The sequence below is a fragment of the Pteronotus mesoamericanus genome, unplaced genomic scaffold, assembly GCF_021234165.1.
Source record: "Pteronotus mesoamericanus isolate MK-2021 breed Mesoamerican mustached bat unplaced genomic scaffold, CSHL_Meso_final contig_74, whole genome shotgun sequence".
Lineage (NCBI taxonomy): Eukaryota > Metazoa > Chordata > Mammalia > Chiroptera > Mormoopidae > Pteronotus > Pteronotus mesoamericanus.
In genome coordinates, this window is record NW_026555247.1 from 36,831,769 (window position 1) to 36,903,638 (window position 71,870).

General features: G+C 42.9%; 2 protein-coding genes across 2 annotated transcripts; both read left to right on the top strand.

Moving 5' to 3' along the window:
• Positions 1-7,666: 7,666 nt before the first annotated feature.
• Positions 7,667-18,638, top strand: SERPINB10 (serpin family B member 10). Its single transcript, XM_054583886.1, has 7 exons — positions 7,667-7,834; positions 9,324-9,389; positions 10,102-10,239; positions 11,230-11,347; positions 14,674-14,816; positions 16,440-16,595; positions 18,234-18,638. The coding sequence occupies exons 1-7, from the start codon at positions 7,667-7,669 to the stop codon at positions 18,636-18,638; spliced, it is 1,194 nt and encodes a 397-aa protein (XP_054439861.1).
• Positions 18,639-21,872: 3,234 nt separating this feature from the next.
• Positions 21,873-36,721, top strand: SERPINB8 (serpin family B member 8). Its single transcript, XM_054583772.1, has 7 exons — positions 21,873-21,924; positions 26,512-26,691; positions 27,984-28,121; positions 29,594-29,711; positions 31,467-31,609; positions 33,646-33,798; positions 35,344-36,721. Exons 2-7 carry the CDS (start codon positions 26,524-26,526, stop codon positions 35,746-35,748), a joined length of 1,125 nt encoding a protein of 374 aa, XP_054439747.1. The 5' UTR covers positions 21,873-21,924; positions 26,512-26,523; the 3' UTR covers positions 35,749-36,721.
• The last annotated feature ends 35,149 nt before the right edge of the window (positions 36,722-71,870 follow it).

The following is a 71,870-nucleotide window of genomic DNA, read 5'->3' on the forward strand; positions in this document are numbered from 1 at the left end:
AGTTTCTCTCCCACCCAAAATGCAGTCCTTCTGGAAGCACAGGCAGCTGCAGCGCATTCACCCAGGCGTCCTCAAGGAAGAGAGCCAGAGAGCCAGCCTTTTCCCTCCTTTTGCTTTAAATCTTCCGGCCCCAAATTCCATGTACTCTGGAGGCTTTCAACTTCTCAAACTGCTTACCATTGCCGGAGCAACCTCCTATGGCCCCTTACTTTTCCTCCCCAGTGATCTGATCAGATCTCTCTGTATCATTGTGAGTCTTCTTTTGAGGGAGTGGGAAGGAGGGAGCGGGAAGGAGGGAGCGGGAAGGAGGGAGCTTTCTGTATGTATGTATGCATTTACTTTCTTATTGTATTTTTCTCCACTACCATTTGTCCCCTTCTATCCCCCTCCCCTGACAATCACCACAGTGTTGTGGATGTCCATGAGTCCTTTTTCCTCTCTTCCCTTGACCCCTCCACCCCCTAAATGCCGGCCCCCACCCCCCAAGTTGTCAGCCTGCTCTCTGTGAGTCTGTCTCTGCTTTGTTAGTTCAGTTTGTTCATTAGAGTCCACATACGAGTGAAATCACATGGTATTTGTCTTTCTTTGACTGGCTTATTTCACTTAGCATGATGTTCTCCAGGTCCATCCATACTGTAACACCACAAACTACATCTTATTTTTCTTCTCCTTTCTAAATCACATGGCCAAGACGGCGCCTCCTTCTTGTGCCACGTGGTCAAAAAGACTTCCTTCCCAAGCCCCATACCTATGGAGCTAGCCAGCTGTTATTGACATGCAAAGTAACTTCCAATGGCTGTCCCCTGCTTCTCTCTTCCCCAATCCATGGCTGTGGGTGTTTTGGGGCTTCTCAGCCTACACCCTGTCCTGAACCTCATTAAAGCTGCACCAGTCTGCATTCCCACCAACAGTACAAAAATGTTTCCCTTCTTCCACATTCTCGCCAGCACTTGTTGTTTGTTGATTGACTGATGATAGTCTTTCTGACTGGTGTGAGGTGATATCTCATTGTGTTTTAATGTGCATTTCCCTGATGATTGGTGATGTTGAGTATCTTTTTGTATGCCTATTGGCCATCTGTATGTCCTCTTTGTAGAAGTGTATATTCAGGTCCTGTGTCCATTTTTTTAATTGGGTTGTTTTTTTTGTTTGTTTGTTTGTTTTTATTTCTTTTTTTTTTTTTGGTGTTGAGTTTTGTAAGTTCTTTATAGATTTTGGATACTAACACCTTATCAGATGTATCAGTGAATATCTGCTCCCATTCAGTGGGTTGTATTTTTATTTTGCTGATAGTTTCCTTGGCTGTGCAAAAACTTTTTAGTTTGATGTGGTCCCATTTGTTAATTTTTCTTTTGTTTCCCCTGCCGGAGGAGATATATCAGATAAAATATTGCTACAAGCAATTCTGAGACTTTACTGCCTATATTTTCTTCTGGGATTTGTATGGTTTCATGGTTAACATTTAAGTCTTTGATCCGTTTTGAATTTATTCTTGTGTGTGGTATAAGAGGGTGGTCTAGTTTCACTTTTCTGCATGTTATCTGTCCAATTTTCCCAGCACCACTTATTGAATAAACTATCTTTAGCCCATTGCATATGCTTGCTTCTTCTGTCAAGTACTCACAGGTTTTCCATTAGATTTGATCTCTGAAACAGCCCCCAGCTGTATCCCGCAGCAGCCAGGCTTAAGTTCCACAGGCACAGTAATTCCTGCTGGCAGGGCTCTTGCTTCCGTTTAGACTGCTGGTCAGAGAGGTGTGCTCAGCGCTAGAAAGATGGCTTCTGCCGTATGGGAATGACTCAGCACAGGGCCCCTGACAACTGCCTTTCAGCTCTCTCCCCATGACCACCAGCCGCAGCCTCTCCTCTAGCATCTCTAGTCCATTCTGCCCTCCCTTTGCTGGAGCCCAGGGAAGTGGCTGCAAACCAAATTTTGTGTGTTGGCTCTTTAAAGGGCTCTCAATCTCCAGCTGTCTCTTCCTGGCAGACAGAAACCCTGCTGCTTTACACAGCCAGATGTCACTTGCGTTCCTTTGTTGGTTCTGGTGCTCTAGGCTGGGGAGCCCAGCTTGGTGTTAGACCCCACATGACTCAGAGGGAACCCCTGGGCTGCTGAAATATCCCTCCAGAACTTCAGTTGCCAGCCCTCTCACGTCTCTGCACTCCCTACCAGTCTCACTGTTGTGAACTGGTTTCTTCTGTAAGTCCTTGGTTATAAGGCTTCTCTCCAGCTAGTGTTCAGTTGGTTATTTGGGATGATTTTTCTATAGTTTAGTTGTAATTCCACTTTGGTCCTGATAGGAGGTTAGTGTAGTTTCCACCTACTCCATTGTCATCCTTGGTCCCCCTGTTGTCGTGAGTCTGAAAATATCCATATTTCTCTTAATATAGAGTTAACGTATGATGTCAGGATCATTCTTGCTCCCTGTAGTTTTAGTAATTTTCTTTCTTTCTTTTAAAAATAGTGTTCTTAAAATTTCGTTACATTGAGTACTTTTTAAAATGCTTTTTAGAAATTAATCTTGTTTGTCAATAGAGTTTTCCCACCTGTAAATTTGTATACTTTGCTTCAGTTCTGGGAAACACTCAGTCATTGCTGTGGACTAAATGTTTGTGTCTCCCCGCCCCCGATACATATGTTGAAACTCTAACCCCTGGTGTAATGGTATTTGCAGGTAAGACATTTGGGAGTTTAGGTTAGGTTGGGTCATGAGGGTGAGTCCCTGTGGTATAATTAATGCCCTTATAAGGAGATGAAAGGAACAGCTTCCTCTTTCCACCAGGCTAGGACTCAGAGGAGGCAGCCATCTGTGAGCCAAGAAGAGAGCCCTCCCCAAGAACCCAGCCATACCAGCACCCTTATCTCAGACTTCTGGGCTCCAGGACTGCCAGAAATACATGTTTGTTGTGTAAGCCTCCCAGCCAATGGTATTCTGTTACAGTAACTCAAACTTATTAAGACCACTATGATCCACCCACCCAACGGACTCGGCCCCATTCTATCTACTCTCTTTTCCTGGACTGCTTTTAGGATAATATTGATTCACCTGGAGTCCTTCTGTTTCACATTTTTTGCATACCTAATAAATAAATTCATGTTGTATGAACATCAGATATCATAAAAATAGTAGAACAAAAACTCTTCCTCATTCATTTAGTTCTTCAGCTTAAGTCTCCTTTAGCAATATCTACATGTATGGCTAAATATACATAGGGAATGCCATAAATAACAACAAACAAACAAACAAAAGTATGTCAATAACATTTTATTGTTAACTTAAGATACTAGTACCTGTTTCCCCCACCCCCCCCAAAAAAACCCCAGGCATCAAAATAATGCACAACCATGTTCTTCTTAATGTAGGTGGTCTATCTATTTGTAAGGATTTTAATCAAGAGATAAGAGGGAAGGAATCAGGAGAAGGTTTTGGAAGAAATGAATAAAACTTAGTCTGTGACTTTAAAGAAGATGAAACAATTTCTTGGCTGGTTCAACAGCACCTACATTGAGGCATTTAATGCATGATAGGTAAAGTATCTTCATGCTGTACAAGGATACAGCCCAAGTCATGCTTTGGTGGACTGCTGTTTGTCATGATGAACAGCCTCTCTATCTAGAGCTTCCATATGATACTTTCAGCTATTAATAGTCTGGGGCATCCTTGCATAATGATATCAGCTCGGTGCACGTCAGGCGGGCATCTCAGAATTTCCGACCACAAGTCACAATCCCTAGTGAAATCCAGAGGAATGTTCTGCTCTAGGTGCCACACCAACATTCAAATATTAAACTCTGAGCCAGTTCATGAGAACGTATGTGTGCCTCTATGTAGAGAAAAATAAGAACTGCACAAAGGGAAACACACCAGTAATATTTACATTCATTGATCATTGTGATCCCACTCATTCGAAGCTTTCTATTTTCTTCCTTTTAAGGAAAGGCACTCTAATTGCTGTCAGTTGGCAGCCTCCAGATGAGATTAAGCAAGGACACTATGAGTTACGGTTTGTCAGAATTCAGGTCTCCACATGGAAAATGTGGGTAATTAAAGAACTCAGGCATGACCTTAATTAACTGTCTCTCTTTTGATTTGAGCTTCTGGCCAGGATAGACCTGAAAGGCAGAGCGTACGGGCCTGTGAAAGTGAATCAAAAGGGTGGAGTTTAGAAGAGGGAGGTGCTACATTTTTTTTTTAAGTTTCTACAGTTAAAAGTTACATAACTCAGCCACAATTTCTTACTTTAGGAACGAATTGCCAATTCTGCGCCAGGGGAAGAAAACAAGGTATTGTAAATACTTTTTTTGTTGTTTAAAAATGTTTACTTATGTTTTCCTTTTTGTTGAAGTGCCTCACTAAATAACAAATGATCAAGACCCTCTAGAACAGAAAGAGTAGATAGAGCACCATCCCCCAAGAATTCTGTGCAAGTCAGAGAGATTTAACCCCAGGCTGGGTCAAAGTTTCTACTGGAAAGAGGCTTAATGGAGGGGAGAGCATTCATTTCCAAAGAAGTTAGAGAAATATATCGTTTTACCAGGGTTGCGAAACTATGAATGGAGTTTTTTAAATCACATTTCTGGATGTGTCAACATAGCCAGAGAGAAATAGAATGTTCTCAGAATAATTGAGCTCAACCCTTCACTGGAATTTGATCCTAGTCATTAATATGTGGGTCTAATGGCGTGACTCCCTACCCTTTATCCCTACCCAGCATCTGCGCTGGCCACCATTCCATGAGCCATTGACTTTCTTCTCTTTCATGGAACAGTCTAAGCCCCTACACCCCCCAACTTTATACTAGGTGCTCATTATAAAACACCCCAAACTATTACTTCCCTCAGAAAGTGGTGTGAGGTGAATTTGGGCCTGCTAGGGGCAGGGGAGATGTCACGTTCTGATATGCGCCACTCCCTGAAGTCACTGACAGCATCCGCATCATCAGGAAGTCGAGGGGCTTTGGATGTCCTCTTCTGGAGAAGGACATGGGACTCCTTCCTATGCTCTCTCCTCTTCCTCCTCATTTCTGCTGCACCCTCCCCCCATCCATCCTCTGCCATAGTGCAATTCCTCCCTTTTACTTTTAAAATCTTAGCGACAATGAGATGCAATGACAAGAGCAATTGTATTCAGGGTCTAGAGAACAGGACTGCAGGGATGGCTCTGTTGCTGGGTCCCTGTGCATGTTCGTCAGCACCTTGAACCTCTCTGGGCCTTGGCTTTCCAGCTGATAAAATGAGGCAGTTGTGGCAGAGACGCTCCGAGGTTCTTTCCCATTCTGGCATTGCAGGAGAGTGTGTTTCTACAATGAGACATTCTGTCAAAAGGCACAATTGTTTTCTTATTTTCATAGTTCTCTATCTTCACCCCTAAACCTGTTTGCAGATTGAACAATAGAGTGTTGCATTCTGAAAATGGCACAGTAGGCTTCTGCTTTAGGGATTATAATCTTCTCTTTAAAAAAAAATCATTGTTCAGCTTTTATATGGACAAATTATTTCGACACACAAATGATTTTCTATAAAATCTCACCCTAAGATATTGCATCCTACAGAAAACCCTTTCCACTGTTGGGTTAAATTTTACTAACAGCTGTCTCAGCACTTCTGTAAATTTCTTTCGAAAGGAAAAAAGGGAATTTTTCTGCTTGTATCTGGGCCAACATATCTGGGCTACATCTGATATATTAATAATGATATTAATGAAAGAATTCATGAAGCAGAAGATAACTGGATATTAACTTTCCACAAGAAATTAATTCTTTCATTAGAGAGAATTATTGTTTTCAGGAATTTGTTACAAGTAAGTAAATTCTAAAATAACCACAAGTAGAAAGATAAAAATCCTAGACCCTGAGGTAGTACTTTCTTCTCTCCTCCCTTCATGGTGAATATGGTTTGGCCAAAGAGCCAAGCATTTTCCGTATGAATGTAATTCATGAGTTCTAAAAAAAATAAAGTTTAGTAAATAAAGCATTATTTGAATGAATATCACCCTGAAAGAAATAAGGAAGTTATTTCCAAGATGGCATTGAACCTGATAAGGAAAAAATATTCACAGGCAAGTTCCTACCATTTCTGAGCATGTAGAATTACTGTGAAACTAGACTTGTCTTTTTTTTCTTTAACCAAAGACTGTCAGCCTAGGATTAGCATCAGCTTCTGGAATAGACAGGGGCAGTAACAAGGGCATGATTTAGAGGCTGGGAAGCTGTTTTGTTAAGTGGGAACCTTTGGCTAGAAGGGGCTTCAATAGTATCACTTAATCCTCTTCATGATGAAACCCAAGTGTTGTCTACACACGCCTCTCCCTTGATTCAACCATTTGACGAGAGAGAACTCCTGGATTTTCTCAAGGTGACATTCTAGTTTTCTCAGGGAATCAGGTGAGGTCAGTGGAAGGCCCAGTTCTAGACAACACTGGCATTAATAGGAGGTTCTAGGTCCAGGAATTTGATTTATTTTTAGTCATTTAACCAGGTTGAGAAGTTATTTGGCTACAAAATGACAATAAATTGAACTGTTGTTCTTTTTTAAAAAATAGAGACCTGGTCTTAAAAGACTTAAAAAGTGTCAGGGTAACTAGAGGTACCATTTAGAATTTGAATAGATATCAGAGAGAGAGAGAGTAAGAGAGTGAAAAGCTGAGTCCTTTTAATCAGAAGACTAGTTTCGGAGGGTCTTGAGTGAGCAAGAATAAAAGCAGAAGAGTCTTGATTTCTCTACTTCTCTACAAGCATTTCCCACTAAATTGTGCATGATTTTAAGTTTAAGTAGATAAAAAAATGGTGGCTAAAGCCCAGACAATGAACATGATTAACAAGTATTTACAGGTTATCCATTTTGTGCAGCATGCTGAGCTAGGCGCTGTGAGGTCTTTGAAGCAATGTAAGGAAATTTTGTTGTGGGGGAACTTCCCCTGGAGTTGGGAGGGTAGCGCCATGTGAAAACAGAACCAGCAGTGCGGTAACTGCCAAGTACGTGGCAAAAACTGTGTTATGGGACTTCGGTGACAGACAACTTCCTGTGTACCTGACAGGTCGGGAAAAGCTTTCAGAGAAAGGAGAAACTTGGCCAGAGTTGGATTTCAATAGAATAAAGCTCGATAATTCCAGAACCCAGGAATATTGTATATAAAGGTGTAAAGCAATAAACGAGGTTAAAAAAAATAAAAAAGTAGGTGAAAAGTGAGTAAAAAGAAGTACGAAGTTGAAAAGATGCATACTTATTTCTCTCTCACCGTGTTAAGTCAGCGGTGGTGTAGCACATTGAACAGAAGCACTGGCTGGAAGAGTGAGGGGACCTGGTTCCACCGTCATTTTTATTGTGACATTGTGATGTCCTCATAGTGAGCTGCTGACGGACAAGAGCCCTACTGTTCCCTGTTGTGCCTTAGCCCTCAGACTTGAAGTGGTTCTCGTAAGCCCCCTAGACTTGAGTTTTCTAATATGTGAAATAATGTTGGACTACAATTTTTTAAAGCCCCTGACTCCATTCAAGTCTTAGGAATCAAAATTGGATAATATATATTTTTGTCATTTCACTGAAGGATAATTAAAAAATAACATATAAGCTACCAAATTCTTTTACAGAAGTTAAATGAGTGGAAAGGATTATTAATATGTTCTCTCTCTCTCTCCCACTCTTTATTTTTCTTAGATTTTCCCAATGGATTCTCTAACAAAATCAATCAACCAATTTGCCTTGGAATTTGGCAAAAAGCTAGCTGAATCTGCTGAGGGTAAAAATATCTTCTTTTCTCCCTGGGGCATCTCGACCTCCTTGGCCATGGTATATTTGGGCACCAGAGGTACCACTGCAGCCCAAATAGCCCAGGTGAGTGGGAAAGCTCAGTCACCTCTAAAACAAAACACAGTCTTAAAACAAAATGCTTTCTTTATCTTTTATCTTCATTTTTCTCCCAAATTCCAAATAGCTCACATTTTACAACCATATCCTCCAAAAAAAAAAAAAAAAAAAAAAGACACTCAAAAAATTTGTTTTCTAGGCCATAAAAAGGAGCCTGGGAAAGGAAGTCAATTTGCTAGGAAAATCATTAGGAATCTGTGTTACTGATTTGCTATAAGCATCCTAAAAACACAGCGGATGTACGTGTAGCCATAGACAAAGTACACAATAAAATAGCCATATATGTGTGTGTATGCTTGTGTAAACATATGCATATATGTGTGTGTGTGCTTTAAATAAAAATAAACATGAAAAAGAGTGAATCCAGCCCTAAATCAAATAACAATGGAAAAACCAAAAAACAGAATTTCCCCCAAGAAGGTGTCTTCCGTGCCAAGGATGCACACGGGCACGGCCAGTAACTCTGAGTGGGACGGGGGGGGATATAAATTCTGTGGGCTTGGGCTCAGGACATCGTCCCTCTTCTTGTCCTTCACAAGATACTGCATGATTTAAAACAGCAACAACAGGATCCTGGTTAGTAATTAATCCTTAAAAAGCTTAACCATTTCCGTAATGGACTTAATCTTAGATGATACCAGGCTGGATCTATTTCGTATAAATGTGCTTCTGGGTGTTGCTCGCCCCTGTTTGATTCGATGTTTATTTAAGCATGGACAGCTTCAGGGCGCAACGGAGGCTAAGGAGTTGCCCATGCGCCCTTTTCCCTATGACAATGGCCCCTGTTCTGTCCCACGTGTCGGCACAGGCTTTGGTCAAACAGACTGCATTCCTCCTTGCGGGGTGGGTCCAGGATGTGGGAGGTGGAATTATTGCCTCGTGTTTTTGGCTGTTGTGTAATTCAGGGGAAACAGGGATGCACACATCCTTCCTGTTAACTTGCAAATGAAATGCTGGGGTGAAAAGAAAGGATATGCATCCATATGTCAAGTGGTGATAGACAATAGGAACAGAAGTGCTAACCTAGGAAAAACAACAGTTAAGACCCCTGCATTTTCCAGATAATTGGGGTAATGGTAGTTTTTGTTTAAATTGCTAATTGGTGGTCTGAATTGAACAGCTAGCCTTCTTTTCAAAGCAACTGTAGATAAAAATGAAACATGGAAAACAAGAGAATTTTACCTCTAAGGGCATTCCTAATATCATCTAAATGTCCAATAAAGAATATTAAAACAAGGAGTAACTTAAATTAGACTTTAAAAAAATTTTTTAAAAGCAACTCTTGACTTACTAGGTTCAGCTAATGCACCCGTCAATCAAATCAGAGCCCCTTGGGTTCATTCATTGTATGTTCTGTTGCTATAGGAATGACTGACTTGCATTTATTGAGATGTATTCCATATGATTAGTTCTCTGCAAAGTACACTCATATACTGTCTTTTTATTGAAATTACAGGTACTTCAATTTAGCAGAGATCAGGACATCAAATCTCATCCTGAAAGTGAAAAGAAAAGGAAAACGGTATGTGTCCAAACTTTTGGTGTCTCTGGGCCACACTGGAAGAAGAAGAATTGTCTTGGGCCACACATTAAATACGCTGCAACACATAATCACACAAAAATCTCATAATTTAAGTAAATTTAAATTTTGTGTTGTGCTGCATTCATAGCCATCCTGGGCCTCATGTGGCCCACGGGCCGTGGGTTGGACACCCCTGCTTTATATCTTAATATCCATTTGATAATGAAGGAGAAACTACTTTTAGTACCTGCATGATAGCAGTTAATTTAAGCAACCTTTACCAGGTAAATATTCTTAGAAACATATATTAAAATTATAGAAACATTTTTTCATAATATAAAATGGCTACACTTTTTGGAAGGGTCATATTTTTTACCTTTATGTCTTCTCCTCTTTTGCTTCCCTTTCAAAACTTTCAAAATTGTTCCTGTTTTTGCAAACTAAAAGGGAAGAAACTGAAGCCCTCAATTACTTTTGTGTTTTTGGGTAACATTAGAGAAAATATTTTTATCTACCTTAGAATTGATTTCAGCTTTTGTTTATAATACACCAAGTCATTTCATTTAGTTATAGGTTGTTCTTATAGGTTGCAACTTTTGTTCAATGCAACCTATAACTGACCTATAGGTTAGTTACCTATAGGTTACCTATAGGTTAGTTATAGGTTGCAACTTCTGTTCAATGTTTTTATTTTACTCATCCCTTTTCTTAGGACTTCAACTTGGGGAAGGTTGAAGAAATACACTCGGATTTCCAGACACTCATCTCTGAAATCAATAGTCCCAGCGATGCCTATGTACTTAAAACAGCCAATGGACTATACGGAGAGAAAACTTATCCATTTCTTAATGTAAGTGCAAATATGTAATTTAAAATTGATGAGAAAGGAAGAGCCACGTGAGACTATTCAATGAACTCTTTGCACATTTCTCTAGGGATCCCAGGGACCACCTTAACACGGTCTGCATTTCTGGTAAACAATCATTTAGACTAACCCATATGTCTAGTAATGAAAACTGATAATCACTCTCAAATCAGGCCTAGTGGTCAGATCTTTATCCACAGTAATAATATTTAAATTTGGTTTATATATTCCCTGTGCCAACATGTGTTTCATGGGTAATGGAACCAAACATGGAGAGCAAGGATGTGGGGTAAATCCGAAGGAACAGAGGGTGGTGTTGGTCATAGGAGTAGGACTGGAGATGGTGTGCTCAAGAGCAAAGCTGACCTTGGAATCAGACAAGTCACTTCCCATCATGATTTTAGAGACTGAAAAGACTCTTACCATGGAATAATATCAACTTCACCCTTCTCAGATGATTGGAACCCCATAGTGCCAGCCATGACTTCATCCTCAATTCAGACTCGAGGGCTCCTCAGAGGGGTCTACCCAGAGCCAGGACAAGCATTGATTTCTTTCACATCTGTCCATCACATCTTTTGGCACATCTTGGAGGAAGCAGGAGGATACAGGTGTCTAGTGGACAAAAAGCAAGGCATTGGATAGGGTGGCGGGATTAGCCATAGACACAATAAAGCTATCTTCAGATTTCAAGCAGTGGTGTCAGAGCTGTGAGCAGTAGGCCTGTCTTCTATACACGGAGTTCTGCATGACTAGTCAGTGTCCAGTCAAGTTTAAAGAGGGTGTGTGCATGTGTGTGTGTATGTGTGTGTGTAGTCTTTGACAAAAACTCAAGTGGGGATAAGAGGAGAGAATGTTGGACATGTGTGTGTGGGGAAAATTGTTTCTCCTTCTAGCTTTTTGATAATTTAAATGGACTTCATCTCTTCATTTTGGAAAAACTCTACAAAAGGAGATTTTACCTCTATCTTTCAGAAATATTTAGAAGACATGAAAACATACTTTGGTGCAGAGCCACAGTCTGTTAACTTTTTGGAAGCTGCTGACCAAGTCAGAAAGGAGATCAACTCTTGGGTGGAAAGCCAGACAGAGGGTAAGCTTCCCCGGAGGTGTCCCCGGAGGTGTCCCCAGAGTGCCTTGTCCAGGTATCATCCCATTGTTGACACTCCCCATGGTGTTATTGAAATTCACCCTAATGCTTCATTTCGTCTACCTCTCTTCTGGGACTCAAGGACCCAAGCACAAGAGCTCTGTCACATTTGAGTTTCAGCTTTGAATAGCTCACATATCACAGGCCTGCTCAGAGTAGTTGTCTGGAACGTTAATGTTTGTTGGAATGAATTGAGGAAGTTGGCATTCCTAAATTCTCCGTTCCTTTTTCATTGAACTAATGACTCAAAAGTCATGGTGAGGCAAGAGTGACAATATACTCATTCCAGATCTGGATTCATCTGAAAGTAAGTCTTATTTTTTAGAATTAGAATTAGTTAGCATTTACTGAGTACTTGCACTGTTCCAGTTGGCATGAGGACCGCACGGGATTGTGTAAGAAAAAGCACATTGTAAAACACAACTCAAATTCAACATGGTGGAATGGAGAGTAAGAACAGTAAGAAACTGAACTAGATCTGTCTCAAATTTTTAGCCCAGTGCCTAGTATGTTGTCTGGAAATCCCTACAGAGAGAAGGCTGGGAGCAAGCACCTAATCTGCTATCTTCACACCCAGCAAAGGCTTTCACAGCTAGGAGGGGACCTGCTGTCTGATGCTGAATGCAAAGCTCAGTCCTTGCTGTGCTTCCCTGGGGTAGACTGACACATGCCAGAGCCTGACAACTGTCTAGATGACAGAGCTGTCCAGGAAATCTGCCCAGTGACAACTGTGCTGTACATCTGCAATGCCCAATTTGATACACGTTCTATCCACATGTGACCAGAGATGACTTGCAATATGGCTAACTCAACTGGGGAACTGAATTTTTAACTTTAGTTCATGTTAAATAATTTAAACTTAAGTAGCCAGGTGTGTCTGGTGGCAGTCATATTTGACAGCAGAGAAGATCTGTTTTAGAAGAAGCAAATACTTTAAATTATGGAGGAACGAGTAAACTTCAGATTATGGTCACTATGTGGTCAAAATACAGGATGTGCATGCTTTGAAAAATACTCTGTTGTCATAGTACTCATCAAATAAGAGGCCCCCCAAAAACTATGCTCCCCCTGGGCATGGTCAGATGTTTTATTAAGCACCTATTTCGCACATCCCATGACTTCATTCCTCCAGCTGGTCCTGCTGACTTTGTTCTTAGAAGTGAACCGTCCATTGAGGGAAAAAGCTCAGGTCTTTCTGTATGTTGTTTTACATGTTGGGCACAAATATCTGCTATTTGGGGCTATTCAACATCAGTTTAAGTTAAGAATTGATTGGCTATTCAGCAACTTCAACTTTGTCAAGGAGAGTTCCATGCGTCCTTATGGAAAAGTTGCTAGGAATTCTTTGGCGTGACTAGGTTTTATCTGGACCACTTTGAAGAAGCTTCTTACCTTACTCCTTCAAACAGGTCTTTTTCCAAATTGTCCTGTGGACTGGTGGGGCATACACAGCATTCAGAGTTGAATTCTCAAAGATAATACCACTCACACACTGCTGTAATTTTTTTCTTGTTTCTTTTTATAGTCTTTAAGCTCATAAAAAGTGAAGGATGGGGAAGACAAATGTCTAAGTATTTGTAATCTCAAAGTCTATCACATGCTGGGCACATTGGACGCTCTAGTGTCACCTTGTTACATGCCCAGCAGGGCGTAACCTGGATATCTGTGAAAAGAATGTCCAGTAGGTGGCACTGTAACTCTCAAGAAGGTAGTAAGACATTTCTCAGATGAGTCCCTTTGCTCTGTGTTACTTTGAAGTTGTATGTATGTAAGTACATTTTATATATACTTTGTCAAGTAAATTAACAACACGGCTGCGAGTTCAAGAGGCTAGGTTCCCTGAAAACATATGAACCCAGAGAACAATGCAGTAAGACTTAAAACAACTTGATTGCAACCAACTTGAGATCAAGATACATGTACACTGCAGTGCTCAATGTGTTCTCCATTTGCATCTCCTACAAATCGATCAAATGATAGAATAATTAAACTAGGATGATACAGAGTTTAAAGCGACAGTGCAAGGAAAAGTATTTTAAAAATGACACAGAGGGACTATTCATGTTAAATCATCAAAGACATTTTAAATTAAGTTTAACATACTGTATTTATTTTTTAAACACTTTATATATTTATTTATCTTTAGAGAGAGGAGAAGGTAGGGAGAAAGAAAGGGAGAGAAACACCGGTGCGTGGGAGATACATCGCTCAGTTGCCTCTTGCACACCCCAAACTCGGGATCTAGCCCACAGCCCAGACACGTGCTCAGATTGGAATTGAACCGGTGACCTAATATACTGTCTTTAATCAGAAAGAGAAAAAGTAAAAAAATGTTTCAGAAAGTTTTCACATCAGCATTGAAGATTTCATTTACATTTAATTTCTAAAACCAAGAAGATGGGTGTTTTTGTTTTGTTTTCAGTAGACATTCAAGCCACACCTCAGATCTGCTAGAATTTCTACAAGTGCTACCCTTAGGACTTTTAAATAAGGCTGCACATGCCTGGCCAGTGAGGCTCAGTGGGTTGGGTAGTGTCCTGCAAACCAAAAGGTCATAGGTTCGATTCTCAGTCAGGGCACATGCCTGGCTTGCAGGCCAGGTCTCTGGTTGGAGATGTTTAAGAGGCAGCCGATCAATGTTTCTCTCCCTCCCTTCCCCTCTCCCTAAAAAGGTAAATAAATAAGATCTTAAATAATAAAAAATAAACAAACAAACAAATAAAGCAGCACAGAGTTTTGCGGGCTGCCCCTGTGAAGCCTGCAGCAGCTGAGGGGGGTGCTGGAGGGTTACAAGAGCCAGTTCACATCTCTTGAGGGGTTAGGATTCGACATATCTTTCTTGGAAGACACAATTCAACCCACAACAGCAGTATTCTCACAAGAACGCATAACCTAAATATTGCACCGAGGAAACATTGGACAAATCTGAGCTGATAGACATTCTTACAAAAATTTTTCAAAAGGGTCAAGGTCACAGAAGACAAAAATTGACTGAAGAACTGTCTCAGATTAAAGAGGACTAAAAGGAAATGATAACTAAATGCAACCAGAGATCTTGGATTGATTCTGGTCCAGAAAAAAAAAGTTATTGGAACAACCGGTAAAAATTGAGTAAGATCAGTGACTAGTATTCTGTCAATGCTACCTTGCTGGTTTAGAGTGTGTGTGGAGATATCATTTAACAGTATTTCACAATCATCACTTTTTTAAGTGTGGTATGTCATCAGGATATACCTATACCATTTGTAACCTGTCTTTTGCTCTTGTAGGAAAAATTGTGAATCTCCTACCTGAAGATGAAGTGGATTCTGCAACCAGAATGGTTCTGGTGAATGCCCTTTACTTTAAAGGAATCTGGGAACATCAATTCTTAGTCCAAGACACCACAGAGAAGCCTTTCAGAATAAACAAGGTAGGAACATTTTAACAATCAGTATGGATTTTCATGTGGCATTGTAAAAGGTATTCTATTTTAAATGTACCCCTCTTTCTAAATATATATTCTTATAAAGTATGGCTCTTACTAGGGCATGGATGGCTGAAACGAAAGTCCCCAGTTCCATCCCACCTTGAAAGTCCCTATTCATTGTTTTCCTCTGAAAATAAACTATTCACATACTTTAGCACTCAGTACTTGCTATAACTAAGCTAGAGAAGGTAGGGGAGCTATTACATTTACTTCCCAGGTGAGATATCCAGCGTGGGAAGTGACTAATTTAGAAGTGTATCAGAATCGTGACCCCAAAGTCTTCACTCTTAGTTCTCTTGTTCTACTAAGCCTATACTATCTTCTACTCCCTCCAAAAATAAAAATAAAAATGTAAAAATCTCACCTCTTTCATTAAGGCTTCTCTCTGTGTCAGAACACAACCACTTGTTTTTGTAATAGGAACCCACTACAGCGAAAACAAGACAGACATAAGATGGCAGATGTATCTCATAGCTTCCAAGGGCTGGGAGGTGGATGGGTCTTGGGACTTGCGTGGAAACAGGGATTCAAGTGTTGTCAAGATTCATTCTCTGTCTTTTCAACTGCTTCTTCCATCATTCTCCTCAGGCTGAAGCCTAATGTCCTCTTTGTCCTGGTCAGCAATGGCAGAACCTGGGTGCCCACAGTGCCTCCTCCATTGTAGAGACAGTCTGACAGATGTCATTCCAAATTCCTAGGAAAAGAAGAGCTAGGCCAAAGTTTGTTGAAGTTGTTTAGTCCTTGGGTGGGTCCTTTCACACAAGCAATGCTGCTGAGGACCTATTGCTGCAACCCTGTGGGTGTGTGCAATAGGCGGTCCTCAATCAGCAGGATAATTATGGGAAGGGACGGGGCTATAACCCAATACACTAACTAGAAATGAGCTGGGTAGTCACCTTAGCATAGTCACCAGGAATTTTTCAGTAGCAACGGATAGAAAAGCATTCCAAACTAGCTCCAGTACAAGGTGAATGATGTTAGCATTGCCTTATGTAAACAAGAGGAAGTGACATGTGCTGGAATATGGCACCTCTAGAGTCTCAAAACTTAATCTCAGTTCTCTCTCTCTCTCTGTTCAGATCTTTGGCCTGTTTTTAAAATTAGGTTGTTTTATTACCACTAAGTTTTTAAGAGTTCTTTATAAATTGTGCATACACCTCCTTTATCACATATGTTTTGCAAATATTTTCTCTGAGTCTATTGCTTATCTCTTCATTCTCTTTGTGAATTTCTGTTTTTAAAATATTGAAAATCTTCCTCAAAATGTTTGCATTTGAAGTACACATCTTACTCAGTTTTTGAATCATTTGCACTTACATAGTTTGCATAAGATTATGTATTTTTAAGGTGTTTGACAGAATCAACTTGCTATGATATATACACGTTGCCACAATGTTAGAGAATGAAACTCCCATTTCACCTGTCGATGATGTTATCCAGTTGAACACATATTTCCAGAGAGCGCGGTCTGAATAACTTTAGTCAGCATTTAGCAGAGGATCACCAACTTTGCCCATGTTCCAGACTCCTTCTCTTTCTCATGACCTCATTACTTATTTTCTATAGACTACAAGCAAACCAGTACAAATGATGTCAATGAAGAAAAACCTTCCCATTTTTCACATAGACAAGCCACAAGCTATTGGCCTCCAACTCTACTACAAGAGCCGTGACCTCAGCCTGTTCATTCTGCTGCCAGAAGACATCGGTGGGCTGGACCAGGTAAAGACATCCTCTGTCTGACGTGAGGATGATTCCAGTGTTTAACTCTGTGTATGTGGCCACACTATTTTCTAATTCCTGTGGAGGAAGGCAACCACAGTCCTCTGAGCCTTGGGTACTTCATCTTCACAATATCACTTCAGCTTTACAACATTCTGTGAGGATGATATTACTATCCTTTAGAAAGGCTAAGTCACTGATAGACACCTGTAGCATGGGGTGGCCCCACAAACAGTCACGTGAACAACAGGTGCGGATATTCTTTGACAGCCACAAAGCTGGGTGGATTGATCATAACAGTCTTTCAGTGGATCTAGGTCTTTCTTTTCCCTCTGGTAAGATCTACCTAAAGGGAGATTAATTGTTTAATCACTTGCATTAATGTAGCATTTGATATACATTTTAAAACATTAAAATAACTTCCAAAAGTTTTAAAAACATTTTCTTTATCAAGTAAACAGTTTTCAGGAGAAATAATTTATATAATACTTATGTAGTCTGTTTTTCAGCTAAATTTCCGTTCAGCCTGACATAACTTTGCTCAGATGACATTCCCGAGCAATTTGAATGTCTAACTTGAACGTTGTTTCTCTGCAACAGGTGGCCTGCCTTTCTTTGCACAGTGCCTAACTTTTCATGGGTGTTGAACTTTTTATACTGATACATGTTCATGGCCTTATTAGTGTGTAGAAAAGATTTCCAATTGTATCATAAAATTTGTGAAACTGGAGAGGATGGTAAAAATGAGATGAAGTGTGGAAACTAAACCATCAAAGTCCTGCCCTGAAAGATAAGTCTTTCTTTCTAAGAGCGCAGGTCCCTGAGCAGAAGATGTTGTCACATTATTAATGTATATCACTTACAAGTATGTCATTGATGGCAATACTTTGGTCTAGAAAACTCACCAAGCAGCAAAAGCACATGATTTAGAATAGATTATTCTAAAACTCAAACACTGTTCTTTTCCCCCTCACATACACATAAGTATATGTATATATATACATACATATATACTTACTGTATAAAAAAATTAAGAATAAAAAGGAGAAAATGCACCCTGAAAACCACTATAAAAAAGTCATTACTCTTAAGATGTTAAGATTTTTCTTTCTTTTCTTTCTTTTTTTCTTTTTCTTTTCTTTCTTTTCTTCATTTTTTTATGGTTACTAAATTCATGTTTTTATGATTATAGGCATCTTATTTTGCCTCAGATTTTGTTTTCAAAGAACTGTCTCCCATGTTAATAAACCTAATGTTTTCGTGCCCTGACATACAACTTGTCCTATAGTACATGCTTTTGTGTAGACAACATGCAAATTATATTTATTTTGAGCACATAGTTGATATTTTGCCTATTATCGTAGAAGTACTTTCATTTTAAATCAAGATTTAATTCTCTTACATCTTGGAAACTATCAATGTGGAAAACAAAGATTCCATAGGTCAACCATGTGGAGGATGTTATGACACAAAGAATTGCTATATGTGTGTGTTTTGTTACCCTGGGTAATAGGAGTAATCATAATTCATCTGTCTCATTACATAGATCTCCCTCAGGCAATACTTTCTGCTCCACTTTGGAATTACTGACTCACTTTGGAATTACTGACTCTTTCTTCCTTGGTTCCACACCTGCAGCTGGAAAAGGCCGTCACCTACCAGCAGCTGAGTAAGTGGACAAGCGCAGACATGATGGAGCTGTACGACGTGAAGCTGCACCTTCCCAGGTTCAAGCTGGAAGAGACTTACGATCTCAAGTCCGCCCTAAGGAGCATGGGGATGAGTGACGCCTTTACCCCGAGCAAGGCTGATTTCTCGGGGATGTCGGCAGAGGGACAGCTGTTTCTGTCCAATGTTTTCCACAAGGCTTTTGTGGAAATAAATGAACAAGGGACAGAGGCCGCAGCAGGTACGGGGAGTGAGGTGGAGTTTCGAATTAAACTCCCCTCCATTGAGTTCAATGCAGACCACCCATTCCTTTTCTTCATCAGGCACAACAAAACCAAGAGCATTGTCTTTTACGGGAGACTCTGTTCCCCCTAGACCCACATCTCTCTCATCGGACAAGACCATTTTACAATGTGAAAAATACAGCGTCAGGTGGAAAAACAATCATAATAAAAACTTGTGTGTAGCCTAGATCTTTTTCACATTTGAATATTAGCAAATAAATCTTGATAATGTTCTATCTTTATACCTAGAGAGGATGGCAAGTTTTATTTTTACCAGTAAACATTTTGTTTTAATGTGACTTTTATTTACATTTCAGAAATACTATGCTATTCAACTGAATGCCTTAGAATTCTTGAGCTGTTGGTCACTGTATTGTCACTTATATGTCACATGGAGTATTTAGTGAAGGAAAATTTTTATAAAGGCGATATATTGATGAACAAGAACTTTTTCTGGAATATAACTTTGATAGCTCATGAAGTACCACTGGAAAACTAAATACCTCTTTCCTGTTATCTATTTAAAGAATACTTATGTTGACATTAACGGAAAAACTAGTGAAAGCCAAATGAAATCTGGAATTTACTTAACAACAACATACCAATGTTGGCTTCTCAGTTTTAACAAATGTATCATGGTCATGTAAGATGTTACTGTCCCCAGAAAGGGACCAGGGCTGGAGAAGGGCCACCTGTGCTGTGTGGATCTTGACTTTGTGCAGGACAGATTTCACAATAGAAGTCCAGGTGATTTTGAGAGTACATTTATTAAAGCCGGGGACAGAGAGGCAAAGGAAGGCCTTAGCAGAGAAGAAGCACCAGGAGAGAGCCTACGTGGGCTGCTTTGGCTCCCTAGCAATGTTAGAGGAAAGAAGTGAGCCTAGGTGGGGCTGCTGTTAGCTCACTGGGAAGTCAGAGAAAAACAGGGCCTCCGAGACAGTTGCAGGGGATGAGCCCCAGACAAGCTGCCGATGCCCACTGCTCACCTGGCTGCAAGTCTCCTGGGGGCCCTAGAGGGTTAGGAGAACATTCCTGGCTGAGAAAGAAAAGGCATGGGTGTGCTCTAGAGGGGGCCTGAGCTGAGCCTTTTGTCTTGAGGATTTTTCTCTCTTTTGCCAGGAACCCTAGGGGAGGTCTCAGGGGAGGTTTTCAGTAGAACATTCATTAGCTTTCCAGGTGTGTCCTTTACTATGTTGCTTTCCCAGAATAAGTGCACAGAGGGACCAGGGTCACTTTCTGGTCAGCTTTGCCTCTATCGTGGACTTCAATTTTTTTTTCGTGGTTACTTATTTCCATGATTTCATCTGTTCTTGGCACTAGGCACCAACTGGGTCTCTGTTATCTATTTCCCTGACCCTGATGATTTAAGCTAATTACTCTCTGGTTAGGGAGGAGAAGTGTAAACCATTAGCTCTCAAGAGCCCTTTATTGGGGAGATAAAAGATCTTGCAGTTTGCTAGCTGGCTCTCATTTGCTTGAATTGTTTGGCCCTATCTGTTTCACTTTCCCTTTTCCCACTTGTCAAAAATTCTTCTAACATCTAATTCTCCTGCCTTATTAACATTTGGGGAAACTGTGTTGGGAGTATATGAAATTCCCTATATTACCTCTGCAACTTTTCTGTGACTCTAAAAGTATTCCAAAATAAAAAAATTTTATTAATTATTGTAAGGGCTTAGTCATACTAACATCTCTGCTTTTAAAAATCTTACAAAGAGTAAATTTCTAATTTACATAAATATGCATTGTTAGTTATAAGGACAGACCTTTAGTAATACTAGTTCTCCATAAAATCATCTGCATTTCTAATTTATTTTAAAAAATGTTCATACACAGCTGCGATTCTTATTTTAGAGAATGGGTGGGTCACTCCAGGTTGCCTTTCGGATATTTGTTTAATAAAATGGAAGAGGGGATCTGACCTGAGCAGTGTATAAATTATCATAAGAAAATGTGTTTTCTGTATCAGATCTTGGTTCGGCATTATAGGATAAAAGATGACTTTATGTCTTAGTTCCCAAAATGAAACCAAGACAGGAAGTCCCCCCCGGGGGGACTCTGCGACCCCGCATTTTCCTTCCCCCGGCCAGCTGCCGCTGCGGCCAGCCGCTCTCCTGCGACAGCAGACAGGCTCTGTGAAGGAGCTCCCGCGGATTTCTTTGCCATTGGCAGGGGGCGTGTTCCTGTGCCAGGCGTCTGTTTAAAACAGTCGGAGTCTCAGCCTGGGGGCGCTAGGCGGCCGCAGGGAAAGGTGCATCTTCTTGGTGAGAGAGGAGTCAACTGTTTTTTCGAAAGCGTAGAATGATCATTTTGAGAACCTCTATTTACATGTTTTCCCACCCCCAGGGGACTTTATTACTCAAAAAGATATTATAACTCTCATGTAGTTGCGCTTAAACTTGGAAATATAATTTCAAAACTTCATAAAAGTCTTCCAAATAGAAAACATTTGGTGGGCCTCAAAGTGTTAAAATGTTAAAAATACAGCATTTAAAAACTTGGCTTGCGGAAAGAACTGATTTTCAAGGTGAATAGTTTTTTACTGATGACATTTTAACTAGAAATCTTTGTATAATTAGTATGTGGATTGAAAAGATCAAGTGTCAAGATTTAGTCAGTACAACCAAAGATACCTTTCTTCCATTTAAATCCACCTGTTTCCTGAGAAGACTTTCCTCCTGACAGGCAGCAAGTTCAGAAATAAACTGAACTTAAAACCAAGCCTTCAGATTAACTCTATTGCAAAGCCTTTAATATTAAGACAAACACATATTCAATTACACTGGCCTCATTAAATTTTAAAATACTTTTTGTAACCATAAAAATACATATTACTAACAAAATCTTTTCTTCCTTATTCTTCTTAATGTCTCTTTATGTGGTTTAGAGTGTTCACCATACATTCATATTTAACACATTAGCGCACAGAAGTTCACTTAGGCGGGGGTGGGGGCGCGACGCATACTCAAAAATTGTTTTGATGGCTGTGTACCCGAACAGTTTGTAAACAAATAGCTTTACGAACCATTTTTAGCCCCTGATTTTGCTTTTGGTTACTTTCCAAAGTTAAGTCCCAATGTCCAAACTAAACAGAATTACAGAGACTAAACAGGAATCCTGCGCGTCCTAACCCGGGAAAATGAACCAATGCCCCGCTGGGCAGCAGGGTGCCGGCGAGGCCCGGGCTCCTCCCGGGCGCCAGCCTGGGGATGCGGGGTCGGAAGTGGCTCTGGCCGGTGCAGCCTCGGGCTGCGGTGAGTCATCGGCCGGAAGCCTTGCCCGAAATCAAAGCGGACGTGGAGCATCCACCAAACTGGACTTAGCCCCGAGGACCGACCGGAGCAGCAGCAGCGGCAGCGGCAGCAGGAATCTGCTAGGTACCGGGGCTGAGACGCGCTCGGGTCCTCGGGACCCTGCTTGCCAGGAGCTGGGGCGGAGCACGGGGGAGTGGAAAGGAGGGAAGAACGCAAATGGCAGACGCTAGATGAGGAAGAGGACGAGGTGGACTAGGGGAAACGTGGAGGGCTGCCACCGGGAGGGAGTGCTGTCGGGCTGGGGTCGCCGCGGCCCCCGCCGCGCCCTTGACTGCTCCCATCCGGCGTGGTGTTGGGTGCTAAGGTGGGCGTCCGCCTGGGCAGGGGGCGCAGGACGGGGGCGACCTTGCCTGGAGCAGAGGGTGGTCCCCCGGGGTGGGAGTGACCCTGCAGCCTGCTGACGCCACTGCGTGGCCGTTTGCCAACAGTGAGGGAGTGGCGGGTGACCCAGGCTAGGGTTGGTGTGGCCCTTCTCGGGCAGAAACGTGAGGGCGGTGAGTGGGAGGAGCCGCAGGGCGCAGCCGGGACACTGGCGCGCTAATTGCATTCTGGCCTGGAATTTCTGGGGAGACTGGGGCGAGTTCCGAGGGTGCTGGGTGATGCCACCTCCTCCGCAAATGCCTGTCCCCTGAAGCTCCAGCCCCTGCTTCCTCTTCTTGCTGAGAGTGTTTCGGGCCCAAGCCGCCTCCAAAGTTCTCTCCCTTCCTGCCTCCCCGCCTCCCCGGGCTGGCGCACACGCCCTCCCAGCTCTCCCAGGACGTCCCTCCTGATTGGACAGCAGTCCTTCCTTCCTCTTCCTACCTGCAAACACTGGACTTAACTACTGTTTCAGTTCTCCCAGAAACGGGAATGGCTTTGTTGGCTTCGGCCTTCCCGGTGCCTTCTGAGCAATGCCGTGCCATTTGCCCAGAATGTCCTGGCCGCAGGATGCTGTGGGCTGTCTTTGGACCGCGCCGTCGGTGTGGCCTGTTCCACGGCTCGCGGGGCGTGCACGCCTTCCCCATTCCGGGCTGGTTCCGCACATACACTTCCTGAGGCTCCTCGCCCCACCTTAGAATCATGAGCCAGCAGTCTGTGAGAAGGTAAACTGAGGCATATTTAAGAATTGAAGAATTTATTTGAGCAAGAAATCAGTTCGGATCCAGCAGCATCTAATCTAGCAAACAGAAGGGAGCACCGGGACACTGCAGCGAAGGAAAGGCTTTCATAGGCAGAAGGGAGCAGGATGAGGAAGTTACCGCACAGTTACGTTCCTTTAGGGACCACAAGGGTCTGTCAGGCAGGTGGTCGAACTAGTGTTGATCAGGCGATTCCTGATGGACAGCTTAAGACTTCATTTCCAGGAGAGCAGAAACTGTAGTTTTGTAGTTTTACAAAAAAGTGCTGTATAATGCGCCCTTTTTTGCCCAAATTTTTGAGGGAAAAATAAAGATGTGCCTCATACATGGGTATAATGATTACATACCATGGACATCATAATGGTATAATAATTCCATGGATAATGCACACGAATAATGCGTACCCACGGTTACATGGCAAAATATGGCAAGCCTTGGTTTGGTGATGTGGGGCTTTGCATAAGTGACTTCCTTTGGGACTGTTGTCTTTTAAGAGGCCCCAGTGTGATCTTTGCCTCCTGCTGCTCCTGACCCTGGTGGGATCAGCCTCCCCGTGGGCAGTTCCAACTGCCGCCCTCTCCTGCAGAAGCTTCGTCTGCATTGGGCAGTCACTAGTCTAGGGCAGTGGTCCGCCGGCTGGTTCCCTAGCCTTTTCCCATGTGTTTCTCTAAAACTCCCATGTATTTCTGTAAAACATTGGTTTAAAAGTCTTGGATAACTTTCCAGCCCAAGTTCAAGTTCAGACTTCTAAACCTGGCACAAGGGGCCCATCCTGCCTCACCACACCCTGTCTCTCGGAGGACACCACACAGACCCCTCCCTGGGCCCACACAAACACGCTCCCTGCTGCATCCTTTGCACCTGCCAACCCCACAGCCACAGCCTAACACTGACCTCCTCCGTTCACACCTTACAGCACCCCCCACCGTGTGCTTTCCTGTGGTCTCCCTTAGCTCTTTGTAAATCCTCCTGTTGGGGAGTGCATGGCTGGCTTGAAACCATGCATTTATGTCCCCACGTCTCCCCGAGGGAGGAGCCCCCAGTCAGGAAGCATGACAGTTATTGTCCATTTCCTTCCCCAAACCCATATGAGGAAAGTTCCACATAAATGCTGTTTGAACAAATTCACTGTGGGATGTGTATGGAGAGGGGGAGTGGAGCCAGGAAGTGGCAGGCGAAGTGGCCGGAAGACCAAGGTGCCACATGCTTAGGCGCAGAAGGCTTGCTTCTGTCATAGACATGGCCACTTTTACTGTGAGACCTGAGGACAGCAGCGATTGTCCTGGCCTTGTCTGCTCACCTGTAACAGGAGAACTAGTTTCATGCCAATTCATTTTATTGGCTGGAAATCCGACCTTCCCACTTTGCTGTGTTTTTACGAGGCAGTTGAATTGTGGCACTGGCGCCCAAAGGTGTTATTTTGTTTTATATTGAAATTAACTCCTTTTTAGGTGCGTTGGACAAGGTCCATTTTGTGTAAAGTTCCAACCCTCTGAAAGCTTGTATGTGCAAATGAAATCGGGCACCAAGAGGAACTGCAGGAGGGAGAGTCTTTCGGTTCCTCTGTTCCAGTCCCCGCGTCTCCAGGATGTGAGCAGGGCCACATCCTCGAGGGCCTATGTGTGAGTGTGTGCCAGTGTGTCACTGCTGTGGGGCAGATACTGCCGGGAAATGCCATGCTACTGGTCAGTACCTGGATGTTGAAAAGGAAGGGAGGAGAGGAAAGGAGATGAAGGAAGAGGAAGAGGGGGAAAAAACCAGACATGAACATTTATAATTAAGCAATTAATAGGTGAAGTTGATGTGATACTACATTAAGTTCATTCCTTTGCCTGTTCAGGCAGGATGACTATATACACACAGAGACAGATACACACAGACGGGCAGGCTGGTGCATATACGTGCTCACCTTCACCAACCTAAACTTATGTTTGCCTCACTCTGAGTTCCAGCTCTTGTGCTCCGTTAGGATCAAATTCAAATTTATTTGAAAACAGTTTGCTAAAATTGTAATAATTAATAAGCTTTTTAAGGTCCTACCACCACCTGCCACGCCCAAGGCCTGGGAGGTAGGACGCCATCTTCCTTGACAATTACATTTTTAAAGGGAGGACTCCCAGGGACTTGAGAAAGACTGTTCTGGGTTGTAAAAAAGGAGAAGGGTTTTTCAAGATATTTCCATATACAAGGAGCAGAGAAAGCGTTTACAATGAAAAGTTGTCTAAAGCAAATACCCTAAGGAAAGGCAGGTTGGGGGAGAGGTAGGAAGGAGCTTACTAAGGTGTCATCAAGCTGGGTGCTGGACAAAGTCAGCTTGGTCAGGCTGGATCCCAAATCGGTGCCTCTGACTTGAGGGATCCACCTGATGACTGAGATTTGGGCTTCATATTTTACATCCCTGCTCCTGGGCTCCTTCCCCAGCCCAGTTTCAGCAACTCCAGTGGAAAATGGTGTGTATTTTTGGAGCCCCCTGATTCATAGTAAATTTTGTGTCTTCTCAGCAGCCCCTGTATTAGGTCAGACCATCCCAGACAAACTCTCCCAATCTGTTGAAATTCATCCCACTGACAGAAATGTCATTTTTTATTTACAGAGCATTATGTATAACTCATAGAACTTGAACTTGGTTGATACATTGTGCTAAGGACACCAAACGGAGGGGAAAGTACCACCAACAAGGGGATTTTGTGTAATGGTAAAGGCTTTGAGCTTTGGACGCAGCTGTGGGTTCCAGTCCTGAATTTCTCGATGACAGTCTGTGGGACCTGGCACAAGCTAGTAAATCTCGCTCAGTCTCCTGGCCTCCAACGTGGGGTTGCACCTGTGCTGGCCTCCCCTGTTGCTGTGGGGATTACTTGAGATGATACACGTAAATTGCCGGGAATATTGCCTGGCACAGAGATGTGCTGGCTGTCCTTTTAGGAAGGGAAGGGCCCAGCGGGTCTAGGAGGGTGGCCGAGCCCCTGCAGAGGTCCTGTGGCTACGGTAGGACCAGTCATGAGCTCTGGGATTGGCTCCTTTGTGATTAAGCCAGTGTATTAGTTACCAGCCAATGCTGCAACACAAATATGGCGCCTGAAAGCAGCAAAAATTTATTCTCTAACAGTTGTGGTCAGAAACCCCACATAAATCCACAGAGTTACTTTCCCCCCCGCCCCTGGAAGCTCCAGGACAGCTTCCTTGCCTCTTGCCTGCATTCTTTGGTTTGCGGCCCTGCCTCATTTTGACCTTTGCTTCCATCATCACATCTCCTCCCCTGATTTTGACCCTCCTGCCTTCCTCTTATGAAGACCCTGTGATTCCATGAGCCCAGGTAGATCATCCAGGAGCATCTCCCCATCCCATGCTCCCCAATTCAATCCCAGCAGCAAAGTCCCTCATGCCACATGAGATGATGTAGTCACAGGTTGGGGAGTTAGATGTGGATGCCTTTGGGGGTGTGGTTATTCTGCTGACCACACCCAGTGTCTGGGGGACTAGGCAACAAAACAGAAGGTCTGGCTGATGCATTTCTGTGTTGTGTCTTTGACAGAGACCTTCTCTGATGGATGATCTTGGGGAAGCAAATGGCACCTTTGCCATCACCTTATTAAAAATGTTGGGTGAAGAGGACAACGCGCAGAATGTGTTCTTCTCTCCCCTGAGCATCTCCTCTGCCCTGGCCATGCTCTTCATGGGAGCCAAAGGAGACACTGCCACCCAGATGTCCCAGGTACGTGTGCTGTCATAACGGAAGGACAATGGCATGCTTCCTTCTCTGCTTCCACAGAGCAGGTCTTTTCATATCTTCACACCAGATGATGAAGACCAGTGTGGCTGGCAGGTGGGGTGGGGGTGGGGATCCGTGGTGATAGGCAAAGGGTAGACATAGGTAGAATGGGTAAGTTGTGTAAGACAGGGAATCTCCTCTTAGTGTTTATAGGAGAAACCAAGTCATTACATTATTTTCTCTGGATAAAAGCATCAATATGTTATAGCAAAATTGTATCTTTAATAAGTAAGATAAATTATAATCCTGTCCCACAAAAAGGCCAAGGATTTAAACTTCGTTGTATTTGAACTTCTTGCTAATATATTTCAAATTGAAATATAGCTATGTAAATGAACTTTTTGACAAACAGGTTATTTCTGGTGTATAACTGTGCATACATGGATGAAGAGTGCAACAAAAATGTGGACTTCTATCTTCCGGAGTCACTTAGAGGGAATATATAATCTGATTGATCTGTCATGGGTTATGTGTGACCTCAGCTACACATGAAGTAGTGGATGATACCTTAGGGAGGCAGTCCTTACCTCTTTGTGTCTTAGAGTCTTTGACTGTCTTGTGAAAGTGTCCCAGAAAATTGCATGTGCTCATCATGTTACCAGGTGTGTCCAGAGGCATGTCCACTGTCTACAGTTGAATCCCCGGTGGCTGCTCCTTCCAGCTCACGGGAGGACTGCAGCTTTGGACCGGGGGTTTGATCAGTGGGTGATACGGGGACAACTGAATCCCCACCCTGGTTTGACATTTAAAACACAGTCTGGGCTGGAGAACTTCCATGAAATTGCTAATGAGACATTTCCATGTTTATTTCTGCTCATTTTTATAATTCCCAGGTTAGGTTAGATACATTCCAGCTACTTATTTGTTCTGTTCTGTCTCCTCCTCAGTTTTCACATCTAACCTTCCTGGCCTGTGTCCATCTGAGAGGGCAGTGGTTTATACCTGGGGGCCTAGTGCTTCCCGGAGACATTTGGTGTTGACAGTTTTGCCTGCCATCACTGAGAGGTGCTGCTGACATCTAGTGGGCGGAGGCCAGAAATGCTGCAAAATATCTTGCACTGCACAAGGCAGCCCCAAAGGAACTGGCTCCAAATGTTGGTAGTCCCAGCGTTGAGAAACTATGTTAGCCAGCTAAAGCCAACTCCTTTTAAGACAGGATCCTCTGTGATTTTCAGCTGAGAGACTTTTTGGAGGAGTAAAATGGCAGTGTTAAAGTCTGTGTTTTCTATGAGCAGGTGCTTTGTCTGAACGACGTGGGAGATGTCCACCAAGGTTTCCACTCACTGCTCGCAGAAGTTAACAGATCTGACACTCAGTACTTGCTCAGAACTGCCAACAGACTCTTCGGAGAAAAGACATGTGATTTCCTTCCGGTAAGTAGCAACTCACACATTGAGGAAAGAAAAATTGAAAATACAGTAGAAACTACAGAAGAGCAGAGATAAAGTATAACTTGACTGCCTTAAAAATGCACTTAGAATTTTACCTCTGCAATTATAATTTTGAATTCTATGATGGCTTCTGCCTTATATCCTTTTTAAATTGTTCCTGGGACGTTCCTCCTGACCTTCAATCTCAGTCCGTCCGTCCTCCAGCACTCAGACTTGCTTCTTCCCCTCGATCTGAGTAGTTCGTACTGACTGCAGCATACAATGCCAGAGTTCTCTGGTCCAGTGAAAGAACCTGCCACGGTTTACTAAGTGAGGGCCACAGAATGATGCTCCGCAATATGCAGAGTGATGCTATCCTGAGATGAATGGAATGGCAGGACGAGCCTCCCATCTTCTTGGCTGGCAGTTCCTAGGATTCTTCTGCAAGACTCAGATACCTCCTGTCCTGCCTGCTGGTGGGTGCTACCTGTGGAGGTTGCCTGTTCTGGGTGTAAAAACCATTGGGGACAATTCTGGACCTTTCAGCTGTCTAGGTCTCCTAGGATAAGCATGAGTGATTCTAGGAGTCTCCTGGTTAACCAATGTTTGTTTTGAACATCAACCCGATCTTTGAGTATTGTAACTGGGGAATACTGGGGACACAGGGAGCTACCCTCTACTTTTCTTAGTTGCTCGGCTCTTCTCTCTCTGTCTTCTTTCTTCTGTAGAAGCTAAAATATTTGAGAACAGGAGATGGGCAGAGGATAGGTGTCAGTTGCCAGGCACATTTTATCTGAAACCAAGTTTTTGTGAGGTGAGTTATTTTTGGGATTTAATGTATTGGGTACAGGCCCTTTTTGATTGGACCCTGCCTTACATTTCAAAGCTCATCCCCTGACACTGTGCTTTCCCCCTAATTCCTTACACTCGTTCTCTCCCCCCCCCCAACACACACCCATCTAAGCCAGTCACATTCCACCACTCCTGAAGCACCTGTAGGGTTCCTTGATAATCCAGTTCTACTATGGAACCTCCCAACCAGACACTGGGGCTGGTGCTGGTGAGGAAAAGCCAGAGCATTTAGCTGGGTCAGGGGGAGACCAGGAAATCAAACACAAAGCCCATATGGAGTCTAAGTGTTTGATGGGCACTCATCATGGGCTCTTTGGTGCATGCCCGCCCCATCCACATTCTCAAAACATCCTGTGACTCACTGTGTTTACATCATCTCTCTTGTCAGACTGGGAGCCCCCCCGAGTCTCATGTTGGGCCTTCACCCCATGTGCAGCATGGAGCACAGGGCCAGGCACAGTGTGGGGGTGGTCTGTGCATTTTCGTTAATTGTATGAATGAGTCTCCAAGGGCAGGATGACCTGTGCGAGCAGTTAGGCTAGAAACGTGGTCGGAAAGAGCAGATGTGTCCACAGCATGGGCAGCTTCGCAGCGGGGGCCACACTGGGCATCTCGCATTGCAGGCCTTCAAGGAATCCTGCCAGAAGTTCTACCAGGCAGAGCTGGAGGAGCTGTCCTTTGCTGAAGACACCGAGGGGTGCAGGAAATCCATCAACGACTGGGTGACACAAAAGACTGAAGGTGAGAGATTTCGTTTCGGTAGATTTGGCGAGTTGTGAAGGAAAAGCGGGGGAGGTGGCCTGGGGCATGACCTCCGCCATGCTGCCACTGCGACCCTGTGGCCAGAGGGCCGGTGGGGTGTGCTTGCTGCCTTTGCAAATCAGCCATGCGATTCTGTGGTCTCTCCTGGGCTTATCAGATCCCAAAGGGGCGACTTCGAATAAATACTTAAACCAACGGTAAGGTTCCCAGACACCCTCCCCACTGGACTATTCTAGAAAATTCCGGAAAAATGCTTCCTCTTGGGAGCTCTGTTGATCTTCTGTCTGGGAGAACCCTTGCCCCGCTCTGAGGGCAGAATGCCATTCAACTTGGGTGGCAGCTAGGAGAGGGCCACCTTTCACGCTACCTCCCTGCGGGAATGCAACAGCTCTGGTTTCATCCTCGGCCCTCTCCTTCTTTGTCACGAGGCTGTGGCTACGTTTGCTTTTGGGTCGTGATCCTTTCTGAGTTTGCCTCAGAGTCAGGAGCTGCAGGTTACGTGGGGCCTGCACTGTGCCCTGTCCAGTTCATGTTCCGTCTCAGCAGAAATAGTTCTGCCAGTTCCCGCTCGGAACTCAGAGAAAAAGGGCATGCTCCTAAAACACTCCAAATAGCTAACCTGAAATTTAGAGACTTCCAGAACATGGGGAGTGTACGTTCTTGCTCCTCATGCCCACCCAGCACTCATCATTCCGCACGTCCAATCTTTAAGGCACACCCTCTGTGTCTTGGGCTGCAGCAATGGTCGCGATGGTGCTGAAAGCCAAAACCATAACGACCATCGGAAGGGAAGAGCCTTGCAGGGTTTCCCGTGCGACCTGTGCGGTAGTCTCCTGCTCTCCTGTGGGTGGAGCGGTCCTAAGTCAATGGGGAAGCCAGCAGCTCCTGTGTCCCCGGGACACTTCCGCTCCCCTGCTGCTCACACTGTTCTTCCTTCAGGCTGGCCATCTGCGTGTTTTCCCAGGACACTGGAGCTGGGGGTCTTCCGGGGATCGCCTTGTCCCCACTTTCATGGAGCAATGCAAGTTGGGCCCCTTCATTGCGTCCCTCTAATGCCTTTGCGCCGATCACTCCGTTCAGGAGGCCTGCCTTCCCCTAAGGGCAGGTCTGTTCTTCCCATTCTTTGGCAGGCTTTCCTCACCTAGATGAGATGTGAAGGTGGGCACAGAGCAACGAGCCAACAGCCAGCAGCGACCTCCAGGAGACACGTGGCAATGGCCGAAGACATTTTTGGTTGTCACAGTTCAGGGGAGTGCTGCTGGGTAACCGTCTTACAGTGCACAAGCCAGTCTCCACAACAAAGAAGTATGCGGCCTAACATGTCAATAGTGGGATGGTTGCAAAGGTGTCCCAGCTTGAGAGACTTACAGTTAAAATCAAGACTCTTGGATTATTTTCTCAGCGTAGTCACTTGCCACCTAGGTGATCTTAGCAAAAAGTCAGGCAAACGCCCTGAACCTGAATTTCTACATCTGTAAATTGAGGGCAAAACAACAGTTGACCTGCTTGGTTCACGGTTATTGTTTAAGGACAAACAATACCCTGGGTGCGTGTACAGCCCGAAACATCATTGCCTGGTCCATCAGGGGGCTGAAAAGACAGCATTTCAGCCTGACTGTCCATGAAAACTTGACGTGCCAGGTTGAGGAGATTTTTTTTTTTTTTTTTTTTTTGGTAAAAGGATGATTATTCCTCCCACCCAATAGCAACAAACTTCTCTTGTGTTCTTTACAGGTAAGATTTCAGAGATTCTGGGTATTGGCGCAGTCAGTCCACTGACCAAGCTGGTTCTTGTGAACGCGATCTATTTCAAAGGCAAGTGGAAGAAGCAGTTTGACCGAAGGTACACCAGGGGCATGCCCTTCAAAGTCAACCAGGTAGGGACAGAGATATCAGACACACTGCTCCTCTCTTAAAGTAACCGGGCTGGGAAAGGCTGTAAACGGAGAAACGCACTAAGTCATTTCACACTATCTTGATTGTTAATCCGCATCTGAATGTGTTTCATGCCCCCCTTTATATCTGGTATTGGAAAAAGGAGGAGAAAAATGAAAATAATTTTTCTACTGATAATTTCCTTTTTTTCATCCTTGATCCTATTTACCTGCTATCTCTGGGCATATTATGATGATGAAAAGAAAGTTTCTTCTAAGCTGGGAATGAGGGTTGTATTGTATTGCTGTTGCCAGTGAAAACGAGCTCTTTTGTGGTGTCAGGAGAAAAGATTTCAAATGGTGCCTGTGTGTGGAGAAGTTTAAATGCAATGGCAAGATTTCTTTGGGGTGAGGGAATTAATCCCCCCTCAGGGACGTGGAGGACCCGCAGGCTGTTGCAGCAACTGCCATGGCGCTCCTGCTAATCCTCCGTATATTTTCTTGGTGAAAAACAAGGTGCCATGCAAACCACTTAACCCAGCTTTCTGGCTCTTTCTGGCTTGATTGGGTCCCTCCCCTCAAGCAATCCCTTTCCTGGACCTACTGGGGTTCCATGCCCTTCCTCCAATTTAAGGACCTTCCTAGCTTTCCCTGGCTGGGCTCCGAACCCAGGGGCAGATTTCCCACCCCAATAAACCTTACCAGCGGATCCCATGCTCCCTGGTTTGTCCCCAAACACGTTTTTTCTCGTGACAATGCAAGTCCTCCGTTTCTATCAGCAGCAGTCACCGTCTGCGTTTACTTAGATGCCTTCGAAAATGCCAGTGACAGTGACGTCTATTTGTTGCCTTAGATTCATGACTACACAATTCTGAGCGCAAGGCAGAGGGTGTTAAGAGAGGTTAAGGCTATTTATTTTGAAATGTTTTGGATCTTTAAAAATAAAACTTGTATCTATTCAAGGTGTATAAGATGATGATTTGCTATCCATGGCAACGTGATTACTACCGTAAAGCTAACTAATGTATCTCCCCACACAGCTGCCTCTCTGTGTGTGTGACGAGAGCCCCTGAAATCTACTCTTAGCCAATTTCCAGTGTTCAGTACAGTATGATTAACCAGGCCCTCATGCTGCACATTAGATATCCAGATTTATAAGCTGAACAGTAGAAATGCTTTTCCCCGTTCCCTGCTGAATATCATAATGGCTGGGGTCAATAGCAATTAACTTGGAATTTGACCTCCATCACCTTGAGAATAGCACGTTGCACAGAGATTTAAAGATTGTATTTATTTATTTTTAGAGAGAGGGGAAGGGAGGGAGAAAGGGAGAGAAACATTGATCAGTTGCCTTTTGTACACCCCCCAACCAGGGACCTGGCTCGCAACCCAGGCATGTGCCCTGACTGGGAATTGAACTGGCAACATTTTGGTTTGCAGGCTGGCGCTCAACCTACTTAACCACACCAGCCAGAGCTTAGATTTAAAAGTCTAAAATATATTTGATGCAAGATTTAAAAATGGTAGACACCACACACTGTGTTAAGGTTCCTTCTCCAAGAAAACCAAAGCTGTAAAATCAATTATATAATTGAGCAACTTTTCAGAATAAAAGTCTAACTCCCTCTGGCCTATACATCTTCTGTAACCTGATCCTCCAGCCCAAAGGCCTGAATACTAGTTAATTCTCCTTTCAAGTTAGAAAAATCATTTTTAATTATAAGGTCTCTGGGAGTGCTTCTTCATGCATTTTATCAAAAGGGAAAAAACACAATTTCTTCCAAAAATAATGAGAGAGCTTTATGTCTGTCTATATTCACCAGTTTATTTTCTCTCACCTGGTTATAATTGATCTGCTGGGGCATGAGCATGTTATACTCAATACTAATACATAATAAAGAGGATTTTATATCTATCAGCACAAGTGCACAGAAGTAATATCCTCTTATATGTATCTAGGGGTTCTGTGAATCAGACATATTTTTAAGGAACAGCGCTCATTTTTCAGTAATTTCATCTTAATTTCATGTTCTCATTAGGAAAAGAAGACAGTGCAGATGATGTTTAAGAAAGCTGAATTTAAAATGGGCCATGTGGATGAGGTGCGCAGCCAGGTCCTGGAGCTGCCCTATGCTGGGGAGGAGCTGAGCATGGTCATTCTGCTGCCTGATGAAGACGCTGATCTCGCCTTGGTGAGCCCTTGGCCCGGGGTCGGGGTCGGAGCGCCTGCGGAGCCAGCCTCCGCGCCTCTCTTCGAGTCCGTCCAGCAGGTGGCGTTGGAGGGGTTTCCCGTAAACGGCTGTCGTAAAGAGTGCTGGATGAGCACCTCTGCGTGTCTTTGGTGGGGATGAGTATGCATTTCTAAGGAGTATATATCTTGGGATGGAATTGCGGGTAAGGACAACACTGATGAAGCTAAGAAGGCAGAATGCCAAGGATAGGAGCGTTAGTCTTCATTCTGAAGAGGGGCGGGTTGAGGGCCCAATAACTAATGAATGAACGTACTGGAAAAAGATAAGGATTGATCTGGGCAGCCTGTCTCCAACATTCATATGCGTGTGGCTCTCCTGGGGATCTTGTGACAGTGCAGATTTTGATTCTGGGGGCTGTGGCCTGAGAGTTTTGCATTTCTAACAAGATTCCAGGTGATGCAGGTGCTGTTGGTCATGGACCACGCTTTGGATAGCAAGAGTCTAAAGTACAGGGGAGGAATTTACCCTAGGCAGGAGGAGAGAGCCCTCTTCCCAAGACAGAAAGGGGACAGAGTTCAGGAAGAAGGTAAACTTGTAAGGGGGGAGGTGTAGGACCAACTGTTTGCTGGCTGCCTGGCTCTCTGAGGATGGAAGAAGCCCTCCGATGACACGTGTGCTGTTTTCCTGCTGTCAATACTCCTACGTGGCTACGTTCAGATAACCAAGAGTTTGACTATTGACTCAAGGGGTAAAAGCCAGCTCTGACATGTCTCCTAAGCCTCCTGTGCCTTCAGGCCTGCCTGATCTCCCTGGCTTCTCCGTGGAATCAGGAAGCTATGGACATAAGTCAAGGATGAGATCTGTCGTGGCCACTTGAGAAGAAAATCAGGGGAGTCCAGGAATAGAGCTAATGCCCCAACAGCTGTTGGTGGAGAGAGGTGCTCACCCGAGCTCCAGGTGGTGAAGGGAAGGAGAGGAAGCAGCAAGCTCCTTCCCATTCTTTTATTTCGCCCCTGTAGATAAATAGAAAGAGCGATGGGTCTTGGAGGTTTGGAAGCTCCCCCCAGGGCAGGCAGAGGGCTAACCAGGTGCCAGAAGCAGCAGGCCCGTGGAGTTGCCCATTTCTGCCCTCCCTTCCCCAGAAGCCACGCCTCCCTTGCCCCTCAGACAAGCCCTGGGTCCTCTTTCACAGACCAGAGCTCTGAGCCTTGCTCCATCTCTCCTTTTCAACAATCTCTCCAGCTCACAGTAATGTGTATTGCATGGGTATAATCAATTGGTTATGATGGTTTTGCAAACTAAAACACATTTGAAATGAATTTGGTACACATGGTTTTTAAAAAAAACCCTCTTTGACTCAGGTGTTTTCTAGCTTTAGATGAGAATTTGAGGGAAAATCTTGGTGTGTGTACAAGAGGGACAAACTCTGTAGATTGTCTTGGACCAGAACCCACCATCTAGCCGCATGGCACAGGAGGAGTGGAATGGGGTACACACCAGGTTATTGTCATCTAGATCATAAGGTTTGACTCTTTGTTATTTCAGGTGGAAAAAGCACTTACACCTGAGAAGATCACAGCCTGGACAGATCCAGAAAAGATGACTGTGGAAAAAATTCAAGTCTTCCTTCCCCGATTTAAGCTGGAGGAGAGCTATGACTTGGAGTCTGTTCTTCAAAGTTTAGGAATGACTGATGCTTTTGAGGAAGCCAAGGCGGACTTTTCTGGAATGTCAACTAAGAAGAATGTGCCCGTGTCCAAGGTCGCACACAAGTGCTTTGTAGAGGTCAATGAGGAAGGGACGGAGGCGGCTGCAGCCACTGCCGTGGTCAGGAACACCCGGTGTGCCAGGAAGGAGCCAACATTTTGTGCAGACCACCCGTTCCTTTTCTTCATCAGGCACCACAAGACTAACAGCATCTTGTTCTGCGGCAGGTTCTCCTCCCCATAAAGAGGGGCCATTGCTTACAGGAATTCCTTTCCTTCAGCCCACCTCACCTTAATTCAGATTTTACGGGACCAGACGGGTCCGGTGGCTTGAGGGCCAAAATAAAGTGTGTACACCTTGGACGTCTGTGAATGTCTTGACTGAACATTCCACAGCCACTTAGAATAACCGAGGCTTCAGATGTGTGGAGTTTGGGGAGGAGAAGGCTATGCTTGTTCTGGAATGTTGGAGAGCTCCTCTCCCTCGCAGGCTTTGCCCTCACCTACCTGTCATAGGATGGCCAGCTCTCCTCAAAGTCTGTGCCCATTGTTTGTGGGCGTCTTCAGAAACATGTCAAGGATTCATGTTCCTTGAATCAACCCTCTCTGAGCCCTTCCACCCTGCAGTGACCTCAAAGGTCATTGAGGTGCTTGCTACCCCTGCCAGGCTCTCCTGGAGATGCCAGTGTCCAGGCACCGTGCACGCAAAGCCAGGGGTGGATGCTCCAGAGTGAACAGTGCAGCCAGCAGTGTCTCACTGACAGCTGAGACGTCTAGTGTCTCTCCGGTGAGCATCACACAGGCAGCCCTGCATGTCCCCTGTCTCACACAGTCCCTTGTGAGTTCAGAGGCTCAGCAGTGAGCTTCTGCACTGAGCTTGGACCCAAATCTTGGAAACATGTCCAGGCCTCTCCATTCCCTTTGCTTCCGAAACGCACAATCGGGAAGGAACCGCCACCAAACACTTCCAGGAAGTCACGGCCCTCTAGTTAATCATGTGTGATCAGACGTGGCTCCAGCACCCCCTTGATTAAAATCAGACCTCCCTATCATTTTTTCTGATAAAGAGAATTTGTGTTGTGGAAGCAATTTGGAAACTATAAAAAGTATAGAAAGAAAATTTGTCACCCACAGTCCCACTACCCAGCAATCATTACCATTAACAATGATCTATATCCTTCCCTGTTCTATGTGTGCAAATAGAGATTTATAAACAATTCTTTTTTTAGTTTCCTTTTTAACTGTATTTCTTTCTGTTACCATTTATTCCCCTAACCCTCTCCCACCTCCACCCATCCCTCTCCCCCCGTGAATTTTATGAACATTTCATCACAAGTTAATCACGCCCTTCTGCAGCCTTTTTCTGCCCCTACTTACAACCTACTTACAGCTGTCTGCTCTTGTCCTTTAGATTTGCAGTAACATATTTATAGTATTTTTCGGTTCCCATACATATTGTTGTCTATGCTCTTAATGCCATTCCATCTACTTGTCTGCCTTTGACCAAACTGCGTTGTGTTTATTAGCAGGACTTCTTAGTATGTCTCAGTTATTTACCTCTGGAATAGAGGAATGCTGTCAGTATTTACAGTGTGATCTTAAATGTCTTTGGCTTCCTTATAAACCTTGCTATTATGGTCCTCATCTATTTTCTTCTTAACCATCGTATTTTCTTTCATGGTATTTCAAATTGTTTATTTTTATCACTGTTAGCTACTTTTATTTTCTTACTTAAAATGTTTGTTGAAACAGTCCTGCTTCAAATGTCCAGGTTGGTCAATTTCTTTTATAGTATTTTTCTTCCTCAGATATCTAGATTTTGACCTGTGGGGCCAAGTTACGCTTGTGCTATCAGATACGATCTACTGAGAGGGATGAAGTAAGGCTTTCATCAGACCTTCTGTGTGTGTGCGCATCACAGTCCTACCCAGCTTAGTGACTCCCATTTTCTGTCAGTCCATCGGGAAAACCCCATGGTCAGAGATGAAGTAATAATACTCTGCGGGTACTCAGTTCACACCTGTTTACTTCAGCTCCTCACCCCTGCGAGGCTTTTTAAATGTACTAATATAACCTCAAGGATGCTAACACAGATGGCATAGGCTGTTGAGTAGGGTTTTGTTCCAAAGGAACAAGGCTACCAGGAGCCAAGGCAGGACCCTGCAACAGCTGGCCCAGCCTCCCTCCTCTCTGGAGGCTACAGGTGTCTAACCTTTGCCAGGTGGCATGTGAGCGCTGCCTGAACACACGTGTCCCAGAACACTCTGCCTCCCATGGATGGCTTAGTTGTCTTGTTGCTTGGTGACTCTTAATTTGTTCTTATTGTTTGTTTGATTGATTAGTTCTCAGAATCCTTGTTTCTCTCCTGCCTTTAATTTCTCTAGAGCTGAGTTTTGGGAAGAGAGTCAAACTCCTGCTTTGTGCCATCTTTGCAGAAAACTGAATCATCTTTTTAATGGTGTTTGTGCCAATATGTCAGAGCAAAAAATAAAAATAAAAAAGCTTATTTTACCATATACTCATAGACCTTTAATAAATTTGAATTTACTAAAAAAAATAGAGATTATATTTTATAGCCTCTAGATTAAAAAGGGTCTGTAAATACCAAATCTTGGCCAAGATCAATAGCAACTCTCACACAAGGCTGGAGACAGCAGAAATTGGTAAAACCAGTTAGGAAAGCAATCTGGCATGATTGAGTAATGTTAAGCATTTGTACATACTAGGAGTAGATATTCCACTTCTGGTTAGAAACCCTAGAAAAAATTTATGTTCAAGAGGCACGCAAAAAAAAAAAAAATGCTCATAGCAATATTATTCATCATAGCAATAAAAAAAGTAAAAAAAAAGAAAACGGGAAAAACACTGAATTATTAAAATGAATAAATCATGTTGCATTCCTGCAGCGGAACCAGGGTCATTGTTGCGCTCTGCTCTGGGGCACCATTCACAGAGTTGGCACATTGTACACAGCACATAACATCACTGGTGTCTTCTGGAGATTGTACAAATTGGTGCAGAATACCATTTATTAGGAGAAATAAATTAATCATAGCTACCACCAAAAAACACAATGCTGACCAAAAATAACAAGTGTCAGTTGCATTTGCATAATGATAAACAATAAGCAAACTGATTATTGTGCTGCCTGGAGATATATATATATATAGAGTATAGCTACAGAGGACAAAAACAAAAGAATTAATGCAAAATATAGAATAGTATTAAATCCAGGGCAGGGAAAGAATGTGATTAGCTAGGTCAGAAGGGAACTTTAAAATTATTCATGATACTTTGTTTCTTAAGCTGGGTAGTGGATTTTAGGTATTTATTCAATTTACTATTAATCTTTAAATATACAGATATGTAAATCCATTGCATTATATGCATGACACATTTAACAATGAAAAAAAGTTAATTAAAGAATGGATAAATCATGGTATAATATGATGTGTTGAGAACCACAATCAACTAAGAGAGGTAAGATTAAATATTGAAAAGTTAATAATTAAACTAAATATAACTTTCCTATTAAAAGACAAAATCCTTTAGATTGGAAATGAAAAACATTATCTTGCCAAATGTGGATTTCAATTAGCATTTCTCAAACAGTGTGACACATAATACAAATGTGAATTGATAGGCAAAGATGTATCAGACAAATTTAAAAGAATAGCAGTAGTCAAGCTATTAATAATGTCAGAAAAAATAGACTTTATGGAAATGAATTAAAATGGAGAAATTTTGTCATTTGATATGGAAAAGGGTAGGATTCATAGGGAAGATAAAATTTATACTTCAACATGTCTCTTTCAATACCACACAGATGAACATAGAAAAAATAAATCATAAAAGCTGGGTGAAGAAGTTTAATGTTGCATTGTACTTTAAGACCCATTTTTGTACATCTTCACACTTCTGAACTTGAGATATGTCTTGATGTAATTGTTATTGTCCATACATGCTTGCATTTAGTGATGGCTGTCTATATTTTTTCACTTTAAATTATTATTGGTGTTGTGTGTGTTGAGTATAGTAGATGTCTATAATTTTTTTCACTCTATTATTGATGCTATATGTGTTGAATATAGTTGTCATTATTTTAAAGGTTATATTATTATTGGCATTGAAAAAGTTATTGTGAATGTCAGAAATTATTGGAGTGAAACAGTGATGTGGAATTTGATACTAGGAAAGGAAATTTTTTTAGAATTTTTTTATTAACTCTAGAGAGAGGGGAAGGAAGGGAGAAAAAGAAGGAAACATTGCTTGGTTGCCTCTCATACATGCCCCTCCTGGTGACCAAACCTTTTGGTTTACTGGATGCCACTCCAACCGACTGAGCCACACCGGGCAGGGTGAGAAGCAAATATTTTATATTTGAAGGAATGAGTGAAATTTCATTTTGTCATGCAAAGTGATGACCCTGATTTATAGGAGCTAAGAGCAGACGAACAGAAAAAGCTGTGCTAAAAGATTACCTATCACATGCCAACAGCAAAATTTGCAGAAAGGCTGTTAGCAGCTTGGAAGGAAATCCCAGAGACAATAGTGCTGTGTTTGCTTCTGTTTGGTGGTGTTTGGTGATCCCCACGTTATAAAGCTCTCAGTGGCACAACACACAATGCTGTGATGCAGAACATGGGCATCCCTGGCGTGGGGCCCCGTCCTGAGTTAAAAGACTCAGACTTTAAATATGTTTTAAGGTTATTTTGACATAAGTTTTGCAAATATTTAATTTTACTCATGAACAAGGACAAGGTATGCTACACTGTGCCCGCGGCTAGAAGCCAGTGGGGGTTGAGTGTCCTTGGAGCTGTCCTTCCTTCGGCCAATGACCTCAGTCTTGCTATACCAGTCTCTTCTCTCCTGGATGATGTGATCCCATGTCATAAATTACACATCTTGATTTCTGTTGCACACGCCAATACATTATCTTTAGATTCTGTAGGAGATGGTTCTTGGATTATCTTTCTCCAAGTATTTTTCATGCTGCTTCTTTCCCTTTGATCTGAAGTTGTTTAGCTCTACAGGCTCCAAGCTTTTTTCCTGAAACATTTTTTTTTACCTATTCTTAGAAAATGTGTACTCTGTTTATCCTAAATAGCAGATTAAGCTACAGAGATTCACATCCTTTGCAGGTTTCTAAAAGGTGAACTCTGAATATTTCACCTATTGACTGATCCTCAGAGCCTCTCCTATTAGGCAGTGTTTAAAAACTTTTTGGGTTTTCTATCTTTCCCCTGAAATTCTGAGGGTTTCAGATCCTAGGATGTACTAAGCCTGCCCCAGCTCTCCATCCTTTTTGCCAGGATTTTTCTGGAATGTTCAGTTGTTTTTTCTATATCATGTGTCAGACAAACCTAACCGCAGACCAAACCTGCAGCTGTGGGGGTGGTGGTCTATAGTGGGGCGCCTTCCCACAAATCTATGTGAGTACAACACAGAATGGATCAAAGATGGCAAGACACATAAGTGGTCCCAGTGCCTTTGAACTTCAGCCCTCAAGAACTGCGCAAAGGTGCATGTTCTGAAGAAGACTTCAGAAATTGGCTCCTTGGACGCAGAGAACGCAGTTGCTAACAATCCAGACGTCACTAACTCGTTATATGACCTTGAACAAGTAACTTAATGTCCTTCAGATGCAGTGTCTATTCCTTCGTAACATTACAGGTTTTGTCCAGATGATCCCTAAGTGGCTTCCAGCTGTAACGGCTGTCTAACCAAGGGGCAGCACGAGGCTGTCTGGGGCCACACGCTTTACTTTCTGCATTGCTAGTTTTCATTAGTCTCCAAGCTTTCGTTATTTCAAAGATGACTTCTCTCCTTAGAAATCGAAGTGTGCTCTAGTGTGCTTGCTATACCGGCGCCTTCTTCATTTCAGCTCAAGACTTTGATGATCGTTGCCAGGGAGAGCATCTCCAAATAAAATCATGTTTTCCGTGCTCCCATTTACTTGATCTTCATCTTTGTCAGCGGAAATAGTGTGCCTGCCATTTCAACATTCTCAGGGACACTCCTTTCCCCACTGCGGCTTTTGAAGTTCCTCCCACCAGAATGAAGGCCTTTGCTCACAGTTGTCAGGGCTGCTGCTTGTGCCCATGACAGGGGTTTCGGCAAGCCGGCTCCTGTTAGCCAAGGTCTCCGGGGCAAGCTCCTTCTCTTCCCCATAGACAGCGGCATTCAATGAAGGGACCACGATCTGCCAGAATTCCTGCAAGGCTCAGCTCCATGCCCCCTGTTGCCTTCCTGCTGCTGAAGGGAAGTCAGCTTCTTTCTATTCCAGACCCTCTAGGCTTCCTCCCCAGGGGGGCCTGGGAGTCCTGGTTTTGGGGGCAGGTGGGGGCGGCGGGGAGCTGACCTCCTGGGAAGCACAGCTGGTGACTGAAACACCGTAAATCCCTTCAGCGGGGAGAAGCCTCCCTTACCAAGCTTATCCGAAGGGCCAGGGACCTTTTCTGAAGGCGCATGAAGCCAGTGTTCCTTGGAGCTGGGTCAGGAAACGACGCAAGGGGGTATTCTGAGAAATAGGCTTGAAACCAGGTGCGTTTTTTTTTGTTGTTTTTTTGGGTGTTTTGGGGTTTGTTTGTTTGTTTTTGAGCGGGGGTGGGGGTTGTAATCAAGATTGTTCTGATTGAAATCAGGTTTGTTCTGGTTTGAAATCAGATTTGTTCTAGAAAGCCCAGGATCTCTGATCCTTCTGCCTTCCGGGGAGGTCGAGAGATGATTCTGCATGTTTAGACAGACAACAGAAAAATATCAGGGGTGATGAGTGGAAGGGATAAACACATCGCCATTGCTAAGAGTGCGAAGGATGGAGAGCGGGCTTATTGGAAAGTCACAGAGATTCGGTATTTAAATAGGGAGGGATTTCGGGAATAATCTAAACACCATTCTTATTTTTATGAAATCCAAGACCCAGAGAGCTTGTAGGGCCTGCGCAGCCCCCTCCCGTCACCTTAGGCAGGATAGCACTTTGGGAACTGTTTTTGAATGAGGGGTGCAGGGGCACAAACCTGCGGGCCGCGGTCCTGACTGAGGGGCCTGGCAGGGGAATGGGAGGCGTGCGACCCTCCCGGAGCCCTGGCCGTCTCTCCTCCGCAGCCCGCTCTGACCCGTGCTCTCCGTAAGCCCCGAGACCTGCACCGTCACAGTGGCGGAGAGCGGCCTGTGCACTTCCTCCCACAGTGACAGACCAGCACCCACAGAGCCACAGCAGGAGGGACCTGGGCCGCGTCCTGGTTCCCACCTTTCTGGGGCCTCCCGTTCTAGCCCTTTCAACTGGCCACCCTCCAGCCCTGCCCTGGCTCCTCTGGGCCACACCTCCCTTCTCCCTCCTGACTCTAGTCTTTATCACGGTCCTAATTTTTAAAAAGTCAGCATACAATATACAGGTGACGTATCATAGTATAGAACTGGACACGCATATCTTTTTCAGTTTTCATTTTTTTCTTTATTTTTATTGTTGACAGTATTGCAGATGTCCCCACTTCCCCCCTTGGTCCTCCACCTCCCCCCGCCCTCTCCCCCTTCCCTCTGGCCGGCCCCACACTGTTGTCTGTGTCCATGGACTATACACGTCTGTTCTTTGGCTAATTCCTTCGCCTTCTTTCATCCAGGCCCCCTCCCCATTCCCCTCGGACAGCTGTCAGTCTGTTCTGTGTGTCCATGCTTCTCTTTCTATTTTGTTCATCAGGTTTTCTTTTGGTTCTTTAGATTCCACATATAAGCGAGGTCATATGGTGGTTGTCTCCCTCTGACTGGCTTATTTCATCTGGCGTAATAATCTCCAGTTCAAAAACTAAAAGCATTTCACTTAAGGTTGGGAACACCTATATAATTTTATTAACCAATATCACCCCAATAAATTAAAAAATTAAAAGTTAAGTATATCGTATCATCTTCTGTTTTTCCATGCTTTCATGATAAAATTCAAACTTGTTTGTGGAACATGTCCTTTTCTGACCTGCCCCCTCATTAATTTTGTACTCTCTTCCCTTCCTGTTTCTTCACACTTTTATGTAATTTTTTGGTTGTAGTAAACCTGGTACTTGGATGAATATCCCACGTTGCTCAGCATTATTGTGCCCATGAGAATTGATCCAACAGGGTGCCTCCCCTCTGTTTTATATGGAGCACCTGACAACCAGGAGAACCTTCCAGGTGGTCCCAGGTAAAGGAAAGAGGAGAGGCGCCCAGCTCTCAGAAAGCAACCAAGACCTGCTGTCTGGCCCACATGGGTTTAGGTCTCTCCATTTTAAAGATGGGGAAAAAACCTATTAATGAGAGATTTTAAATAATGGGAGTTTAAATAATTTTAAATAATCGTGGACCTAAGAGACAGCAAAGCAGGGCTTGGCCTTTTAGGGTGAACCTTCCCATCGGTACCTCACATGATGAACAACCACCCCTGTAGAATGCTCATGCCACACTGCGCAACACGCATCTCCCCCTTATTTCCAAAAGAATAAACAAAATTACTTATGCTCATTTATGTGTGTGTTTGTCCGTATGGAATTTCCTATTGGACTCTGACTCTGTCCTGAAAATGAAGACAAAATTTTTATTACAGAAGCACTGGTTGTAATTATAATTTTAAAAATTCCTCCCATTGAGAGCCAGATTACAGATACGCCGCTCCCGGAAACCATTCTCCTAGGTTGTAATTTCTCTCAGCTGTTTAAAAAAACAGACTAAAAGCATTTCCAACACAATACCACTTGGTGTCGCTATTAGCCTGTTCACCAAACAATGATTTCCTTTTCATGTATTCTAGACAAAATGACAACTTGTTTATTTGAAAGAAATACTTTTGGGCTAAGCTGGAATAGATCTATCAGAAGCCAAGTAAATGTCTTGCTTTCTTAATTTTTTTTCAAAACTTAATAGTAATCAGCTTTAGTTTTATTTCAGTAGACACATTTCTAAACAAATACATTTGTTTCTAAACAAATAAATTTTCTCTAGTTAAAAATAAAAAGCCTCAGTTATTGCATCCAAGTCATCTTGGAGTATTGAACAGAAATAAAAGGACCAAAAGGAAACTCTTCAAATGTTGTCAAGGCCAAATCAATGCAAAGTGAGTTGGAATATTTAGAATTGATTTTTTTCAACTAGTAATTTGATTATCAGTACTGTTCTGGTTTTTATGGCTGAAGATGTTGTAAGCACTTGGGTCCACTGAGGTGGGTGAAAAAAATATATTGAGTACATATCATGTGAATATATTTTGTTAAGCGATTTACATGTATAAAGTCTAATCATCTTCATCATGACCATTTTAATTATTTAATGTTTTTCAGCTCACAAAGCATTTATCTTAATGACTTCCATGAGGCAGAGGGAAAAATGTCAAAAAATACTCAGGGGAACTATTAGAAACAAAGAAGATATGGGGGAAACTTTGATGAATTCTACTCCCTGTTATTACGGATATACAAGTGCACCAAAATTTATTAGACACATCTTGATATATAGCTGCACATTGTTCCTAGTACTTGCTAAGTACTTCAGATTTCTTCATGGCTTAAAAAAAAGTTAATAATGAAGACAAAAAGGATTATAACCTTCATTCAAGAGCAAATACCAGCTGGATGGAGAATCAGGATGCGTGAAGGTCGACTACGTCATGACTACTGAACCTTTACGTTAGTACAGATTTTGTCTTGAGGTCTAGACCTGTATAGCGAATGGCCTATTGGAAATTGTCTTCCAGATTGCCAACATATTTGCCAGTAAAGATGTCTTCCATCCTGGTGTCTGCTGCACCCCACCCAGCCCGCACCTCGTCCGCCCCCTTGATGCCAGTGGTAGCATCATCCACACCGTTGTCCAAGCCAGAAGGCCTGGAAGTCATCCTAGACTTCCCCTTCTGCTGCCTCTTCCATCTGGTCACTCGTGTCTCCCTATTTGTCCTGAGAACACGGGTATCTCTCACAGTTTGTCTTCATCTCTCCACCTCCACATTCTCATCATCTCTCTGTCTCTCAGAAAAAGGCTATTTCCTAACTCTTGCTCCAGGTTCTCCTCTGCTCTGTCCTCTAGATTGTTGCCAGATCCAGTTAAGAAAATCTAATCAGGTCACTCCTCTGCTCAGAATTTCCCAGTAGCTAACCATTCACTACAGGATAAAATAGGAAAGCCTTAGTATCTGCCCCCGCTCTAGTGCTAGAGCACTCTGTTAAGATTTCTGTCAGGGCAAACATTGAACTCCCTAGAAAGTACTCAAGGAATTTTGGTCGAATTAATAAGGAAACAGTGTCATCTGATAGAGAAGAGACTTGTACCTCAGCACCAAGGATTGTCACATTGCCACTAAAACTTTTTTTGGGAGGTCCTGAAGTGTATGTTGGGTTTGAAAGTCTTCAATAATGAATGATTAAATAAACGTGTGAATGCATGTGAAAAGATTTGGGAGTATTAAGATTTATTAGTTTAGACATAAATTTTTCATTCGCCAGCTAAGCAGCTTCCATATGAAGAGATGAATCCTTTGTTCAGAGTCTAGGGCGTGGCCAGAGGCTGCTGGAGGTACCCTGGACTCCTTTACCAGGTGGCTCGGGCCCTTGCTGGGAGGGACTCTGTAGGTCTCCCTGCCCTGCACAGCTGGGTAACCTTGGGTAACTTAGTCTACTTCAGTTTCTCCCAAGCAAAGTTAGAAGAGCAACATTAACCTACCCACCGCAGGCATGTTAATAAGTACATTTTTCCCCAAAGTGCAATGTACGAATTTTCATTACTCATAGGGCTACGATAATAGTTAATTGTCCCTAGTTCTCCTTGTTATTTACTGCCCACTCAAGCAAAAGATGTTACTGAAGGGACCGAGGGGGGAAAGTTGCAAAAATGCTGATGTGCCAAGTAAGTTGCCAAGGTAATAAAAATGTAATCAAGACTGCAGAAGACCTTCTGATTTCCATCCCAACTAATCATTAGAGATTCTATTGCAAACGAATTTTCTTATCTCTTATCTCCAAGTCAGCGCCTCTGCCAAGGACTTAAGGACTCAATTTATCATCTCCCTTAACAGGTACCTTGCCTGCCAATGTGCCTTGGCTCTGGACCTACCCAACTGATTTAAAGCAAAATTGATTCTGACTCACAATATATGTGCTCTGGGTTTTAAATTCAAATGCCTAAATGCTGAAGCAACAGACAATGCAACACTTACACTATGGATATGCAACTTTTGTTCTTCCAATCTCCTCTTCTGAATGACTAATACTGTCTTTAGAATCAACCAAATGTATCAAGCCACCAAAGATCCATTTCTCTCTTCTCCTATCAGGACATGAGAAGAAAAAGACAAGACAAAGGAAACTTAGAGAATGAAGAGTCTCTATAACATCAGAAATCAAGGCAGTTTACCAACCCACCTCAGTCTTTCCAATACATTTATTTATCAGTTGACAGGACAATTACACAATATAGACAGAGAAACAAATCAGTAATTATAGTGAGTTTCCCAATAAAGATGAACAATTAATGTTTGAACTTTTAGATGTTAGAGAGAATATAAGTAATAATTTTGCAAATGAGAGAACAGGCTTGAAAGGGTTTGCCAAGATGCATAATTAATGCTGCAAACAGCTGGGAGATTGGAAGGTGCACATTTAACTTTACCTGGAAGGTAATATACGATCTATTTTTCATTCTAAATAAAATACTGGTTTATCACATTGATATGTTGAACCGCATGCATTGACATCTTTGTAGGGTTAGTATATTGCAATATTTCATGTATCAATATATTCTAACATAAACTGTGATTATCAGAGAATATGATTACTTTAAGCAAAACAATCTCTGTCATGACTCCTTAGGTCTTGAACCTGAAAACAACCTTACAGGAATGCGATGTAATACTATGCAAGGCGACATTGTCTTTATCTCCCCATGTCATCTGTGGCTAATTTTCTGCCCAGGCATGTGGACGTAGGTTACTGTCTATTTCAACAATATGAGGATGATTCCCCCAAACGTGCCGCAGTCTGACTCTGCTCCAGGCTGGGCCCCGTGTGCAGGAGGTCACGGCTGGACACGGCCTTTGCCTTTGCCAGTAACTGCAGAGTGCGGCGAGGTCACCTCCCGGCAGGCCCGGGGCGTGGTTCTAGTGAATAATTCAGCAGAGTGGCCACTGGCTGGGGACTCTCCTTCTTCCACTGATTACTTGCTTTGTACCACCCGTTTATCTTCATTAAAGACTTTGTTTCCACTCAAATAATTGTCTCCAATGTTTCCCATTTAAAGCTATTTCTTCCTCTGGCTTTGAGGTTTTAGGTACTCTCTCCCCACCCCTACACCACACCAATGCTAGCCACAAATTCCCAGTATAATGGCAGTTTAAATCCCAAGACTATTCCCACTATTGGGACATAACCAAATGTCACAATGCTCAGTCTTGACTTCATTAGTATAGGGCCTAGGCTAATGGAAATTAGACTCTAGGCTTCTGGTAACTATTCTGACCCTTTACTAGAGACTTCTTTTTTGTGAAGATGATTATCAGTCTTCCCTTGCCAAGGGCATATTTCCATTTACATATCTGAACTTCTAAACAGTTCACTTAAAAGTAATTTTTCAAGTGGATGTTTGATTTTTCACATTCCAAAATTATTAAAAAATACATATTCATAGCCAACGTAAATTTTATTTTCCTTCTCTCTGTATTTTGGTGATATTGAGGGAAAAAGAATAAAGGCTGTTTTATTTCGATTCTGGTGCCACGATCATTTTGCCATGCACTGAATTCTAAACTTATGATTTTACTAATAATTAATATAATTCATGAAAAATTACCCCCTGGCAATTTCTGAGCTCATTTTTTTTCTAATCTTTTTCTGAAGCTGGGTCCATCCCTGTTGCCAGTATCTGATCTGCTGTGAGAGTTTTGAAAAATCATTGTAAGTTAATTAAGTTTCGTGACTAATTTACTTAACAACCCAGGGCATTCGTCATTCAGACCTATTGCTTAATATATGTCCATTTTTTTCCAAAGCATTTTCTCACTTATTCTTTGTAAATAGCAATTTTACAAAGTCTTCATTAGTTCCTAATTGTTCAAATTTATCTTATTCATTACACCTGCTAAAGACCAATTTTAAAATGAATTCATTTTCCCTGCTATTTGAGAGCTGTTATTATATCTTATGTCCTTTGTTTATTACAGGATTTAAATTATTGCAGTATATTTTGCCTCTGGTTTTGTGAACACCTAAAAAATCCATTGTGTGTATTTAGCATAATTCACAAAAACTAAAATTAGGCATTTTAAGAAAAAAGTTTTTTCCATCATTGAAAGAGTCATGTAATAACATTTCATCTAAATCTTATAAAATGTTAGACAGGTTTAGCAGCTGAAGCTTGTAATCCGCTTGGCTTTTGTTTTTAACCCATCTGAGTTCTGAGCAAACCAGGGTGGTTTACTCTGACATCCACACTACGAGTTTTTCGTACCACCGACCTCAGAAATTTTGGTCCTAAGTAATGACATTTTAATTCTTTAGAAGTCACTTAAACAATTTTTTGTCATGATGGAAAGCTTTCAGTCTTTTGTATTTAGAGCTTTTTCACCCGTAGCTTTTGCCTCTATTTTAATATTTGCATTCAAATGCAAACGTTAGAAATTAAATATTTTGAATGTAATACATATCTACAAAATTGTATTTTTGCCTTCTCTCCTCTTACGGTTTTGCCCTCTGTGGGGGCAGATGCCAAATACACAGTCTGCTTTCGCATGGCGGGGGAACAGTCTCCGGGAAACCCGAGTGAGTCCGGGTGCACTCCGTAAGGTTTACGACAGCGCTACAAATGTTGTGGAGCATCAGGAGTTTAACCACAGAGCACCAACACACAAGAACACAACAAAAAGAATCCTTTTCCTATGTTGATTTCTACCTCTCAGAAACTGCGAAAAGGGAGTTTGGGGCCACTCCGCCACCCGCACCCTGCTCCTCTGTCCACTCCCCATTTCAAGGGTAGGCTGATGGCCCTGCATTGCTGCACGGGGGTCCTTCCCTCTTCGGGCAGCAGACGTGCTCCCATGTGGTGCCAGCCAAACGCAGGCCCCACCCGGTGCTTTTGCCAGGACCCCCAGGCGCCCTCCGTTTCCATTTTCACTGGCAACCGCAGGCACAGGCCCGCCCCCCCTGCCCACCGCCCCCCCCAGCCCCCTCCGGGTCCCCCCTCTCGCTCCCCCGCCCCGGCCCCGCTGGCAGGCGGGCGGGCAGGCAGGCGAGTGGGCCAACCTTTCCATCTGGAGGCACAGATTCTGCTTCCCTCGCAGTTCCTCTCCGAATTGACAGTTGTACTGAAAACAAACAAAAAGCCCCAAACTACAAGCAAAACAAACAAGTAAAACACTTACTACCTCACTTTCCCTGTCATTCATTCACGGCTGCTGAAGGCTCGCATTTTAAAATGCCCCCTCTCGTTTCTCCTGCCACCACTGTCGCCTCTGACCTGTCCCTCAAATCCCAGCTCTGGAGGCCGACAGAGCCCAGGGACACCGGGCCACAGAGTCCTGACTGCGCAAGGGTCCTGTAGGCCGAGGCCGGCTGCGTCCAGGGTGTGATTCTGTCCCCCAGACGTCACCTGTCGCTCTACGCTTGTCATTCTGCTATTTCTGTGGAGCGGCTGAAGCTACTTGGTGGAGAGGGATGGTCCGTTCTCCTCACAGGTTTTCTGGTGAAATCCCATTTCTTCTTCCTTAATTCCTTGTGTCTGGGCCCATCTCCACGGCGTTTTCTTTTCGTTCTCCTGACGTTTTTCAGAGCGTGGGAGCTCCTGAGGGTCAGGAGGCCTGATGTCCTGCTGGCCACCTGGCTTCCAGGTCGACATTCCCAAATAGCTTCCAAATTAGGAGACGAGAAATCCCGCGTGACCGTGTACAATCACGAACGTCACGACAGAAGTGCTTCATCGCGGGGCTGGAGAACCCTCGGCGCGGCGGAGGGGGCTCTTGCTGCCTTCACGCGAGAGCAGGTGGCTTCACTCTTCTGCACGAGGTCGTGTGACTCGGTCCCTTGGGCCTCAGTGTTTCTCATACGGACTCGGAGCGAGGGCACATTAAGGGTAATAAAATCGGTGTAATAATGTATAGTTTCATGGCGAGGGCAGCCCTCCGCGGGCGGCATGGAAGGGCTGTGGGGTCTAGGAAAGTCGCGCGAGTCCCTATTTCATGGTAAACAGCGTGCCTAGCTGGGGTGGCACGCAGGGACCGTTGTTGGCTTGCTATTAATATCGCAGAGTGGTTGGCAGATGTGTTATTTCCATAGATACCCAGGCAGAAAGTGGGTTAGGCACTCTTTCGTGCGCACACCGGATGCTCATGCTGTTCTGAAACAGGGAAGAACTGTGTGTGAAGGAGCAAAACGCAGTCCAGGATGCAGAGGCCAATGCTGGGGGAACCGGGCATGATGGAGGAGAAAGCTAGTCTCCACGGAAAAGACACCCTGCTCTAGGTGGTATGAGAAAAACCTGGATTAGTTCGAACACGTGATGTCTTGGGAAAACAGATTAGTCAGACTGGTGTGAGGATGGGTGGTGGTCTACTGGGGGCTTCTGGAAGGCGGGTATTTTGACCACCCATCACCTCTGAGCCTTCCTCTATCACTGTGTGGCTGCAGAGTTCCAGCTTTGTCAGTAGCCAGTGAGATGAACCAGAACCGACCTCTTGAACCCAATAAAGTTGCTCCTGCCTATGCGCACCCCCTCTTTCCCCTGTATTCCCAGAGAAGGTTTACCTCTTGGTATAAAATGTGGCTCGTGGCCCAATTCTACAGGGTCTGGCAGTGGTGAGATCTGCTTGAGTGTGGTTGGTAGGGTAATAAAATCGGTGTAATAATGTATAGTTTCGATGTGAACACTTCACCTAAAATGTCCTATGGTGGCCTTGAGTGCGATATTGTTATGTTACAGAACTACATGCTTATGCTTTTGTAATAAAAGAGTTTGTAATAAAAAAGGGGGCAATGTTGGGACTGGACCCTGTATGTACCGTCACCCTGGCCCTGTGGCTGTGCCTCAAAGAATGGCGGTGTGTATATGCCAAGGGTGTTGCGATTCTAGAGCGTTTTGGCACAGGCTCCTGCCTATGTTGGCATCACACTGAGGAGAAGGATTATTCTCTCTCTCTGGCGTCTGTGAAACTCTTTCCAGGCCAGAAATTTAATGAGTCCTCAGTCACCGCAGCACCTGACACGCCAGCCACACGTGCCGAGTTGGCTGTAATAGAGGAGCGGGTGACCCTGCAGCGTTGACCCCGGTCTCCCTTTTCTCTCCCTGCAGGGACGCCAGTTACACTGACCCTTTGCATTTGAAGGAACCCAGGAAAGGCGCCCCTTTGTCCAGCAGGAGAAAGAAATATATTGTTATGAAGCGGGAACTGGAGTTCAGAAACATTTAATCAAGGTAGTAAATGTGTGATCATTTATTGTATTGCTGAAGACACAGCAGGGAGTAAATCATTAAAATAATTTGTTCCTAATAGCTTTCTTCTTGTGTGGTGCTTGCCAAAAATAATCCACTGTATTATACTGTGAAATAATACTTGAGGTTTTTATTTCCATATTTTGTGCTAGCAAATTCACGTATCTTGGCACTGACCCTGTGTTACCAAAATCTTTATTGATCTAGATTATCAAGTGAAATTGATAAGTGTGTTCTCTTTTATTCACAAATAAAAAATGCCAAAACGGGCAAAAAGGAACTTTCATAGCTTCAATCATTGCTTAAGCTGTGCTCTCAATTGATTTGATCAGAGTTCAGTTTTTCTCCAATGCTGGGTCCTGCTGTCTATTGGGCAGCCTTCATTCTTTGATTTTACGTGGTGGGCCCCCCCCCTCCATTTCTAGGCTCGTACATTTCCAGACTGAAGTCTACAGATACAAGAACTTAATTCTTTTTTTAATAGTCTCAAAAAAAGCCTTATACAGTGGATCGACTCTGACTGGGTCACGCTCCCAGGCCTACATTCCTCAATATTGAAGCATGAATGCCCTGCCCTGATGGGTCGGCCACGAATCACACGTCCGCCATCGCATTGAGGTGGATGGGAAACCAGAAGCTGTGGTTCCCTACAGAAAGCGGCCCCGTTGCTGCTGTATACAATGCGCACATTGCACAGTGGTACCAGGAAAAGTGGGAGCTCCTCAAAGACAAGGCTCGGCCCTTTCCAGCCCTGCCCTGACAATCCCGCGCCTTCTTCTCTCCATCAGAATTGGGCAGGAGCCTGCCTTTTCGATTCTGTACCCCACACAGCAGCACCTAGGCAGGAGGGAAAAGATAAAAGAAAAAGAACTTCACAAACGCACAAAAACACAAAACAAAACTAGGCGGAGCAGGGGTGAGGGAGAAGGCGAAGTGAAAGTCCAGTCGCTCTGGCCATGGTGGTCCCAGCCCCGTTTGCTGTGCCCCAGGCTGGTGGTAAGGAAGACTTTGGAAGACGTCTCCTCACTCTGAGCCCGTCTGGCTGCCCGTGTCCTGGGGAGGTGGCCTTGACAGGCTCTCCTACCCGCCTCACTACCAGGAGCATGGCCGCGAGCAGGGCAGCGATGCGCCCGATGCCTCAGGAGGAGCCCTGTGACCTGGCTTTGATCGCCTGCGAGGCAGCCCGATGGTAGCGTTTTATCTGCGTGTTCATCGGAAATGGGGAGGCGTTTGTGAGCAGGCGCTTGCACGGCAGGTGAGTGGTGGCCAGGGATGGCCCCCACTGAAATGAGGATTTATTTTGCATGTCACTGCCTTCAGTGATTCAGTATGAAGGGAACGCCCGAGAAAGCACACGGGCAGATGAGGCCACGCTCTCTCTCTGCGCGGCACCTCGCCCGGGAACTGCAGGACAGGGTGACTGCCAGGCCTGTGTTGCCTGCTGACATCTGTCCTCCCCTGCAGGGGGACATGCTCTGCCTGGGGACTTTGTGGACTGCAGGGCATAGCACAGTCTAGGGAGCTGGCCGCCAAGGCTGACTGTCTCCATGACCTTGAATGAAACCCATGTCCCCTCAGGGACGTGTCAGGACACATGTGTAAGATTTGACGGAGTGATTGCTAACATGCCTCCCAGTTCTGAAATCTTATCAGTCTTTCAGCTGGATCTCGATAGCCCTTCATGATCACACTGTCAGGTTCTGGGCACTGTACTCTGCCTTTACATATGGGGTCTCATTTTATCCCCGCTCCCTCCTTCCTGGGTAGGATGATTGGCATTTCACAGGACAGCATGCTCTATTCCAGAGATATCCAATGGCTTGTTCTCGATGATTTTGCTCTGATGGGGCAGAGCCAGGGAACACAGCCAGGATCCCCCTGAGTCCAAAACCCATGGTGCCTACCCAGATGAAGTCAATTTTTCTGCCAATAATGGACTCCCTTTTTTGATTCATGACAATCTTTCAAAGGTATCTAAAATCAAAATAGGTTATTACATTATTGAACCGGGGACAGTTGGCTCCTTTAACAATACCTCTTAGCTTATCTGTAAAAGGAGAAGAAGGATACTATTCATGCCCTAACTTGATAAGTTAAATTAGATGAAGTAAGAAGTATGTGGAAACCAACTGACACATTGTTGGCACTAAACAACTTACAGTTCTTTTCTTCCTTCTTGATTCAGCATGGGTAAAATCTTAAGAAAGAAGCCATCCCTTTGATATCGCTACAGTGAGCAATTTCAGTTGGGTTTCTAATAATCTTTTATTACGATTCGCGAAAGAAAAGATGTCAGATGAGCAACAGGTTCAGTCTGAAATCAAATATGGCCTAGATGCAGCTCTCAAAGCAATGGCAAAGAATCTGCTGACAGATTATATTTATTCACTGAAAGCCTCGAGGGCACGACTGGAATGTGGGAGGAAGCCAGAGATGCCCGCTCAATAAGAGAAACAATTTCCCAACAATGCAAGCTCTTCAAAGAATGAACGAACAGCCTCAGAAGACAGTGAGTCTCCTATCATCCTAAATCACAGGCAAGAAGGAGGTCCTCTGTGGGGTGGGCTTGCACCTGAAGGCTTTTCATGGCTCTCCGGGCACTAAGACTCTGTGCTTCAGAGACACCAGGGATCAGCTAAGGTCTAATGGAAGTTAGGGAGGAGCCAGATGCTTAGGATGCATTATTTATTTATTTTCTCATTCATGTAGGGTTGCGTGTGTGCCTGCGTGCGTGCGTGCGTGCGTGTGTGTGTGTGTACACCAGGCCTTGGCCTAAGCACCAGGGATAGACGATGAGTAAGATATACTCCTCCTCCGTGAGGAGCTAGCAGTCTAACAAAGGAGAGACACACATAAAATATAAAAAGCAATACAATTTGATTGACGTTGTATTAGAAGACTGCTTAAGGTATCATGTAAGGTGTAAGTAGAGGTAATCTGTGTTCGCTTTTTGGTTTAATATCTTATTTTCTTTGCTAGTTTGGCCTAATCTTTCCTTTCGAACATTCTAATTCAGTCCCCAGTATTTCCATGAACTAGCTTTGGATATCAGCTCTGCCGATCGCAGTCAAGAGGGGAAAACACTCCTCAATATCACCCGCATGGAAATGGCCCTCCCACTGGGAAGTCCACCTCGAGATACCATCCGAGATTCTGCAGCGATGGTAGTGGTTGGAGTGATGAGAAAGGGTGAGCTGGGCCTGGGATGTGACAGATGGAGGAGGGAGAGCTAAACAAGAGGGAAGAGGGGTAGCTCACTGGTCTGTGTACACGCTCGGGTGGCTTAGCTTCCATGGATAGAATCAAAGCATGTGCTGGCTGTGGATTGGCACAGCTGTGGGGACACAAACCACGATTCTCAAGTCACTACTCCATGTAACACATTTTAAAAATCTAGAATGAGCTACCACCACATACCCTGAGAATGTCGCACAGATACTAACCTACCCACAGCACACCTTAGTTTACCTCTAGGAACGCTGTATTGTATCCTTAAGACTTAGAGAGGGTGAGTGACTTGTCCAAAATTACTCAAACTTTAGAACTTAGAACCAAGAGGTCCTGTTTTTTCGAGGATCACATTTAGCTGGATTGACCTTATTCTATTTCTCTAATATAAAAAGGACCCATGTCCAGGTGTGCTGAGAGAAAACGTTTTAACGTCGCTGCTGCTGGAATAGTGAAGCTTTAGACTTCACAGTATTTCTCATATTCCACAAAGCATGGGGCATAGACTAGATTAATAACACAGGTAAAAGATATATGATCATTGGGGCTGCATTTTACAAAAGGCAAGCCCGAACAACACAAACCAATGGTTTTGTAGCTGCTGGATTTTATCAGCAAACACAATTTTGTGTTAAAATGTTTTAAAGATGAATGGGAAGGAAACATGACAAACACATTTCACTAACAATAATTTATCTGTAGATATGAGTTAACTGCTTTTAAATGATTATGGAAGATGCTTTAAATGGGTCACACTAAACATAAATCAATATCTTCTCCTCCAACCTTTTCTTGTAGTGATTAGAGTTAAGAGACTGTAAAAGTACTTAAAAAAAATTTATTTATTTTTAGAGAGGAGAAGGGAAGGAAAAAGAGAGGGAGAGAAACATCAATGTGTGGTTGCCCCTCACCCACCCTCTACTGGGGACCTGGCCTGCAACCTAGGCATGTGCCCTAGACTGGGAATTGACCCGGTGACCCTTTAGTTCACAGGCTGGCACTCAATCCACTGAGCCACACCTGCCAAGGCCTGTAAAAGTCCTTTTAAATTAACGTGTGACTACAGAGTAAGTAAAGAGCAAATCCCAGTAATTTTGATTGGTCATCTGTTCCAGTTTCATGTGTGATGTTGAAAGCTCCTACTCAGTATTCAAACTGACTTTAAAAATACTTTTGCATGTGTTATTGGGAAAGTAATTAGTATAAAATTTAGAAAAGACAATTAAGGGGAGAGAGAGAGAGAGAGAGAGAGAGAGAGAGAGGATGAGAAAGAGTAGAATAAAAATCACCACCAGAGGTCACCATTGCAAACATTTTTTCCCCCATGATTGAGATCAGAACTCCACAGCTCTAACTGTAGGATGAGGTGAGTCCTTGACAATAGCAATCGTTTGCCTTATTTTTAAAGCACTCAAAGGCTGTCAAAGTTCACTCAGCATGCCTTTGACGTTAGGAAGCTCTGAGCACTGTCCATTGTGTAGATGAAGGGATGAGAATGCGAGGTCATGGGAAGGGAGAATGGAAAACAGTCAGAATGGAAGCCCAGGTTGTTCCCCTTTCATAGGGCTGATGGGACTCCCACATGCAAAGGTTTTCTTTTGGGGAGTCATAAAGGTTACATTTCAATGAGGAATATCTTGGAGGGTAGCCATAATGATAAAGGGTATTCTTCTTATATATTGCAAAAGAAAGAACCTACCTTTTTCTTCAAAGTCATAGCTATATGCTTTATAAATATTTCTGATAGCCACGTTCCCCTAACTGTTGAATATTCTTTTCGGTGAAGTAGAGTCATTTAACTCGGGGTTTTCTAACCCTTGCTCATTACTGTGTATTAGAAGGATAGGAAGGCTTGAAAAGTTGCCCTTTAGATAAGTGGGTTTTATAGCAAGAGGAGAAAAAAGTGGGTTTTGAAACTGTTGGTCTCAAATTTTTTTTCAGGCATTGCCATTTGTGGTGGTTTTATTGATATGAGCAAGGTCTTTTGACACTGGTTGATTTAAGTAGAAGATTCCATGATCAAAAGCGGGCACTTGCAGTATGGCTGGAAAGGGGGATTTTGTGGAACATTCGAGAATTTTGGTTGCGAGCCTACTGACACTCGTCCATGAGATTATCATCATAACTCCCCGCAGCAGCTGCAGCGCTGGACCCCAGCGCGGTGGGAGGTGACACAGCGGCCCCAGGAGGTGCATCTGCTGTCCCTCATGACCTAGACAGCATCACAGTCACTTTGGTAAATCTACACTATACAGAGCGATGTTACCACATTTAGGGCTTATTATTATCCTTTTCTTAATTAACAAAATCTACAACCATGACACTTGCTTTTTATCAATACTTCTTAAGGGCTTTATAATCCACCAGAGTTCAAGAATGAAACACTTGGACTTCAATTTTAGCCTGTGCATGGTACACAGTATTTTCATGTTGTTTCTTGAGAGCTTTAAAAACTAGTCATGAGGTTTGACTATATTAAACTAGGTTTATTTTCAAAAGCCCAAGCTCTAATTTCTTTCTGAAAGTCTCTTAAGTAGCAAGAAAAATTTAGTTAAATCTAAAGAGCATCTTTATAAATATAAAACTCTCTGTGAAATTATGAATGCCAGTAGTAAAAGAAAAAGAAGAATAAATGTAGATAAGTAAAACTAAAAAAAAGAAAAAGTAATTCTTTACCCTCCAAAGAAGTGAAAGATGACTGGGAAAATTTAATTAATAAACATCTAATGAATACCTACTTGAAAAGTTACTGGAAGAACACCAATAAGTAACATTGATAAGAATCATTGTCAACAAACAGCATAGTCATTTAATGTAATCATACACACATATATATACATAATAGTTATAAATTATTCATTGGTAAACCATTTACTGAGTACCTAAAGATATCAAACTTTGAGAAGTACGCTGGAGAATCAACTTATTGTTGATGCAATTGATTGGAGAATCAATTATTGTTATTGTTGAATAACAATAATGATGATTCTAATAGTGATAGTAACTATCATTTATTGAGAGCCTTATATGTGGCAGGCACATAAAGTCTCTAACACAAATGTTCATATATATTTGCAGAACAGGAAGCTAAATTCTAATCCATTTGGCTTACAAGACATTCCAATAATATCTTACTATTTCTCATACAAAGACATACAAGATAAATCTGTTTTCCTTCAAAAATCCCAACTCAAATCTGTTTTCCTTCAAAGATCACAAGTCAAAAAGGGGACATAAAAAACACTGTAATAATTGCTACAATGCAGATGTGTCTATAGCATAATATACATCAGGAAGAAAGGCCTGTCTCAGGCGGGCCATTCAGAGAAGAAGTGATGATGTTCACTTTGAGTTTTAGTATAAATAGGAGTTCACTATACAAAGTATAAGGAGGTATGCAATTAAAAGGAGTAGAAAGAACAAGGTATCATTGCATGAGGGGATGTGCACACAGTTCAGTGAGCCTTTCTGCAGAGTGAATTTATATAATTGACCAGAGAACTGGGCTAGAAGAAAAAGAGCAGGCTGATAGAATGAGGAAGACGTTATGCTTTGTTAATGAGTTTACACTTTATTTTGTAAGCAATAGGGAGAAACTAAAGCTGGGTATTGACTCAATAAAGTTTGTCTTGTCAAATGATCACCTTACAAGCTTCGTGGAGAAGGGATAAGACTATGGAGAATGGTTGGATTATTCTAGACAAAAAAATAATGAGAGATTCATTTAAGACAATCACATGCAGTAGAAGTGGGACAGCCTGGAGGGACAGTCAGTAAGTTAAATAAAAGGAGAGCCACTGGGACTTCTGACCACGGTGGTGGGTAGGTCAATGCGGTACTCCAGTTCTCCCACAGCCACATCAAAATTGCAACTAAACTACCAAACAACCGTCATTCAGAACTGCCTAAAATCTAGCTGAAGGGGACTCCTACAACTAGGGATTTAAACAAGAAGCCACATCAAGACTGGTAGGAGGGGCAGAGACACAGCACTGGCTGGTCCAACACTCCATGTGGCAGTTTAAAATTGGGAGAGATATCTCTGCTGTGAGGTCTCTCCTGGATAGCGAGGGTTCCTTGCCCCATACCATGCTCCCCAGCCCAGGGTTCTAGTGCCAGGAAGAGAAGTCCCCATAACTTCTGGCTAAAAAACCCAGCAGGGATTGTAGCTGAGCAAGACAGAGGGTTTCTGGAGTCCCAGGCAGTTCCTCTTAAAGGGTCTGTGCACAGACTTACTCTCACTCATTCCCTCCAAGCTCCAGCACTAAGGCAGCCACTTGAAAAGAACCAGGGATATAGAAGGAGGAACTAAATTGTCTGGCATCTAGGTGAGAGCTGGTGGGCAGCTTTCTGCTGGATGGGAGTGATGGCAAAGGCCATTGTTCCTTTTCCGAGATGCCCCACCCCCTCCACTGCCCAGATCTGGCAGGCAGGTGCCATATCTGAGTCTCCATTAACCTAGTTCACACTGATGAGACCCCCACCCACACAACTTGTGAGCCCATCCAAGCTGTTTCCAGTGACTTTCCATACAAATGGCCTGTCTTGCCTCATGCTTCAGATTTCCCTAAAATCTCTCAAACAAGCAGCATCTGGTCTCTGTGTACCATATCTCTTGCTAAGTGGCCCCAGGCCCAACACTAGTGGCAGCCAGCCTTGGTTTGCAACTTGGCCTCTCCTGGGCACTTTCAAACCCAGCACAAAAAGCCACCATCTGCAGATTGCTCTGTAATTTGTGCCAGGTGGCCCCAGGTAGGGAACAGGCAGTGGCTCACCTTGACTCCTGGGAGGCCCAGAGCCAGCGCAGCTGGTGGAAAGCTTCAAAGCACACTGAATTACAGCCCTAACACCTCCATGAATGACACACTCCAGGGGCAGACTTGGTGAGCACCATAGTCCCACTGAAGCAAGTCCTGCTTTGTGGGGTTGACTCCTGCACAGTAGCTCTTCCACTGTAGTGGCAGCCAGTCCTCGAGCCAATCGGTCTGGGGGTCAATCCCTCCCAGTGATGCCAACAACAATCAAAGCTCAACTACAACAGGGGAGTACACAGAGCCCACACCAGGGTGCACCCAGGGTGCCCAGGCTGGGTGATGGGGAGGCTGTGCCACTGGGCCCTGCAAGACACCTACTGCATGAGGCCAGTCTACGAAATCTGGGAGATATAGAAGCTCTGACTAATACATAGAAAGAAACGTAAGGAGGCAGACAAAATGTGGAGAAAACGAAACAGGTGTCAAGTGAAAGAACAGAGGAATCTCCAGAAAAAGAATGAAATGAAATGGAGGCAAATAAACTACGAGACACAGATTTCAAAACAAGGGTTGTTAGGATGCTCAAGGAACATAGTGAGGACTTCAACAACATGGAAAAGGACATAGAAACCGTAAAAAAGAATCAGTCAGAAATGAAGGGTACACTAACTGAAATGAAGAATAAATTACAGAGAATCAACAGTAGAAGAGATGAAGCCAAGAATCAAATCAGCAATTTGGAATATAAGAAAGCAAAAATCACCCAGTCAGAACAGCAGAAAGAAACAAAACAAAATGAAGATAGTGTAAGAGGCCTCTGGGGCAGCTTCAGGTGCACCAACATTGGCATCATGGCGGTGTTGGAAGGAGAAGAGACAGAGGAAGAAATTGAAAACCTATCTGAAAAAATGATGACAGAAAATGTCCTCAGCCTGGCGAAAGAAATGCACATAAGTCTAGAAAGCAGAGATTCCCAAAAAGAAGAACCTAAAGATGCTCACATGAAGACACATCATATTTAAAATGAGAAAGGCTAAAGACAACAAGAGAACCTTAAAAGTAGAAGAGAAAGGCAGTTGGGTACCTCCTCAAGGAAGCTCCCCTAAGACTGTCGCCTGATTTCTCGTCTGAAGCTTTGCAGGCCAAAAGGGAGCGGCAAGAAATATTCACAGTGATGGAAAAAGCAAGGACCTACAACCAAAATTACTCTACCCAGAAAAACTGTTATTTAGAATGGAAGGGCAGATAAAATGCTTCCCAGACAAGAAAAAGCTAAAGGAGTTTATCACTGCCAGATCAGTATTACAAGAAATGTTAAAGGGACTTCTTTAAGAACAACAACAAAAATAACAATAAAATGGCAGTAAATACACACGAGAATTGAATATAAAAAAAACAAAGTAAATAAGTAAGCAGAACAGAAACAGACTCATTGATACAGAGAACATTTTGATGGTTGCCAAATGGGAAGGTCATTGAGGGAATAGGTGAAAAAGGTGAAGAGGTTGAGAAGCATAAATTGGTTGTTACAGAATAGTCATGGGGATGTAAAGTATAGCACAGTCAGTAATATTCTAATAACTATGCATGTTGTCAGTTGGGTATGAGATTTATCAGGACAATCACTAAGTAAATTATATAATGTCTAATCACTGGGACATACACCTGAAACTAATATTATATTGAATGTCATCTGTAATTGAAAAGTAAAACATGATTTTAAAAATTTCTGGGTAAAGTACAACTTGCTATGGAGAGCTTTGAATGTTTTCAGAAGACTAACAACACTTATTTTTTTAATATCACAAATTTTCAAGTTAATTTTTGACATAATTCAGTGTTTTCTTTTTGTTCTAAATTCATACATGTACTGTTAAAGCTCATTTTTTATTCCACCTATCTGAAAATCTGTAATAGGTATGTGGCTGGTTGAAGTTTACCTTTGTACCAGCTAAGTAAATTAATAGGGTGGAAAGGTCTCAGGGGAATATTTAATGTACTGGAAACAAATCATTTGAAAAGCACTTTGATTTTAACAGCCACCATTTTGATGTTTTAATTACAAACAACCTATGCAACTATTCATTAGAGACTGTCCAAGCAGGTCTTTTGTTTGGCAACACTTTGGTAATAGTAACATTAACCCTTTCAAATAAAAAGTGTTTATTTGGAAGTAGTAAACATGTGTTCCTTGGAATATTCTAGAACCCACATTTTCAACTCCTACACAAATCTTCCTCAGTGAGAGTCTGAATTAATGAAATTTCATGGCCTTTCTGTTCTTTGGGAAGACGATCCATCTCTTGCAAGAATGATGAAATCTTGTGCTTATCACCATTTATTAGTGCAGCAACTTTATGCGAGTCTTTAAACTTGTTGTGTGCCTCAGTTTCTTCCTGTGAAATAGCAAAGATTTAAAGAGGGAACATGCCTCTTCCTTACTAGGAGGAACATACAATTTTTTTTCTTTATAAGTGGAAATAAAAGAGGAGTTAGAATCATGTACAATGTCTTGGGGGGAAAATGCTGTTAATTCTGGGTAAAGGTGTATGTATATTCCCACTGTGTTGTGAAAAAAACTTTATAAACAATTCCATTATAGCTTTAAGAAGAGAGAGAGAGACCTGCTGAAAGTATGCATATGAAAGGAGGTGTCCAGTGGTTCTGTTGTAAGTGACCGAGTAGAGGGTGATGCTATTAAATTTGGGGACACTGGAAATAGTGGAAGCTTTGGAGATGGGTAGGAATAATGGGTTCGATTTTAAACATGGTGGGTATTAGGTGCTATGCTACATGTAGATTAATATGTCTAGTAATGATCAAAAATCCATGGATGCCTGCAAAAGAGGAAAAGATTTGTGGTGTTCCAAGCAATATAGGTAGGTAGTGACTTGGTTTCTGGCTTCAAAGTGAGGCAATGGTAGGAAGAGTTGGTGTCATGGGTAGACCCCAGCTTTTAAAGGGACAGTAAAGCGTGGTAAACTCATGGGGTGAAATGAGCTGGAGCCAACACGGGACGAGAACGATCAACACAAGAGACTACCTGTTTAGCCATTTTTATGTTCTTAAGCTGGGAGGAGTGGGTGTGTGAAGACGAAGAAGCAATGGTTTCTGTCCTCAGAGAGCTTACCGTGCAGTGTGGAGGAGAAGGGATTTCAAAGCGTATCTAATGCTGCAAGAAGGTGCAGCACTGAACGTTACGTTGGATTTGGCCATTAAGTAGCTCGGTCACTGCTATTTAATGCGGTGGCAGCCGCAGGCGGGGAAGTCAACGCGCTTCCACTGCTTTCTCCAGGAGCTTAGCTATAAAAGAAAGGCAAATGGCGGGGTGAGAAATACAGAATGCGGGGGGCGCCATTGAGAGCGGGGTTGCTCTGAAGATGGAAAGGAATCTGGAAAGCACGGATCAGGGAAATGAGGAATAAAGAAGAAGATGAAGAAGCAGGAGAGGCAGGAACGAGGGACGGGCAAGGCTTGGAATGGAGGGAGATTTCGGTGAAAAGCTGGGGCAGAGCGGGAAGCGACTCCGTGTCAGGCAGGCAGCGTGAGCAGTTAGGCTGGGTCCGGGGGCAGGTGTTTTCCTCCGGCTGGAGGCAGGCTGGTTGGCAGGCAGTCGTGAAGGCATGTAGGAGCTGTGAGGGTTTGAATTAGTCACCGGGGGAGAAGGGAGAGAAAAGGGATTTGATCAGGGACAGGAAGAGGCGTGCTGAGCGGCTTCGAGGGCGCAGATGACCTCAAGATAACTAACTTGCAGTGAGATCTCCTTCCGACGTTGCTGAAGGAATCCCTTGAAAAAGCGAATGTGCAAACTGTTAAGACGACGTCAGTGGACTGCAGCGAGTGTGCGTGGCGTGGCAGGGCAGGGTGCAGCGGGGGCCAGAGATGCCGGCAGGAAACGCGCTGATGGGACACACCGCGGGGTGCAGGCTGCAGACGCTGCGCGAGCATCCTCCGCGCCTCGGCGTTCCTGTTCTGCGCGTCTTCCGAGCGAAGGAGGTCGACAGCTCGTCGAGGACGGTCGCGCAGTAGGCAGCTTTGGGGACCATAGAGACAGTGATTCCCTCCAGAGACACTGAGGGCTCTTTCTTCCTGGTTGCCTCTGTGCTGTCGCTAGGCGTGTCCTTGGAAATGAAGATATCACTCTTTGGAGGGAGAGAGGGGCGGGTTGGCCAGTGCGTCCTGTGTAAGATGAGGTCAACCGTGACACCGATTCATTTCTCGTGGCGCAGGCACCTGGGCCTGCCTCTGCATGCGCCGTGGGAGCTGGAGGACAACGGGGACCGCCGCAGGCGTGCGATCCCTGCCTCTGTGCCACGAGCGTAAACCGTCTGGGTTCACTTGGATTCAGTGGAGCTTTCTCGGCCGTTCTCACGGACGTGCGATGGTCCACCCTGTCGTTGGCTAAGTGGCTACTGCTTAAAGATTGTTCGATGGCGAGACAAAGTGAAGCCAGGGGAGGGGAGGCCGTTGAAGGTGTGGCTTTGAAAAAGGAAAGGGGGCCTCCGTGGGCCTGGAGAGCATTGTGAGTGTTGGGTAGGAAAGGGCAAACGCGCAGAGGCTGTTAAAAACAAGAAGGTACTCAGACGTGGGGCAGACGTGCCGGAGGAGGGGACGTTCGGACCCCGTCTTGAAAGATCTGCAGGCGGACAGTGAGCAGCAGGGATGGCGAGGCCGCAGGGCCGGTGGGCGGAGAGTAGCCTGCCAGGCTCCAGGCAGAAGGGCTTTCTTTAATCGTGGGGTTTAAAGCACTACGTTAGGCGCCAGCATTTCCTTATTTGAAGAATGAAGAACGCAATTTACCGCTCACCTCAGACCCTCACCGTTCTCAGCAAAGAAGAGCGGAGAGAGGGGAGCCGCACTTTGTTCAGCATCCCCGGCTCGAGGGCTGAATGAATGGTCTCCCGCGCGGACGCTGCCCTGACCCAGGCAGACCTGGCCTGCATTCAGTGCGCCTGCGCGGGCGCTCGCCTCCCACGCGGAGTCCAGCAGCGCGGGGAACCCAGGAAGACCACGCGCGTCCTGGGCGTTGGTTCTCCCCTTTGCAAGGCTCAGGCCTGCGCCTGGGAAAGATCAGGCCCCCGTCTGCGCTCATCACGCAGCCTTATTGCTGCGTTCTTTCTTGGTTCCAATACAGTGACTGCGGACCCCTTTTCATACGGGGAAGAGAATATGGCACTCGTTCTTTTGAAGGTCCACGTTGCAGTAAATGTTCCTTCTGAGATGCACTAACTGCTTCAGTGTCGGGCATCTTAATTCTTAAACAAGGGAATTAAAGGGATTTATTATTGATTGTATAAGGTAGAGTGCTGCATCTGAGTTAGACCTTATTAAGAAAAACAAACCCTGAGTAAAAGTAGCTATTTAGGAACTGAGATCTTTATAAGTTCAGAGACATAGACTTGGGGGAACCAGTGTACAAAGCAGCCTTGGAGCTAAAGGACTTGGAATGATCTGGAGTTGTTTTAATAAGAGGAATGTTTCTGGGGCTATATTTTGGTTTAACATATGCTCCATAGATTTCTCTATTTGTTTGCTTATTTTTTATAGCGGGAATACTGTCTTTCCTTTAGAATTTTGGTGTTTTTCTACTTTTCCTAATTAGAGAAGTCCGTTAGAGTGGTTTGAGAATTTTCTTATTGTTTATGTGAATGTGAACTATAACATTTTACTTTTAACTAGGACTCATATTTTCCTGAAATGTGTTTTTTAAAAAACTTGACTTTAGGGTTATTATATATACTGTAGTAGAATTCTCCCCTTCATTTTATCCATCCGGAAAATGTCATTAGTGGGGAAAACTAAAAAGGCAAATAAAGATATCTAGGATGCAAGCTCTCCTCTCTTTTCTTCTCGATAAATTATACAACAAGGTTACCCTCCCAATTAGATAATGTCTTGGGAGATAACCAGCCACTTTCTAAATACAAACTCATTTAAATTTTAAAATGTTAGTTTTATAAAAGGTGACGCAATTTCAATTTCTGGGCTAAGTATTAACTAAGTGTTGTAGGCCAATCTGGGTTTGGTAAATATATAACATAGGTCAAGAGACTTTTGCAACAATAACTACAAGTACAAACATACATACACATGTATGTATATATGTAAAAAAGTATTTTAATTTGATTGTTTTATTATTGAGTCATTGTTTGAATTTATTTCTGTTAATGTCCTTCATTAATTTTTGACTACAATGACTATTCTTACTCATATTTTGGGAGAGGGAATTGAGAGGAAGAATCATATGAGTTTTGTCTTTCTTAGGCAAGGTAGAGAAGATGTAATGTTATTAGGACTGAAATATTTTAACCCAAATGATATCCACTTTTTTTGTGGGCATCTAATGAGATAAACACACATTTTCAAAAATTCAGTGACTAAGGTATAAATATAAAAAATATATTTGTGTTTAATCTAAACACAAATTATAAACAAGGCCCTTAATTTTTCAATTCAAAAACTTTCCTTCAGCTTCTTTTGCAACTCTAATGAAGATACTAAAATATTTTATACACTTGCAAAACTACTTTTCAAAAAATTGTCATTTCTGGAAGTATTTACACTTTATAAATCATAGTCTTCATTTAGCCTGCCATTGCTGGCTCTGGATTATGGAATACAGTATTAGTTTCTGTAAGAAGGAATTCACTATGAAATAAGGTTTTCTCAGTATCAGCACTGCAGAAATATATTGGTTACAGCTAAAATGTAAGGCTGTGCTTACCCTAAAACATACAGACATTATAAAATGTATATTGGTTTCAGTAACAATGTATTCTTTCCAATGGATTCATGTGGCTTTCAGCAAGAATGTATTGATTTCATTAAAATGTGCTCCTTGAGATAAACAAAAATTCAGTTAAAATGCATTGGTTTCTGTTAAAGTTCATTGACTTAAGTGAGGAACATTACACTATTATTGGGTAGCCTCAGGGTTTGGTAAGTATGGAATGGAGAAGTATACATAAGTAATAAGAAAGGCTGGGGAAAACAAAGATATTATGAACCGTATAAAGATGTAAATATTCAACACCCATTATTAGATTGAATTTTCTCACAGGCACTAAGAGTTGGCTCCAGTACTTTCCACACTTCAACCCCAGTGTGTTCTGAATTCACAGGAACTCAAGAAACGCAATGCACAGAAGGAATGCCGGTCTTTCCCTCTGTTTACTCCCCAGGAGGACATTTGGCCCATAGGGTGCTCTTCAAGTCACATACTGTCTAACATTTCCAATTAAAAAAAGACAGAGGATGGTCCTTTTCAACAAGTTAATGTGTTTTCCCTCACAGGACCTCAACTAGTTGCAGAGAATGAGCCACACTCTGGGAAAACCCCGTTGATTTTGGTCAGTCTCACATTGCACCGTCATACTGGTTGTGGAAAACAGAGAGAAGGAAGACATTGGTTTGTAAACAAACAGAAGAGACCCTAAGATTCTTTGGGAAAAATTAAATTTAACATTGTTAATTATAAAACCATGTAGCTTTCATACAAGGAGAATTTAAATAGGTGCATTTCATTTGGGAAAATATTTTTCCCTTTATTATCATTTAATATAATCTGAGCTAGACAACACTAAAAAAATTTAAAACAAGCAAAAACAAAATTAATTGGTCATTTAATATCCTAGCATTCATGAAGAATCTGTTATTCCGTACCTGGTTTTTAAGAGAAATGTTATGCTTCATAACTACCAATATATTTATGTCCTTTAAACAAACTGGAAATTATATGGATTTTTTTCTAAATGATTTTTAATGTATATAGGAAACTGCACAGAACATAAGTATACAGCTAAATGAATTATTATAAAGCTGATATCTGACCAAGAAGTTCGCCTCTCGGTTCCCCTCAGCTTGATGAAATTTTCTTTGGGTGGGTTTCTTTCTGACTACATGCTCTTGCCTTCTCTTTTCTTAGAAAACTTGTAATTGTAAAAACTTGTAGCTGTAAAACATTCTCTGCTCCTTCAAGAGGGAAATCTTCCACAATGCAAGAATGTCAGTCCAAGAAGTCCTTGACAGTCATCCTTTGAAATGTAATTATCAAGAAAGACAGAGCCTCTATCTCTCAGTCTTTGTGGGAAGGTAGGAGCCTAATTTCCATAATTGCCAATTAACAAACACAGATGGTCTAATCACACAGACCAAGCTCTCTTAACATCCTTTGGTACTTGCCATGAACTCACTCTAGTGTTTAAAAGACTTTTGTGTCGGTGGAGTTGAGTTCAATCTTTCTCCCATTCTGCAACAGTCTTGAGTGGAGTCTTCTTTGCCTGTTTACCACCACCCAGGGCAACTTTCATTGACATACTCATGCATCCCCTATTCAGGTTAGGAATTAGGATGCTGGCAGTGTCTCTAGCCCCTGTGTGCCCCCCTTTCTATAAGAATTCACCATTATTTGAAATTTATGCTGATCACTTCTTTGCTTGTCTCTATGCCTTTTCTTATACTTTTACTACCTAAGTGTGCATTTGTAAATATTGCTTACATTTTATCTGTCTTTGAAATGTATTTAACTGGAGGCAGAAAGCAAATATTTCAGATTGGCTTCTCTTGTGCACGATCAGGTTCGTGAGATCAATCCCCAGTGTTGCATATAGCTGTCATGTGTTAATTACTGTGAAATATTCCATTGAATGACTATGTCACCATTTACCACACTGTTGATGGACATTTAGGCTGTTTCTTGTTTGGGCTATTACAAATAATATTTCTATAAACATTCTTGTATACAAATTCTGCAGTACATGTGCACTCTTTATGATACCTATCTAGGAGTGGAATTGAACAGGTTTTGTATCTTTAATACAAAAGTAAGTAAACACCCTTCCCTCCTTCCATTTTCCTTCAATTATATCATAATCACTTAGATATGTAGTCCTTTGTTCCACTGAGCTTACCGAATCTGTGTAATGGTCATTAACCATTTTGAAAAGTTTTGGCCATTATCCTTTCAAATGTTATTTTCCAATTTCTCTCTTTTTCTTTGTGATTCTAATTGAAGTCATCTTACAACTTTTTTATTGTATTGTCCTGGTTTCTCAAATTTATGCTTTCTCTTTTTTTCTTCAAAATCTTGTTTCTTTGGGTTTTATCCTGGATTTTTCCTGGTGTTTATTCTATTTACTAAGTTATGTTTTTAGTTGTTTCTAAGATTGCACTTTCAAACATATCCATTGAGTTCTTAGTATCATTTATTCTGATATCATTTGTTCTTTACCAAACCAGCTTTGTCCTTTTAAAAGCTATGTCCCAGTTCTCTGCCAAAATATTTACACTTGTCTCTTTTATCTTCTTGAACACAGTAAGTATAATTATGTAGAGCTAGTGCTTAATTATCTGGGATCCTTGTTTGTTTGATACTTTCTGGTTCTCTTTCACATCATCAAGTTTCCTGATTAGCCTGCTTGTCTTTGATGATGAGCTACACATTTTATTTGCAAATTTGTTTGTAGAAATAATTGGAGGACTAAGATAACAGACACACATCTTGACTGATTTTATTTCCTCTCCTCCTGGCTTTTCACATGGCTTCTCCTCATGGACTATATAGGGCTTCTTCTCTATAGGGCATGGAAATACTATTCCTACGGTGCAAGCAACCCAAGGGCAGGCATATGGAGTCAGACTAAAGCAGTATCACTTTTTTATGATCTAGGTTCAGCAGTCCTATAGCATCTAAGGTTGTAAGCCTTTGGGGCAGATTTAAAGGGAGTAACATAGTTCCAACTTGTCACTGGAAGGAATATTAGGTAGATGCACTTATGTTGCTATGTTTGGATAAATAATTATAACCACTTTGAAATGTATGTTGCCAGAATCTGTTTAAAAAATGTTTTTAAAGTTTGCTAATTTGTGACCTCAAGGTTCACTACCTGCCCTCCTGTTGAATCTTATTAGATATCACATCTACTTTCTGGGGCTCAAACATCCGCCCCTTGTCTACTGACCACAAAACCATTATTAGGGAAGAAATTATCTTAGTTTGTAATTCTTTATTAAAAATTGTATTTTTAATTTATTAGGGAGCTTAGGATGTTAGCTCCTAGTTTTCCTTTGGTGAACACAGCCGTCTTTCCTTCTTTAGGTCACCCACCCACCGTTCTTCTGATGTTGTTTGACTCTGACTAGTATGTAGCTTAGAGATGAACAGCATATTTGTATAAGAATCCTAGGAACTAACTTTAGAAGATACAGACCTTGACCTTCAGGCACCCCAGCTCTGGAAGTTTAGCTGATCTTCCATCGTGGAACCAGATGTCGTGAAGCCAAGGTGACTAAACCAGGATGATGCATGCTGGACTGTCACTTGCCTTATTAGAATGGACTGTACTCATCTGCATATAGAGAACTTCGCAAGCCTTCTCTTGATCTCTTTGTTCTCTTCCCCGCTCCCTCCTTATAAAAATATCTGCCTTACTGAGATGTGGAGATGGGCTTTGAGATGTGAGTTCCTCACATTCCAGGTGGCCAGCACCTGAATAAACCACTTTCCTTTACATCAGGACCTTTCAGAGTATTGGCTTCTGAAGCAGCAGGCAGCCAGGCCTGCATCTGATTACACTTACGTATATATATTTGGCTAAAATTAGGAAGTCTGCCTATATCAAGTGTTGGCAAGAACATGGAAGAACTGGTACTCTCATTCATTGCTCATTGGAATATAACACGATACAATCATTTTGAATAATTTGTCCATTTCTTAAAAAGTTAAACATATACTTAACACATTATACATCTATTCTACTCTAGTCTTAGGATTTATGCAAGATAGATGAAAGCACATGTTCATACAAACTTGTAGGTGATTATTCATAGCTTCTTTGTTTGTAAGAGCCAAAAACTAGAAATAATTCCAATGCCCTTGAGCCAGTGAATGGAAAAAAATTGTGGTACATTTGTAGGATGGAATATTCAGAAGTAAAAAAAGAATGAATTATTAATACATGCTAAAACACTAATGAATCTCAAAATACTTTTGTCCGTAAAAGAAACCAGGCCACAATAAAAATGTTTATTCACACAAAATTCTAGAAATACAAATTAATCTATAGTGATAGCAGATCAGTGTTTGTCTAAAGATGGGAGTGGGGGCTAAGGGAGGCTCACAAAAAGGTAGGAGGATATTTTGGGGAGCTATTATGTTCATTATCTTGATGGTAATGACACTGTCATAGTGTACACATATGTTCAAATTTATCAAATAAGATACTCTACATATGTGCAATTCATTGCTTGTTAATTAATTTCTAACAAAGCTGTTAAAATGTTTTTAAAAAGAAACACACATTAAATCTGTACTGAAATGATAAATCCTAACTTAAGAGCATCTTCTGCAGTTTAACCATAGGCTAGGAGATAAGGTGGAAGAATTTGTTTCTTTTTTAATTTTTTAAAAGCAAACTTACACCTGATATAGTAAGTGCATATGTGTTACGTGAAGATTTTCCTTAACATTAGGTTAGTGTGCCTCAGTCTTTGCCCACTGTGGCCGAATTTCTTCTTCCGCAGGTAGTTGGTTTAGTTTTTGTATTTTTCCATGCCCTGTGATTATCACTAAAGTTTCTGGAAATTTCCTTAAGAAAGCAATTTATGGTACTAAGGCATAATTCTCCTGTTTTAATACAGAACAATTAATTGCGTTTTATTCTTACCCTGTAGGAAGGCCTTGAACATCTAATGAGAGAGAAAAGCTGGCAGATGTAAGGTGGTAGTCATGAGGTAATAAAATCTGATCATTAACCAATGGAATGAGGTATTTACGGCAGCTACCAAAGGGTAAAATTGTGCCTTAGCTAATACTTTTGGAGGCTAATACTTTTTTTCCTCCAAGTATTTAAAATGTAATGGGAAATAAACTTATTTTGTACCAACTATTTCTGTTGCTCATGCCAATAACTCATATTTGTTCTTGGTTTTATTTACACTAGCCTGCAGAAATAAAGCA

Coding starts and splice junctions, on each gene's coding strand:
- SERPINB10 (XM_054583886.1), top strand. CDS start 7,667: ATGGATTCTCTAACAAAATCAATCAACCAATTTGCCTTGGAATTTGGC. Junction 11,348..14,673: donor GGTGGAAAGCCAGACAGAGG/GTAAGCTTCCCC, acceptor TTGCTCTTGTAG/GAAAAATTGTGAATCTCCTA. Junction 14,817..16,439: donor AGCCTTTCAGAATAAACAAG/GTAGGAACATTT, acceptor TATTTTCTATAG/ACTACAAGCAAACCAGTACA.
- SERPINB8 (XM_054583772.1), top strand. CDS start 26,524: ATGGATGATCTTGGGGAAGCAAATGGCACCTTTGCCATCACCTTATTA. Junction 26,692..27,983: donor CTGCCACCCAGATGTCCCAG/GTACGTGTGCTG, acceptor TTCTATGAGCAG/GTGCTTTGTCTGAACGACGT. Junction 29,712..31,466: donor GGTGACACAAAAGACTGAAG/GTGAGAGATTTC, acceptor TGTTCTTTACAG/GTAAGATTTCAGAGATTCTG.